General features: G+C 46.8%; 5 protein-coding genes across 5 annotated transcripts; 4 read left to right on the top strand and 1 right to left on the bottom strand.

Moving 5' to 3' along the window:
* Positions 1 to 12,483: 12,483 nt before the first annotated feature.
* LOC109761952 (probable WRKY transcription factor 31) lies at positions 12,484 to 15,664 on the top strand. The gene is made up of 4 exons (XM_020320761.4): positions 12,484 to 13,131; positions 13,268 to 13,375; positions 13,840 to 14,445; positions 14,540 to 15,664. The coding sequence occupies exons 1-4, from the start codon at positions 12,484 to 12,486 to the stop codon at positions 15,323 to 15,325; spliced, it is 2,148 nt and encodes a 715-aa protein (XP_020176350.2). The 3' UTR covers positions 15,326 to 15,664.
* Positions 15,665 to 15,909: 245 nt separating this feature from the next.
* Positions 15,910 to 19,478, bottom strand: LOC109761987 (GTPase ERA-like, chloroplastic). The gene is made up of 9 exons (XM_020320799.4): positions 19,120 to 19,478; positions 18,678 to 18,823; positions 18,410 to 18,550; positions 18,220 to 18,333; positions 18,007 to 18,132; positions 16,858 to 16,956; positions 16,667 to 16,768; positions 16,305 to 16,385; positions 15,910 to 16,204 (listed from the first exon to the last, which is right to left on the bottom strand). The coding sequence occupies exons 1-9, from the start codon at positions 19,433 to 19,435 to the stop codon at positions 16,118 to 16,120; spliced, it is 1,212 nt and encodes a 403-aa protein (XP_020176388.1). The 5' UTR covers positions 19,436 to 19,478; the 3' UTR covers positions 15,910 to 16,117.
* A 157-nt stretch (positions 19,479 to 19,635) lies between these two features.
* LOC109761986 (uncharacterized) lies at positions 19,636 to 24,657 on the top strand. Its single transcript, XM_020320797.4, has 11 exons — positions 19,636 to 20,226; positions 20,372 to 20,419; positions 20,524 to 20,679; positions 20,757 to 20,806; positions 21,513 to 21,675; positions 21,773 to 21,834; positions 21,971 to 22,157; positions 22,365 to 22,454; positions 22,718 to 22,851; positions 23,103 to 23,235; positions 23,355 to 24,657. Exons 1-11 carry the CDS (start codon positions 19,753 to 19,755, stop codon positions 24,414 to 24,416), a joined length of 2,559 nt encoding a protein of 852 aa, XP_020176386.1. The 5' UTR covers positions 19,636 to 19,752; the 3' UTR covers positions 24,417 to 24,657.
* Positions 24,658 to 29,277: 4,620 nt separating this feature from the next.
* Positions 29,278 to 30,426, top strand: LOC109761962 (protein RADIALIS-like 3). The gene is made up of 2 exons (XM_020320770.4): positions 29,278 to 29,650; positions 30,082 to 30,426. Exon 1 carries the CDS (start codon positions 29,381 to 29,383, stop codon positions 29,645 to 29,647), a length of 267 nt encoding a protein of 88 aa, XP_020176359.1. The 5' UTR covers positions 29,278 to 29,380; the 3' UTR covers positions 29,648 to 29,650; positions 30,082 to 30,426.
* A 6,262-nt stretch (positions 30,427 to 36,688) lies between these two features.
* On the top strand, positions 36,689 to 38,437 carry LOC141026150 (protein RADIALIS-like 3). Its single transcript, XM_073502128.1, has 2 exons — positions 36,689 to 37,241; positions 38,123 to 38,437. Exon 1 carries the CDS (start codon positions 36,972 to 36,974, stop codon positions 37,233 to 37,235), a length of 264 nt encoding a protein of 87 aa, XP_073358229.1. The 5' UTR covers positions 36,689 to 36,971; the 3' UTR covers positions 37,236 to 37,241; positions 38,123 to 38,437.
* Positions 38,438 to 70,918: the final 32,481 nt, after the last annotated feature.

Consider the following 70,918-nt stretch of genomic DNA (forward strand, 5'->3'; position numbering starts at 1 on the left):
CCAAGAACAAGAAAATCAGCAGGGTATTTAACTTTCCCACACAAGACTTCAACATCTCTAACAATCCCAACTGGTGAAATAGTGTCTCTATTGGCAAGCTTAATTGTAACATCAATTTCTTCTATCTCAGCAGGTGCAATATCATGGATAATTTCTTTGTATAAGGAATGAGGTATTGCAATTGCACTAGCACCCATATCACACAAGCCATGATAAGAATGATCTCCTATTTTAACAGAAATAACAGGCATGCCTACAACAGGTCTATGTTTATTTTTAGTATCGGGTCTAGCAATTCTAGCAGCTTCATCACAGAAGTAAATAACATGCCCATCAATATTATCGGCCAAGTGATCTTTAACCATAGCAATACTAGGTTCAACTTTAATTTGCTCAGGGGGTGTAGGTGTTCTAGTATTACTCTTACGAACCACAGTTGAAGCTTTAGCATGATCCTTTATTCTAACAGGGAAAGGTGGTTTCTCAATATAAGAAGTAGGGACAATAGGATCAACATTATAAGTGATAGTCTTTTCTTCAACTTTAATGGGTGCAACTACTTTTACTTCAATGGGAGGATTATATTTAAACCACTTCTCCTTAGGGAGATCAACATGAGTAGCAAAGGATTCACAGAAAGAAGCTACTATCTCAGAGTCAAGTCCATATTTAGTGCTAAATTCACGGAAAACATTGGTATCCATAAAAGATTTAACACAATCAAACTTAGGTGTTATACCTGACTCCTTACCTTCGTCGAGATCCCAATCTTCAGAGTTGCGTTTAATTCTTTCCAATAAATCTCATTTGAATTCAATAGTCTTCATCATAAAAGAACCAGTACAAGAAGTATCGAGCATGGAGCGATTATTGAGAGAAAGCCGAGCATAAAAATTTTGAATAATAATTTCTCTTGAGAGCTCATGATTGGGGCATGAATATAACATTGACTTAAGCCTCCCCCAAGCTTGAGCGATGCTTTCTCATTCGCGAGGCCAAACACTATATATATATATATATATATATATATATATATATATATATATATATATATATATATATATATATATATATATATATATATATAAAATTACGATCACGATGAACAAGATGCATAGGATAAAACTTTTGATTAAATTCCAATTTCAATCGGTTGTAGTTCCATGATCCCATATCATCACATAGCCTAAACCATGTCAATGCCTTTCCCTTCAAAGATAAAGGGAAGACCTTCTTGTTGACATAGATTAGGTGCAAATAATCCACATAGATTAGGTGCAAATCGGGATGCAATGTTCCATCTCCTGTAAAAGGATTAGCTAGCAATTTCTCTATCATACCCGAAGGAATTTCAAAGTAAACATTTTCAGTAGGTTGAGGAGCAACTCTTTGCTCTACTGGTCGGGGTGAAGATACCCCTAACAAGCCCCTCAAAGGATTACTTTCCATACTAACAAGTGATAGTGAATTTCAGCACACTATATAAATTTTTCCTTACCAGATTCCACTTACCAAAGGCGCTTCACTCCCCGGCAATGGCGCCAGAAAAGAGTCTTGATGACCCACAAATGTAGGGGATCTATCTTAGTCCTTTTGATAAGTAAGAGTGTCGAACCCAACGAGGAGCAGAAGGAAATGACAAGCGGTTTTCAGTAAGGTATTCTCTGCAAGCACTGAAATTATCGGTAACAGATAGTTTTGTGATAAAGGTAATTTGTAACGGGTAACAAGTAATGAATGTAAATAAGGTGCAGCAAGATGGACCAATCCTTTTTGTAGCAAAGGACAAGCCTGGACAAACTCTTATAAGAAGGAAAACGCTCCCGATGACACATGGGAATTATCGTCAAGCTAGTTTTCATCACGCTCATATGATTCGCGTTTGTTACTTTGATAATTTGATATGTGGGTGGACCGGTGCTTGGGTGCTGCCCTTCCTTGGACAAGCATCCCACTTATGATTAACCCCTATTGCAGGCATCCGCAACTACAAAAGAAGTATTAAGGTAAACCTAACCATAGCATGAAACATATGGATCCAAATCAGCCCCTTATGAAGCAACGCATAAACTAGGGTTTAAGCTTCTGTCACTTTAGCAACCCATCATCTACTTATTACTTCCCAATGCCTTCCCCTAGGCCCAAATAATGGTGAAGTGTCATGTAGTCGACGTTCAAATAACACCACTAGAGGAAAGACAACATACATCTCATCAAAATATCGAACGAATACCAAATTCACATGACTACTTATAGCAAGACTTCTCCCATGTCCTCAGGAACAAACGTAACTACTCACAAATCATATTCATGTTCATAATCAGAGGGTTATTAATATGCATAAAGGATCTGAACATATGATCTTCCACCAAATAAACCAACTAGCATCAACTATAAGGAGTAATCAACACTACTAGCAACCCACATGTACCAATCTAAGGTTTTGGGACAAAGATTGGATACAAGAGATGAACTAGGGTTTGGGAGGAGATGGTGCTGGTGAAGATGTTGATGGACATTGACCCCCTCCCGCTGAGAGGATCGATGGTGAGGACGATGGTGATGATTTCCCCCTCCTGGAGGGATGTTTCCCCGGCAGAACAGCTCCGCTGGAGCCCTAGATTGGTTCTACCAAGGTTCCACCTCGTGGCGGCGGTGTTTCGTCCTGAAAGCTTCCTTGTGAATTTTTCCAGGGTGAAAGACTTCATATAGCAGAAGATGGGCACCGGAGGCCTGCCAGGGGGCCCACGAGATAGGGGGCGCGCCCAGGGGGTAAGGTGCGCCCGCACCCTCGTGGCCAGGGTGTGGGCCCCCTCTGGTTGATTCTTTCGCTAGTATTTTTTATTAATTCCAAAAAGTGCTCCCGTGAAGTTTCAGGACTTTTGGAGTTGTGCAGAATAGGTCTCTAATTATTTTTCGGCGACGGCAGCCGGACCAGTAAACCCTCGTACTCCCCACCGCGTGGGCAACCATTGCCGAGTCTTTCCCGGCTCCCTGTCGTTCCCTTCCTAGGCCTCGCCGTCGTCCACCGCCATGGTGCTCTCGGCGCGGCCTGGTCAACATGGTCAACGAACGACATCCATCGGCCGTGGATTGTACGCGCAAAATAATGATTCCTCCACCTGACAGCTGGGACCCACCGGAAGGGCCTCTGTATTTCGCAAAAAAAACGTCCCCCCCGCTGACATGTCGGACCCACCAGCTATATCTTCGCATGCAAGGAAGTGCCTCCTTATTACACACAAAAAAATGAATACCCCCTGCTAGCTGGGACCCACCATAGTGGGAGGATGACTTGTGGGCCAACTAAGTTGACGGGGACGGAGGGCTTTGTCAACTTAGTCAATATGAACGATTCTAGCTCCGGTGACCGTACGATGTCTATCCAACGGCCGTAGTGCTTCTTCAACCTCTGGTCTTCTTGCTCCAGCCGCCCAAAGCAGCGCCGGTCGTGCCGCATGCTCCTGCCTCCCGTGGCCGGTTGTGCTGCCGCGGAGGCCTCATCCCCCCTACTATTCCCACCGCTGGCCAGGCCCTGCGGCGACGGCAGCCTCACACCGCAGCCGAACCAGTGAACCCTCGTACTCCTCTCCGCGCGGGCTTCCACTGCCGCGTCTTCCCCGGCTCCGCGTCGTCCCCTTCCTAGGCCTCGCCGTCGTCCACCGTCGTGGTGCTCTCGGCGCGGCTTGGTCAACGTGGTCAAGGAACGACTTCCATCGGACGTGGACTGTACATGGAGAGGCTGACAGCTGGGCCCATGGCCGCAGCTAGGAAGTGCCTCCTTATTACGCGGAAAATAATGATTCCTCCACCTGACAGCTGGGACCCACCGGACGGGCCACTGTATTTCACGGAAAAAACGTTTCCCCCTGACTGCTGGGACCCACCAGCTCCATCTTCGCACGCAAGGAAGTGCGTCCGGGCAAAAAAAAAGATTCGCCCCCTGACTGCTGGGACCCACAAGCTACACCTTCGCACGCAAGGAAGTGCATCCGGGCAAAAAAAACGATTCACCCCCCTGACTGCTGGGACCCACCGGCTACATCTTCGCACGCAAGGAAGTGCGTCCGGGCAAAAAAATGATTCGCCCCCCTGACTGCTGGGACCCACCAGCTACATCTTCACAGGCAAGGAAGTGCCTGACAGTCGGGACCCACCTGGTCGAAGCGTACGTAGCGTTGTCATTCTGGCCGCGAACGTGTACGTACATACTGGTCGATGTAGAGGCGCGCACGTGTCGTAGTAGAGGCGCGCATGTAGCATGTACACGTACGTACAGCGGCCAGGGTGCAAGAAAGAAAATATGGCCACGTATGTGTACATACGGGCGGGGTCTCGAACGCCTACTCGCGCATACGTACGGCCAGGGCTCGTGTACATGGCTGGGTCAGAACGGAGAAACAGCGTCGTCGTCGTGTTCATGGGGAGGCAACGGAATGCGTCGTGTTCATGGGGAGGCAACGGAATGCGTCGTGTTCATGGGGAGGCAACGGAATGCGTCGTGTTCATGGGGAGGCAACGAAATGTGTCGTGTTCATCGGGAGGCAACGGAACGCGTGGGAGCCAACCAGCTGGGTCGGAACGGAATGTGTGGTCGTGTTCATCGGGAGGGCTTGGACGGAACAGGCGATGGAAACGAGGCCTGGCGTACCGCAAAACGGAGGAACCGGACCTCCTACATTCGGAACGGAGTCCTATTGATCGGGAGGGGTGTGGCGTACCGCAAAATGGAGGAAACGGACCTCCTATGGTCGAAACGGGGGTCCTGTTGATCGGGAGGGGTGTGGCGTACCGCAAAACGGAGGAAACGGACCTCCTACGGTCGAAACGGGGGTCCTGTTGATCGGGAGGGGTGTGGCATACCGCAAAACGGACGAAACGGACCTCCTACGGTCGAAACGGGGGTCCTGTTGATCGGGAGGGGTGTGGCGTACCGCAAAACGGACCTCCTACGGTCGAAACGGGGGTCCTGTTCATCGGGAGGGGTGTGGCGTACCGCAAAACGGGACTCCACGGGATACTGTTCATCTCCACCGTCGACCACCTCCAGCGTCCACGGGCTACTGTTCATCTCCACCGTCGACCACCTCCAGCGTCCACGGGCTACCGTCGACCTCCTCCAGCCTCCACGGGCTCCTGTTCATCCAGCCTCCACCGCGCGCTACTCCACCGGCTACTGTTCAACCACCCCTCCACAGGCACCCCTCCACCGTCTACTGTTCATCCAACCCTCCACACCACGGGGTCCTGTTCAACCACCCCTCCACGGGCACCCCTCCACCGTCTACTGTTCATCCAGCCCTCCACAACACGGGGTCCTGTTCATCTAGAGGCAACGCCACCGCTCACTGCTCATCCAACCCCCCCTCCCCCGCAACGCTCACTGTTCATCCAATCGATCGGCTTCAGTTAGCAGCAGTAGCGAAGGAATCGCTCGATCGGGTTCAGTTAACAGCCATCGATCGACCGCTCGGGTTCAGTAACGCGTAGCCTGCAGTGCAATCGCTCGGGTTCAGTTAGAGCCCAACGCCTTGCTCGGGTTCAGTTAGAGCCAACGCCTCGCACACACGCGCGTACGTGTATGAGGGAAACGCGCATCGCTCGGCCCCCGACCTCCCACCGTAACCGGGAACTCCCCGAAATTTTCCTCCCCATCGCTTCTACCATGGTTTTTTTCCGTCATGGACGGCCCAAAGAATGTCATGCAGCTGCGTCTCCGGCCCGCCCAGGATGAAAAGCCCATTTTCTGTCATGATTTTTTGTCATAGAAGTAGGAGCCCACAACATCTATGATGATACCGGGTTTTGTCACAATTATCATCATAGAAGTGTCATATGTATGACATAATTTTTTTTCGTTCGGCCCAAAATGTCATGGATGTGTCTTTTTTTTGTAGTGTAGCATCAACTACAAGGAGTAATCAACACTACTAGCAACCCACATGTACCAATCTGAGGTTTTGGGACAAAGATTTGATACAAGAGATGAACTAGGGTTTGAGAGGAGAAGGTGCTGGTGAAGATGTTGATGGAGATTGACCCCCTCCCGCTGAGAGGATCGATGGTGATGACGATGGTGCTAATTTCCCCCTCCTGGAGGGATGTTTCCCCGGCAGAACAGCTCCGCTGGAGCCCTAGATTGGTTCCGCTAAGGTTCCACCTCGTGGCGGCGGTGTTTCGTCCCGAAAGCTTCCTTGTGATTTTTTCCAGGGTGAAAGACTTCATATAGCAGAAGATGGGCACCGGAGGCCTGCCAGGGGGCCCATGAGACAGGGGGTGCGCCCCCACCCTCGTGGCCAGGGTGTGGGCCCCCTCTGGTTGATTCTTTTGCCAATAGTTTTTATTAATTCCAAAAAGTGCTCTCGTGAAGTTTCAGGACTTTTGGAGTTGTGCAGAATAGGTCTCTAATATTTGCTCCTTTTCCAGCCCAGAATTCTAGCTGCCGGCATTCTCCCTCTTCGTGTAAACCTTGTAAAATAAGAGAGAATAGGCATAAGTATTGTGACATAGTGTGTAATAACAGCCCATAATGCAATAAATATCGATATAAAAGCATGATGCAAAATGGACGTATCAGGGTCCTAGTCGTGTCCCTTCCTTCTTTCGGAGGGGAAAAGGGGAAAGGAGAGGGAGAGGGAGAAGGAAAGGGGGGCCACGTCCCCTCCCCTTGTCCAATTCGGACTTCCCATGGGGGGCACCCCCTTGTGGGCTGCTCTCTCTCTCCCCTATGGCCCATGTGGCCCATTACTTTCCCTGGGGGGGTTCCGGTAACCTCTCGGTACTCTGATAAATATCTGAAACACTCTGAAACCATTTCGGTGTCCGAATACTATCGTCCAACATATCAATCTTTACCTCTCGACCATTTCAAGAATCCTCGTCATGTCCGTGATCTCATCCGGGACTCCGAACAATCTTCGGTCACCAAAACACAGAACTCATAATACAAATCGTCATCGAACGTTAAGCGTGCGGACCCTACGGGTTCGAGAACTATGTAGACATGACCGAGACTCCTCCCCGGTCAATAACCAATAGCGGAACCTGGATGCTCATATTGGCTCCCACATATTCTACGAAGATCTTTATCGGTCGAACCGTTATGACAACATACGTTATTCCCTTTGTCATCGGTATGTTACTTGCCCGAGATTCGATCGTCGGTATCTTCATACCTAGTTCAATCTCGTTAGACAAGTCTCTTTACTCGTTCTGTAATGCATCATCCCACAACTAACTCATTAGTCACATTGCTTGCAAGGCTTATTATGATGTGCATTACTGAGAGGGCCCAGAGATACCTCTTCGATACTCGTAGTGACAAATCGTAATCTCGATCTATGCCAACCCAACAAAACACCTTCGAAGACACCTGTAGAGCATCTTTATAATCACTCAGTTACGTTGTGACGTTTGATAGCACACAAGGTGTTCCTCCGGTATTCGGGAGTTGCATAATCTCATAGTCAAAGGAACATGTATAAGTCATGAAGAAAGCAATAGCAATAAAACTTAACAATCATTATGCTAAGCTAACGGATGGGTCTTGTCCATCACATCATTCTCCTAATGATGTGATCCCGTTCATCAAATGACAACTCATGTCTATGGTTAGGAAATTTAACCATCTTTGATAACGAGCTAGTCTAGTAGAGGCTTACTAGGGACACTGTTTTGTCTATGTATCCACACATGTATCAAGTTTCTGGTTAATACAATTCTAGCATGAATAATAGATATTTTATCATGATATAAGGAAATATAAATAACAACTTTATTATTGCCTCTAGGGCATATTTCCTTCATAACCCCCTTATACACAAGCAATTAATATAATCAAGCAGGACGTAGGGTTTTACCTCTTAGAGAGGGCCCGAACCTGGGTAAACATCGTGTCCCACGTCCACTGTTCCCCATCGATCCAAGGTCCACAGTTCGGGACCCCCTACCCGAGATCTGCCGATTTTGACACCGACAATATCCATCCTAGATGTACAAAGGTAAAGCAAGGAACCAATGAGAGACCACTATACCTTTTGATCTACCACTTTGCCTTCCACGTTGAGGTCAATTTGCCTAGTAGTTGGTGTAGGAGTCTTACATGGCTTGACATTAATCATTTAAAAATAATTGAGAATATTCTTTGTGTACTTGGTTTGAGAGATGAAACTTCCGCTCTCCATCATTGACATCTCAAACTTCCTAGTCATACTCTCAGAGATTTCTTTGCACAAAGTGTTGTTACGGGAACCGAAGATAATTTCATCCACATAGATTTGCATATAATCAAATCACTTGCGGTTCTCTTAGTACGAAGAGTGGTGTTGATTTACCGTATCTCCAATCCTTCCAGTACTAGAGACTCCCTAAGGTGATAATACCAAGCACGTGGGGCTTGCTTGAGCCCATATAATGCCTTATGAAGTTCATAGACATGGTCCTTGTGATGGGGACCAATGAAGCCCAATGGTTGTGCAATGTATACCAATTCATTAATGGAATCATTAAGAGATGCACACTTAACATGCATTGGATATAACTTTAAATTGTTGAAAGATGCCTAGGGACCCTCGAGACATATAAGGTTGACAAACAGGATAAGGCTAGATGCACCATTTCTAGGACCTTATCATTACTCGAGCGAAGAGGTATTTTCAGGGGTGAAAAAATGAACTGAATTCTTTTGTATTTCTTTTTTGGATTTGAAACTACTCGTGGAAGCCTCATAAAAGTTGACAAAATGTTTGAAACAAAATTTGAACCTCAAAACACTGAAACCATCTGTTTCTAGCCCTTTTCTAAGGGAAATCTGTTTCTAGTCAAGACAGGAAAATATAGAAAAACCGAACCATAATGGGCCAAAGCCCATCTATTCTCCTCCATTTCCTTATTTAGGTCACTCTCCACCTTTTCCCTTTTTTTGAGGCATCCATTTTCCTTTTCTTCATGTACTCTCCACCACCGAGTGGGACAAACCCCATCTTTCCTTTTCATCATTCTTTATTTCTTTTATTTTCACTGAATGTGACATAGCCTAACAAACTAAACAAGGCTAGTCTGAAACCTCCTCTTCTCTTTTTTTTAGCAAAACTCGCCTATTGCGAGACCTATCGCCGCCTCGCCACACGCGTTGGGGTGCCCTTGCCTTAGTGGGTCGGCCCATTAAAAGGTTTTGGAAGGTACTTTAAATCGATTTGGACCAGGTTTAGAACGTCGCATGCATATTTTGTAAACTTAGAAGAGGATAACAAATCACAGAAATGAAATTATTTGGGAATGTTAACTGCAATAAATCATTTTATCCACTAATAGTGGCCAAATTAGTTTTTTACGTGTTCCTCTTATCATTTTTTAAATACACACCAAAATTATCCAATACAGGTTATATGTTTTTCTTATATGAGTATAACATTTTTTATGCACGTTGAACATTTCTCAATATGACGAGCATTTTCTCAAAGCATATTTGAACATTTTTTCAAATAAATGTTACACATTTTCAAATACGCATTGAACATTTTTTTGATTGGTATGAAACAATTTTTAAAACTACATGGACGTTTTCAACATTGTACAAACAGTTTTATGAAATGTCATAGTCTTGAAACGTGTGAAGATTTTTTTTTAAATGTCACAATTTTTTTGAATGGTACAATTTTTTTAAAAAGTAATCTAGCATTATTATATGTTGTATAAACAGTTTCTAAAACGTCACAAACATTTCTTTAAATGTGTGAATTATTTTTCTGAATGGTACAATTTTTTTTCAAAATTACACAATCTTTTTTCTACATTGTGTAATATTTTGTTGAAAATGTCACGACATTTGTTTTGGAACACGTGAACATTTTGAATTGTCACAAACATTTTTTGAATGATATCTACATTTTTTAAAAATTGTGCACACATTATTTTTACACCAAATGAACTTTTTAAAATGTGCGACGAATACTTTTAAAAATGTAAGTAAAGTAATTTGAAATATGTATATTTTTTTCAAGAGTACAAACAAAATTATTATTTTTTGAAAAACTAGAAAGAACAAAATGAACGAATGAACTAACTAACTTTGGCAGTAACTAACAGGACGGGCCACTACAGCGTCGTGCATAGGCGAGATGGATGCTCCTCGTGCTGCGTGCGAGACATGCCCTCCCTTAAAAACATCCTAGTCTTACAAAATTACACGTAACTAGAGATGAAACCCACACATTGCTGCGGGGATCGCTTGCAATATATTTCAATGAGATTTGATTATGTGGAATATAAATATTTAGATTACTAACACACGAGCTAAAATTAAAAATACACACAGATTATTATATTTGATTATGTATAGTTGTAAATATTTATTGAATATAATAAGTAGAATAATATAATGATTTCCCCCCATGACTGGTTTCATGTTGAGGTGGGCCTTATCCTATCCATAATGTATGGTGATGTGGCATGCTTGCATGTTGAGAAAAATAAGTTAGTGGGATGACTCTCTTACGTATATAGGATTACTCTTACTATCTTTTTATTTCATGAAAATGCTTAGAATATTGCCATCTACCTCTTTATTTAATTTGGATGCATGTTGTTGGTAAGATTTAATCTATTTATTTAACAAACAAGTATAATTAATTATTAATCTCTCGTGGGAGTATATTTGATTTCCTATATCTTGAGCATTTTAACTCCAAGTAATCGATTCCACTTATATTAGTCTTAGTTTTAGTGTATGATATGAATTTCATATCATGATCATGTTGATACCTTGGTCATAGCTAGTTTTGAATGTCTTATTCGCTAAAAAAAATAGTTGTAAATGTCTTAGTGCAAACTGTGAGAACCCACACGAAGTTAGTGCTTTCGTTGTTTGAAGTAGGAAAATCAATAAATTGTTAAAATAGACATGATGCCATAAAACATAGGCTCACCCATAGGCTGTTAGGAATGCCTACACCATGCTGATATTTCAAAATAATTTTAGCGGAATTTGATCTAGACCAAATTTAGTCAATTATAAATAATTTGATATATTTCTATTTTATTAAATTCTATTTAGAATCTTGAATCTATACAAAAATATATTATGTGCTCATTAATAAGGCGATCATTCTTTTTTATGGTGGTCATTTCTTCATTTAAGATTGTTTATAGGGCGGTCCTTGAATACTATCATTCCCACCCTCGATTGTTAACTTGCAAGCTTATTGAGTAGTTTTAACTTCTAGAATTCAGATCATTTCCTCCATGGTAATATGAGCATCTTTCATGTTGGTGGTTTTCATGTTTTAAGATAATTATTCACCGAAGTAAGCAACGTTAGAAGTTCTTGCTTAACCTAATGATGAGATACAAGACCTACAACCATAGTGTCGCGAATGATGATACACAGTGTGAGATACCATACCCGAAAGGTGTGGACATACGAAGCCGACCAAAGAGATTGCCAATGGAACCCTTGGCCCACACTGACTGGTGCCAATGTAGTTACTTGGAGGCGTTAAGGAGCGATGTGTCGTTTTTGGGACCTTGCCATCATCAAATAGATATCCCTGATACAGGCAGGGTATCAGATCACATTGTATCGTACCGAAGGCTGGAAGAAGGACTTGACGAGGAGGAAGATAGAGCTCGCCAATAATGTTTGGTAGAGGGAAGTGGCCCGAGAGAGTAAAACCATGATTGTGACGGGGCTAGCATGATTTACGACGTCTTCGATTGTTATCGTCGCCTCTCAATCAAGCTGGCATGTCATTTTTGTCAGATTTACCCTTCGATAAATCGCACGCAAAACTCGCCAAGATTAGTATATAGCAGAGAGAGAGAGAGAACAAATCGAGATTTTTTTTTGCGGGAGAAGGAACTTTCATTAATCAAGAGAGATGCTTACATTCACACTTGACTATGCTAGCTATCTCATTAGGGAAGTTTCGAAGCCAACAAGCTGTTCGCTGTTGCACCCGTCCCATACAAGCAAGGGTGTGGCTAGCAGCATTAGCATGCCGACTAATTTTAGCTAGACTAATGTTCCTCTCATGAGTCAGAATCATTCTGTCTCACTAACTCGGTAAGCATACCGCGATCTATCAACATCCCTCGACTGAATCATATTAGCAGCAGTTCGACACAGCCAGTTTCCACCACCAGTGGCAAGTTCGATGAGTGAAGAGCCAGCCGGAGTCCTTCATCCATCGCAGCCATCTCAGCTTCCAAAGCATTAGCACAATTAACGAGCACACGTGTCGCAGTAGAAATAACCGCACCTTCGTGGTCGCGAAGAATCATCCCCGCACTAGTCTAGATAAATCCGTATCTAGGCAAACAGAGAAGATTATCTAGATAAATCGCGTCTAATCATCCCCGAATTGGTGGAAGAAGTTTCAACTGACGACCGGGGTCGCTGGTCCGCGAATAACAAACAATCTGAAACAGAAGAGAAGCGGTAGCCCCCGTTCCCCCGGATCAGCAGGGGCATCGGCGACCGATGCGATGCGAGTCGCGGCGCCGGTTGACCATTTCGCTCCCTCCCTCTCTCGGTCCCCGGCTGCATGGCATGCGACGCGACGCGATGCGAGGTCTCCTCCCCTCCCACCCCCGTTCTCTGCGCTGGAGCTGTGGACTTCCCCCGGCCCTCTCTCCAGAAAAGAAATCGTCGACGCTCCTCCCTCTGGGTCTGGCTCTGACTGCTCAGGTCAATGGTCGCCAACACTGCCTAGAATGATGGACTCAGATCGACCCGCCACGCGTCCCCCTCCGCCACCTTCTTATACCCGCGCCCCACCTCCATCCACCCATCCGCCCACGGTCTCCCCCTCCTCCTCCATCGATCGCCATCCGTTTCTTGATTCCTTGTTGCTGTCAATGGATCAGTCGTCCTCCTCGTCCTTCGTCGCCGCCGGCCTCAAGCGCAAGAACGCCGGCCTCGGCTGCGCCAGGGAGCTGCCCTCGGAGGCGGTGGGGCTGGGCTACGGGGCGAACGACGGCGGAGACGGGGAGCGCCGGGTCGTGGTCGGCGAGATGGACTTCTTCGAGACGGAGATGAGGAAAGAGAAGCGGGACAGGAAGGATGCCACGCACGCCGCCGCCGCCGGCGACGACCTCGGCATCGGCAACAAAGGGGCCGACCTCACCATCGACGTACGTGATCCGCCGGCCGATGCGGCGATTCATTAATCCTGTGAATCGAAATGTATTTTCTTAAATTTGGTTGACCTAACGTGTGTTCTTTTGGATCCATGTGCGATGGATCGCGTTCTTGTTGATGGATCTGCAGATGGGGCTGCACGTCGGGGGCCGGAGGAGGAACAGCGGCAGCGAGGAGTCCACCGTCGACGACGGCGTCTCCTCCAACGACGACGACCACAGGGAGGCCAAGGCCGAGGTAATTTTCCCGGTGCGCTTGCCGTATACCTAAGTTGCACATTTTTCAATTCAACTAAGATCCCTTTTTTCTTGAACAGGAAACCAACTAAGATCCTACAAACCATGAAATTCAAATTCTGAAGATCGTCTATAACAGATGAAAACGAGCCAAAAACCCTATATTTTTCTCGTAAAATATATGCGCTAGATCGCTAAGTTATTTTTAACAAGAAGAAAATGTGTTAGCCTAGCCACACAGAAAAATAGTCTGGTTGACTAAGCCTAAGCCGTTTGAGATCTTTTTTCAATGTCTAAATGGACTTGTTTCTTAAAAAAAATCAACTTATACACATAAAAAAAAAGGTCTAGAGCCCCTTTAAATATAGAGGAAGCAGAAAAGGAAAAGAAAAGGAACGTTGACTTATTTGACTTTTATTTTTAGACGACTTATTTGACTAGTCTTCTGTGGCAATGACTTACCAGCTAGCGGCCGCAAAATCGGAGCTGACGCGGGTGAACGAGGAGAACAAACGGCTCAAGACGATGCTCGCCAACGCCAACACCAAGTGCAGCTCCCTCCACATGCAGATCGCGCTCATGCAGCAGCAGCAGCAACAGCAGAGGAGCAGCCATGGCCACGCCCACGCCCACCAGTTCGAACCGGAGAAGAGGGAGCAGCAGCTCCTCCTCGACGCGGGGAGCCACAACCCCCTCGTGCCGAGGCAGTTCATGAGCCTCGGCTCCTCCTCGTCGCCCGACGAGCCCCGCCCCGCGCGCGGCACCGATGCGTCGCCGAGCACCAACCCCCTCCTCGCCGTCGGCCCCGACGGGGCCATGGACTGCGCCGGATGCCATGGCATCGTCGGCGCGGGCAAGGCGGAGCTCATGCCGCTGCCGTCGTTCGAGCACCACGGTCACCACGAGAGGGGCGGCAGCCCGGAGGCCATGCAGGGCTGGCTGCCTAGCAAGGTGCCCAAGTTCCTCCCCGCCGCCAAGGGCCCCGAGCCTCCCCCGCCTGAGGCCGCTGCCGCCGCCGCCACCATGCGCAAGGCCCGCGTCTCCGTGCGCGCCCGCTCCGAAGCCGCCATGGTACGTGCGCTCCTCGTCCTCGTCACCATCCAAAAAACATGGCATGGCATGGGTTAATGGGTTTAATTAACTGTTTCTGCCGACGGTGTTGCAGATCAGCGACGGGTGCCAGTGGCGCAAGTACGGGCAGAAGATGGCCAAGGGCAACCCGTGCCCGCGCGCCTACTACCGGTGCACCATGGCCGCCGGCTGCCCGGTGCGGAAGCAGGTGCAGCGCTGCGCCGAGGACCGGACCGTGCTCATCACCACGTACGAGGGCAACCACAACCACCCGCTGCCGCCGGCGGCCATGGCGATGGCGTCCACCACGGCGGCCGCGGCGTCCATGCTGCTGTCGGGCTCCATGCCCAGCGCCGACGGGCTCATGGCGGGCGGGTCCAACTTCCTGGCGCGCGCCGTACTGCCGTGCTCCTCCAGCGTGGCCACCATCTCGGCGTCGGCGCCGTTCCCGACCGTCACGCTCGACCTCACGCAGACGGCGCCGGGGCAGGGCGCGTCGCCGCCGCGCGCGCCGGAGCCCGCGCAGCTCCAGGCGGCGCTGGCCGAGGCGGCGCGGCCGGTCTCTCTGCCGCAGCTGTTCGGGCAGAAGCTGTACGACCAGTCCAAGCTCTCCGCCGTGCAGGCCGTGGCCGGCACCAACGGGGACGGCGGCGCGCAGCTGGCCGACACGGTGAACGCGGCCACGGCCGTGATCGCGTCCGACCCCAACTTCACCGCCGTGCTCGCGGCCGCGCTCACCTCCTACATCGGCAGCAGCAGCGGCAGCGGCAGCGGCAGTGCCGGAGGTGGAGCCACGGCCGCCGGCGGGAGCAGCGGCACGGTGCAGCCGCTGGTGAGCAGCGGCGGCGACAGCTGCAGTAGAGACGACACGACCGGCTAGCTTGATCAAGAAGATGTTGGTCGTTTGCTCGCTTCCAATTTAGCTTCTTTTTGCTTGCTTCAGTCAAATTTTGATCAGGGTTTAGTCTTGGCATTCTCTTTTGGTTAGTTTTGCACACAGCCGATCTCCCCTCCGGCCGCCGCCCCGCCGGAATTGGAGGAGATGAGAATTTTTTTGCTTGGGCATCTGCTCCTTTTATTAGTTCATTTGTGTAGGTGTAGCAGCAGCGGCAGCAGCAGCTTTGGAGTAACAAATTTTTGTGGTAGATTGATGAGAATACATGAGGTGGCTTTAGTTCAGACCTTCAAATCAAGATGCTATTCAATCAAGATAAACTGTTTTTACTGATGATTATCTCGAAGATGAAATTAACCTCAGCACTTTGCTCCTGTGATCCCAGACTTGGCCTGAATTTTGCAAAGCGTCTATTTTCATTTCGACGCAGCTTTCAGCGAACAGATGAACAATTCATGGAGCCAGACAACCCGATAAGGCGAAGTGTGAAGCAACTTCAGCAGACAAAAAGAGGATTGAATTTGCATTGCACCACTGCAGGCTATCTACAGGGACAGAGCTGAATACGATTTCGACGGAGAAGCAACGATTTCATGGTCCACCAGATGTTTACATCAAAATTTGGTAAGAGTTCCTGACTAATAACTGATCTAATTCAACCTGCATTCAACACCTAAATACCTCACTCAAACGAGGGTGAGAAGAAAAGAAAAGAAGAAGAAACACGACTATTTTCCTACTCTCATGACGTGACAAGCGACGATGTCATGCTTGTATTTATAGCGCTTGAATCTCCCCACCGTAGCCGTAACGTTTCAAAAGCCGTTCATCTTGCCGCCAGTTTTCCTTCACCTTCACATCTATCTGCTCGGGACATAGTATGCGGTCGTTAGAAACTGCTGTACAACGATTCATCATTCCATAGAGGGTGATCATGGCTACAGAGGAAGGAAGAAGTTATGACCTCAAGATAAACCTTCTTCTGAAGGAAATCTTCAATGTCAAGCCTTGATGCTGTTGCCAACGTCTTTATAGCTTTCCCATCCTGCGTTTGAGAAATATAGCGCATGATCGTTTTGCTCGTTAAATTTTTTAAGCTAGGAACTGTTTCATTCCCCAAATGTATCTTCTTATTTATAACCCAATTCCTTACTTCTGTTTCATCTATTCAAAAGTTTGTAGAACAACACATACATTTAGCAATTCACGAAATTCCCAAAAGGTAGTTTGTGCAAAATCTCAATTTCTTGTTATGCTTAACTCAACTGAATTTGCAATCCTGAAATATTCAAGCCCGCACACGAATGATTTTTTAAACTTCTTTACCTTCCCAAGTATAATGCTTCTTTGCGATTCCCTCTCAACAAGTATCTCAACTTGAATAAAATCCTTGGCACTAGGCCTGCTTTTGTAACTTGTAACATTAACCTGTTATAAACAGAAATTACATCACACAAACTGGCTAGCAAAACGGATAAGCTTATACACTAAACTGAGGAAATCACCAGAAGATATACCTGGCATGCGTATGGAATTTCCTGCCTATATTGAAGAAAAATCTTTTCCCTCACTATTTCCCCCACAAAAAATCTCTCGGGGTGTTCACTAGCTATGTCCTGGAACAAAGAACACACACAATATATTTAGTGTTTTATAATCTCAGGACTTGCTCCCTGTAGCTAAACATCGAAATGAACACCTGGAATGCAGTAATAGACCATCTAAACATGAGACTACCTTTAACAGATATGTGTCGAACTGAAACTACCTTTAACAGATATGCCAAAAAACTGTAAAAACAATATCTAGCCAACAAAGGCTCCAGACTATGATTTTAGCATCATAATGACTTCAAGTAGAGAAGTTGTGTGATGGAATAAAGTTTAAAGCTGTGGGATGATTACTCTACAGTAACAGGTCAAAAAAAAGTAGAGAAGTCATGAAAACCCATATCATCTATTTCGAAGAATATTTCTGATTTATAATACTCCCTCCATCCCAAAATAAGTGTCTCAACCTTAGTACAACTTTGCACTGGAGTTATTACAAAGTTGAGACACTTATTTTGGGACGGAGGGAGTAGTAGTTAGTCAAATGTGCTGATTAAAATTATCATGCCTCCGAGTTCACAGAGTCAGCTTATATAAAGCTGTCTCGGGAATCAGAACTGTGTTACAATGATGGTAAGATTCTCATACTAGGATCATCTTATAAGATAATGTGGTATTGGTTTGCAACTGATGGAAGCAATTGAACTCATAGAACAGTTAACCATAGCTTAACACATTATTCAGTGTGCAAAATAAAATATGAAGAAAAAATGTAAAACTACCACATCGCCTACACGATAGAGTGATTAGTACATCTCAGTAAAAGAAAGACTGATCAAAACAACAATTGCAGGATTCAAATTTGGCATGAGCACATCAGCAATCAGGCAGACATTCTTAACCAAAGTGGCAGAACCGCTGATTATTTCGTACTATCAAAAGGTGTTGATTCTTGCAGATTAAGGCCAAGGAAAATAAATAAATAACTCATGCATGTTACTAAGTTGCATTGCACATTTCTACTTGATTTGCTAGATCTACATGATAAAGAAAATGGCTGTCCATCCATAGTACTACTAACTGCTTCAGAAAATTTTGCATCTTCCATAATGATACCTTGGGGTAGTAGGCAGGACCCAGTGGAAGCTTTGACAATATCCACTCCTTGATATCAACCACTCCATGACCAAATTTAGCACTTATAGGTATAACATCGTCAACATCAGTGAATTTTTGGTACCACTGTGAAAAGAGTTGTCAAGAAATAAATACCGTCGTATACAGAGGAAATCACAAAAACCATCACTTCTATATTGTTCAGTTTCTTACCTCGAGTTTCTTTGCAATTTCTCCGGGTTTTATCATATCTTTCTTGTTGAGTACCAACACAACAGGGACCTTGGTATCTTTGTTTCCCACGCCGGCTTCCAGCATATCATCTATCTAAAACCAGAGAGCTAATGTCAAGCAAGGCAGACTCAAGACATTCACCTGGTTCTTTATTTTTGTCGACAGTTACCTTTTCGGGCAGTTTGGAAGCATCAGCGACGACAATCACACAGTCCGCGTTACCGATAGCACTCTGGACATTCTTCATCATCATCGAGTCTAGCTTGTGCATTTCCTTCTTAATGACGCCTGGCGTGTCATAAAGTATTATCTGCAAACTAGATGATAACTCGGATCAGCATTTAGAAAATCATCATGATATCCTCTGTGGACACACATTGGTTTATACCGCATTTGAACCGAACTCTACAGGTGCTTTGGAGACTAGAAGGTTGTACCTGGTATTCTGGTTCCGAACATATACCAAGAATGCGGTGACGCGTGGTCTGTGGCTTATCCGTTACAATCGAAAGCTTCTGACCGACGATTTGGTTTATGAGGGTGCTCTTGCCGACATTCGGTTTCCCCAACACAGCCACATAACCTGTGGAGACACACAGCACAGACCCACAGCATTACAACATGGCAATTGTTATTTAGAAATTAAGTGTCAGATAAGTTGTTTCCTCTGAATTCTCCCGGAATCTTGCAAAAAATGTTTGGCAGGAGGCACTTTTCCCCCTCTTAATTGTCATTTACTTATGCTGCACAATGACAAATTCCTGAATTCTACTGAACCAAAAATGCTACTGGTCGCATTTGATGCATCATGAACACTAAACACGGAAATAATCTTTTTGGCCAGTGAGTGCTAAGTACTGAGAGAAGAAGAAGGCTCACCGCTGCGGTGGTTGGCGCAGAGCGCCGCCCCCAGCTCCTCCGACTCGTACTCGTCCAGCAGCGCCAGGCTCCGGTCCGGCTTCTCGATGAGCTCCAGCCGCGGCCTCGTCATCTCCTCCCCCTCCCCCTCCTCCACCTCCTCATCTTCAACCACCGCATAGCTCGCACCCCCACTCGTCGACACAGCCCCAGCCCTCCTGCTCTCGCGCCTCCCAGCGCGGACGCCGCTCCTTCCTGGCGCGCACGGCGGCGCAATATACCGGCGGGGGAGGAGCGCCGGCGGCGCGGCTAGCCGGAGCGCGAGGCCTAGCTCCATTGCGCAGAGCAGAGGAAGCGAAGGGGGGAGAAGTGGCAAATGGGATAAGAGTGGAAGAGAAGACGACCCAAAACGATTTAATTTTCATTTAATTTCTCTCTACGGCCCAGGGCCCAATAATCGGCGGCCCATAACCACACCCAAACAGGCCCATTGGGCCGTCGCGGCTTAACCGTCTCGGTCCTCCCGACAAAACGGCCGAGGCGGCCGAGCAGAACCCAACCCACCCGGCATAAACCCTAGCTAGGCTCCATCCCCTCCCCCCTCCTCCTCCTCCTCCACAAGCTCGTCGGCGGCGGCGGCGGCGTGCGGCGGCGATGGGCAAGGCGAAGGGGAAGCAGAGGCAGGACAAGTACTACCACCTCGCCAAGGAGCAGGGGTACCGGAGCCGAGCGGCCTTCAAGCTATTACAGCTCGACGCGCGGTTCCGGTTCCTGCCGACGGCGCGGGCCGTGCTCGACCTCTGCGCGGCGCCCGGCGGGTGGGTGCAGGTGGCCGTCAACCACGCGCCCGTGGGCGCCTTCGTCGTCGGGGTCGACCTCGTGCCCATCCGCCCCATCCGCGGCGCCCACTCCCTCACCGAGGACATCACCACCTCCAAGTGCCGCTCCGCCGTGCGCAAGCTCATGGACTCCAAGGGCGTCGCCTCCTTCGACGTCGTCCTCCACGATGGCTCGCCCAACGTCGGCGGCGCCTGGGCGCAGGAGGCCACCACCCAGTCCGCCCTCGTCATCGACGCCGTCCGCCTCGCCACCATGTTCCTCGCCCCCAAGGGCGCCTTCATCACCAAGGTATCAACACAGTCTGCCACCGAATGCTGACCCGCTGAATCCGTTGTGAAAAAAATAGCCATCGACTGCAAATGATTCTTGATGCTGTTCCCCTGTGTCAAGTGCACATATCAAAATCAGCTGTATTTTTTCTTCTTGTCAACAGGTCTTCAGGTCCCAGGATTACAACGCTATCATGTTCTGTCTTAAACAGGTGTGTATTGGACGCAGGTTTTCTTCAAGTGCTTGTGTTGTTACTTATATGTATTTCGTAGCAGTAGTGTGTTGACGCATGAAACAAACCCATTTGCATTTCAGCTGTTTGAGAAGGTTGAGGTGACCAAACCTAATGCGAGTCGTGGCACATCCGCTGAAATTTACATTATCTGTCTGAAATATAAAGCACCAGCAAAGATTGCTCCAGAACTTCTTGATATAAAGCACCTGTTCAACGTCGAACCTGAGAAGAAGATGGTATGTCGAAACATTTGTCAGAGTTACCCTAAATGTGTTAGCATCCCTTTAATGTTACATTTTTGTGGTTTTTGCAGCCTAGGGATGTACTTGGCACTAATAAAAAGGACAAAAGACAGCGTGAAGGGTAAGTATGCCTTCTTATGTCGGCACACGAGTTAGCATGTTCATTTTTCTTGCAGTACTGCTTTTCTACCACTCAACGAATGCATCGGGAATGAGGGTCATGCTACAATAGTTTATTTGTATTTCAGTGCCTCATATACTATAAATAAGCATGGCTGGTGTAATGATATAAGATTTAGAGAACATCATCCTTTGCTAGCTCTGTAATTTTACCACATATATTGGTAAAAACCCATGAATTTATCACATCGTCTTCAATATGGAACTTTTCATACAGTGACTGGCTATATTGGTGCATTTGCTAGTGTAAACAAGACAACAGCACAGTGAACTTATGTTCAGATCTGGCATGTCTTCTCCCTTTTTCACACTAAGGGTAACAACACATTATGCAGTGGTGCACCACATGTGTGAAAACATTTCTCTGCATATCTTGGTAGCATTCAGCCGCAGTGTGATTTCTTTAAAATAATTGATGCTTGTTTTTTTGCCAGTTCTGTTTTTAGAGTCAAGTACGCAGCTAGCCATTTGAAATTTGACCCTGATAACTTTCCTCTTTTATGCTATTTTATCAAGTGGTTAATGGTAAAGAACTGAAATTATCTGAACATCTGGTCCTTTGTACTGTACTTTCAAACTTTTAATTATATAATCCACTCTGGTGGGAGATCCACATTTCTAATTTCTATTGTATGTGATTCATTCAGGTATGATGATGGAGTCACAGTATTGAGGAAAGTTGGTCAGGCATCAGATTTTATATGGTCTGATGCTCAGACACCACTGGAATTTCTTGGTTCTGTTACAGAAATTTCATTTGATGATGAAGCATCTGTGCCTATCAAGAATCATGAGTTTACTACAGATGAGGTAATGGAGTAATTCCTTTGCTCTGCATTCCTGCTGCCTAACTTGTATTCGATCTTAGTTATAATGCTGGCTGATTCTACGTTTTGTTGTGTGCCAGATAAAAAATCTTTGTGACGATTTACGCGTGCTGGATAAAAATAGCTTCAAGCATATCTTGAAGTAAGTATCTTTTCCTATTCTATTTTCTCATCAAGTTTATTTCTAGATTATGATTATCCAAGCATGTCTATTACTATCAGTTTGTCATGTGGAGAGGTGCCTTTCAATCTCATGAAACTGATATATATGATGTTAGGTGGCGCATACGCATAAGGAAAGCACTGTCGTCATCTTCCCAAGTGACATCTAAGGCTGATGGTACTGTGGTGGAGACCAAGGTCAACGATGATGACCAACTTCTACAGGAAATGGAAGACCTGACGAGTTTCATTGATAGGAAAAAAAGAAGAGATAAGAAGCGTCAATCAAGACGTCGTGCAAAGGTATTTACATTATGAAATACTCCCTCCGTCTGAAAATACTTGTCGGAGAAATGGATGTATCTAGATGTATTTTAGTTCTGGATACATCCATTTTTATGCATTTCTCCGACAAGTATTTTTGGACGGAGGGAGTATATGAAAAGCTTTGTTTGCTGCACGTGGCATTGATTTGAATTGTGTGCTGATATATCAGTCTCTTCATTCCAGGATAAAGCACGCAAGGCAACAGGAATGCAAATTGATGCTACAGAAGAGGGATATGGTGATCCTGACTTGTTCTCTATTAAGGCTATCAAGGTATCCTGCTGTTTTTGTATTCCTATCTGTCTTACTTTGCCTTGTACACCACAGAAAGTTCATCATCCTTTCTCTCAGAAGAGTTTTTCTTCTAAGTCATCTAGCCCTTATTATCATCTGGCAAGGCAAGCATATGTGGATAAGTGATTTTGGTTCTGTTGTAATTCCTTTCAAATTACTGTCCCAGCTTGATGTCTTATTTTAGCTTTTACGTGTTCAAGTTGTCCGTGCTTGCGAACTCAGTGATATATACTTGTCTATAGGGTGGAAAAGATCTTCAGGCTGTTGAGTCAGCAGAGTATAATGCGGAAGATGGCTCTGGAGACAGTGAGAATGAAGCGACTCAAACTCATGAAGACTCTGATGAGGAAATGGATTCTGATGAAGAACAGCAGAGGTAATTTTTCAGACACCCACACCAAAAATAATACTCCCTCCGATCCATATTACTTGTAGCTCAGTCGGATGATTTAGACGTATTCCACTGCTAGATACATCCGTTTGAGCGACAAGTAATATGAATCAGAGGGAGTAATATTATAGTTTGGTCATATAAATTCATCACTTGCAAAATTTACTATAAAAATAACACAACGTTGCTTGAGGAGATGCTTTTCCAGACACATAACACAATATCTTTTTAATCAGGTATGATGCTCAACTCGAGGAGATGCTTGATGAAGCTTACGAACGTTTTGTGACAAAGAAAGGTGGAGAAGTAAAACAAGAACGCAAACGTGCCAAGAGAATCAATACTGATGCTGATACAGATCTGTTAGAGGTAATAACTGTCATTAATCCACATGAATTCTGTCCTCACGTTTGAAACCCATTTTTTTATACAATGGCCAATGGACTCAACTTGATGATAATATATGCTATTATGTTACAACTTGATAGGGGGGTGAAGATGATGGTAGCGATGTTGACATGGACCAAGGTTCTGAGGAAGAGGAAGATCAAGAGGCCAACCCCCTTTTATTGTCTTTTGATTCAGCGAAGCCAACAAAAGAGCAGACTACAAAGCAGTGGTTCGGTCAGGATCTGTTTGCAGAATTAGGAGCTGACCTAGCTGAGAAGAGTGACAGTGAGGATGAAAAAGAGAAGCCGCGTAAGAATTTGAAAAAGAAGGTGGATTCAGGAAAGAAGGAAAACCCGGCTAAAGCACAGCTGGACTCAGGAAAGAAGGAGAAACCGACTAAAGCTCAGCGCCTGCAGCAAGATGATATTGAGATGGTGGCAGCAGAGCCAGTCCGAGCTGCAGATGACTCATCCTCATTCTCGGACGAGTCAGACGATCTAGACGAGGACATGGATGACGACACCAAGGCCGAAGTGCTGGCCTATGCGCACAAGATGCTGAGGAAGAAGCAGAGGGAGCAGATCCTGGATGACGCCTACAACAAGTACATGTTTGACGACGTGGGCCTGCCCAAGTGGTTTGCGGAGGACGAGAAGAGGCACACCGTGCCCATGAAGCCGATTACGAAGGAGGAGGTGGCAGCAATGAAGGCGCAGTTCAGGGAGATCGACGCACGTCCGTCGAAGAAGGTGGCGGAGGCCAAGGCGCGCAAGAAGCGCGTGGCAGCCAAGAAGCTGGAGAAGGCGCGGCAGAAGGCGGACATCGTGGCGGACCAGAGCGACATCAATGAGCAGTCCAAGGCCAAGATGATCGACAAGATCTACCGCAAGGCGGTGTCGACGCAGCGGCCCAAGAAGGAGTACGTGGTGGCCAAGAAGGGCGTGCAGGTCCGGACCGGCAAGGGCAAGGTGCTAGTGGACCCCCGGATGAAGAAGGACAAGCGGAGCGCCGGGTCGGGCAAGAAGGGCGGGAAGGGCAAAGGCGGCGGCGGCAAGGGGAAGAAGGGCGCCGGCGGCAAAGGCGGCGGGCAGAAGAAAGGCGGGAAGGCTGGCGGTGGTGGGAGGAAGGCCGGTGGCGGCGGTAAAGGGGGGGCACGTTGAGTAGTTTGGCGAGAGGCTTATGGATGAGCAGCTGCGTGTGTCGACTGCTGAAAGTTTTCGCCTGTTGGATGGCTCGCTCTCTGCTGCCGAATTTTTTGCCTGTCCGGGTAGCTAAGCTGTTTTTGTTACACTGTAATACGTTGATGCTATGAGAGCTGTTGTTTCAGTCTGTCAGGAAAGTTTTGTAGGTTACGCTTGTATTGGACGATATTGTGGACAATAATTTGTGATTGTGGTTAAAGCCTGACACTACCATAATCATGACGAACTTACCTTAAACTTGCTAGCTTTGTGGCCTACTAGAAAACAGAGACCAAAAATGAAGCTAGGACACATGGAGCTACTACATATTTGTAGCAGCAATATCATGAAGAAAACAGTAGCATGAATGCATTGGTCTCAGTTAACTCGGAATGAAAGAGGTGGTGGCGTGTGCCGTGCGCACGTACGTACCCTGTGAAGAGGAGAAAGCCTTTGGGGTTGGGGGTCGCCGTTTCCTTTTCGGGTGAAAAGAAACAAGAAAAAAGATGGAAGCTTTGAATCCACGGCATAGCGACCCTGCCTGGATTCCGATTCCCATCTCCCTCGCAACTTGTTTTGCGAAGCGAATCCGGATCCCACAGCTTGGAATCCAGCAATCCGATGATGATGCAGTGACGGCCACAGGGCAGAATCCAGTCCGATGCAAGCATTTTGGCAACGATGCCGACTAATGATGGCTCACGCACAGCCTAAAAGCACTCCCACTTTGCTCTGCTTAGCCTGGCTTATATACTCCTTTTCTTTCGTGAAGATGTTTGGAGTACTAGCCAATGGTCTACTGTAGTTATCAAGCCTCAACATCAGATGAAGGGATTGATTTTTTCGCCAAAGAATCAGAAGCATACGTGCAGATAGAAAGCAAAGCTTTTCCTGTGCAAGATAACTTATTCTGCACAACATGAGATGCCCCCTCTCTTATCTATCTCCCTTTTCACTTGAAGGAGACACCACTCTGTGGTCAAACTAAGAGCATCTCGAGCCGTTCGGCCTCCCAGGGCGTCGAAAAAGAGCCGCCTGGGGGCAAGCCGTCGCTAGATTGGCCCCTAAGGGCGACCTAGCTCCCAGTCGTCGGCCCACAGGTCGCCCCGGGTTCGGCGACGTCCGTACAAAATATATGAAAACTCGACGATTTTTGCACAAACTCGGCGAAACTTCATTGAAATTTGTAAAAAAAAACACAGAACGCATGCAAACTACGCCTTAACAACGCCTAAACTACGCCTAGCCGCCACCGCCGCCGCCGTCGCCGTCGTCTAAATGCCGAGGAGCCTATAGAAGCGGGTGTAGTCACCGCCGCCGCCGCCGCCGCCGTCGTCGTCGCGCGGCTGGCTTGGGCCGACGCCGTCCCTGCTGCAGCCCTGGCCCGGGTCGCCGAGGCGCGGTGGTGCGCTGGACGGCCAGGCCTCGCCCTCCTCGTCGCTGTCCAGGACGATGACGTCGCCTTCCTCGCGACGCGGCGACGGGCCTGGAGATCCGCGTACGCCCGGCGCTGGCGGCGTACCTACTCCCGGACGTAGTCCTCCTTCGCCCACTTGAGGGCGGACCCGTCGTCGGGGGCCGCCATCTCAACGTGCTCCGGCTTCACCCCAACGACGAGGACGACCCCGGCTCCATCCGCCGCGGCGTCCACAAGCTACCACGGCGGTGAGAGAAGGACGACCGTTGCGGGTACTTGAGGCGCGGCACGTTGCCGTTCTCGATGTGGTCGAGGACGGCCTCGAGGGTGCGGCCGAAAACGCACCACCACTCGCGCCGCCCGTCGGCGTTGTGGCTGCCCCGCAGGATGACGCCGTTGGTGGAGGCGATACGCTCCTCGCGGCGGCGCTCGAAGTTTATCGTCCAGAGGGCGTGGCTGTCGGCGGCGTAGCGCGGCTCGTTCCGCTTTTCCTCCGCCAGGGAGGAGCGAATGCGAGCGATCTCGGCCCGCCGCGCCGCCCCTTCGGGCACCGGTGGCACCGGGACGCCGCCGGCGCTCAGCCTCCACGTCCTCGGCACCCGCATGTCCGGGGGCGCCAGGTACTCCGCCTCGTACAGTAGCCGCGCCTCCGCCTCTTGGAGGTGGCGGCGGCCGAAGCCGTTCACCGTCGCGCCGTTGCTTGGGTACCTCTCGGCCATCTTTCTTGTCAGCAGGAAGAGGGGAGAGTGCTGCTTTCTGCGCCGGAGAGGGGGAGAAATGAGAGCTGTGGCGTCCACCGGCGGGCGGGGAGGTCGCCTTTTATAGCCGTAGTTGGGCGGCGTCGGGCTGCATGCCGGGCGACGCGTTCACTGCGCCATCCGTGAGGCATCAATGGAGGCTAACCAGCGCGGCAGCCTTCGCATTGATTCCCGCGGGAACCGAGGCGATGAGGGCGACGAAGCGGCGTGTCGCTGACTCGGCGGGCCCATCCGCTTTCGCGCCAAAACGTCTCGCCCCGGCGCCCCCGAGCGCCCCCAGCGCGCGGGGTTTGGCCTGGGTCCGCCGGCGCCAATTTCGGCCCAAGCCGACGAAAAAGGGCTCCTGGGGGCGCGACTGGACCAATTTTTGGGCGCCGGCGCGGGAAAAACACCTGGGGAGGGCCTGTTGGGGGCGCGGCTGGAGATGCTCTAAGGATCTGGCAGTATGATTTTGGGAAGCCCGGTACTAACTTATGATATGTCAACAAGTTTATGACAATCTTAGCGATCTGTGTAACTAGAGGAGTCCAAGATCAAACTGCAGGCAAAGGGGGGAAAGATCCATGCCGCCTATTTCTCCTAAAATGCATCATTTCCGTATAGAAGAAAGCGGTAAGATAGCACGAGCGACCATTTCAAGATTGCAACGATTATATGTCGGGTAAAGTTATGTTTTAGTAACTGTATTGCGATGACCCCTCTTAGAGAATACCTAAGTTAACTCATTACTGAACCCATTCCTGCAGGAGGCAGAACAAACCTACAGAAAAATGGCTGCGAAATACATGAAACAAGTATGCACTTAGCTAGCATCTTCCTGAACGGCTTTTTTCTCCGATTGTTCGAAATATGACGGGGAATCCTGCATCTTTCTAATGGCTTTTACGCAGATATGATTCCGAGCAAGAGATCTCCGGTGGACGATGGTGGACTAGTCCACACACCAGAAAGAATCAAACTCGACGCAAGTTGCTCCCGCCGCCCCCTCGCAAGCAAGGAGCCAGGAGCAGGACGGCATTCTGTCAATTCCTTTTCCAAAACCATTGGAGATGGAAAGATAGATACATTCCTTCGGTCCCCGGCCACGTTCGGAGGGTGTTCCTCTCCCTCTTTGGAATCTGTTTGTGGACCGGGTGGTGGTGATCATTCACATGACATGTAAAGAATGGAGGCTTTTTTTTTTTCGATAAAGGGTGCTTTATTACTTAAAAGGTTTAAGCATTACACCCGGCCTCTGCATACCAAGATGCACACAGCCAAAGAATGGAGGCTCTTAGCCCACATCCCTGCCGTCTTTTATCTCTCACTCAAATGGATGAATCAATCATGGTGCTACCTAAACCAATGCATGGCCAAGCAAAACACTATCTCGGGATTCCAAGACGCCTTTCTGAACAATGCAAAATATGCTTTTGCAGTACAAGATTTTCTGATGACATGCTTGGCAGCATCGGATCAGATGGGGTTCAGAAAACTTATGGAGATGACCATCGAGACCAGAGATTTTGGGTGTATATGCGCACCTGTGTGCAGCTCCGTTCTCCTGTGGGCGGCTTGCAGCCCATTGCCCGACGCGCACGCCTTACGAGGAGCTCTCTGCCGATCCAGCCATGTCATGCACGGCTGACACATCGCCATGCATCCAGAGATGGGGTCTTCCGTTGATGATGTGAGCAGAGCAGAGCAGAGCACGCACCATCGATTCATCGATCCATATTACTCTTGGTACCGTAGCTAATTAAAGTTGCTATCATTAATTCCCCATGTCATGGTGCACTTCCAAGTTGAACGTTTAGCACTGCAACCTTGGTGAGAGCTAGGCATGTGATCAATGTGACCTGCCGCTCATATTTGAGCTGTGAGGAGAGGCAGGCAGGATGTGTAAAGCTCTAAATGCTTCACAGGTTTCGTACTTGGAGCAAGGCCAGCTACAGCTAGCTAGCTGGTGTAGTAACTGAGCTAAGTAGTGATGAACAGTTGTCAAATGCATGCAAGCTACTCCCTCCGTGCTTCAAAGTCAAACTTTTTTATGTTTGACTGTATTTATACAATAGTACACCAACATTTATGCCACCAAATTAGTAGCATTAGATTCACGATAAAATATATTTTTATCATACTCCTATTTGGTTTCACAAACATCAATATACTTTTGCACAAACTCGGTCAAACTTTGGGATAATTTGACCCTCCAACAAAGTTGGAAGTACACTCTTTGAAAAGCGGATGGAGTAGCTACAGTAGTATAATATGCACCTACACACACACACAAAAAGTTTGTTTCACATCCGAGCAACGAACTACATAGCAAAAAATATAGTAATCAATGTGTTTTTCATGAACACTTTGCATCATCAGGTTGCATCAGACCGAACAACATACATATTCGGATTCAGACACGACGAATGCGAGAGTTGATTTCTACGTACATATATAAAATATCTAGGCTAGATGATGTGTATAATAATGTTGGATATATACAAGTACAACTCCAGACGTTGTTTTCTACAGCAGCTATAATATCTAGACTAGATGATGTGTATAATGCTGGATACAACTCCAGACAACGTTGGGAATGCCTGCCCTCATCCCACAATATATATGCTGTCCTCTCCTCAGCCACCTTTTAAACCAAAGGGCCTATAAATAGCAGCCCCGCAGCAAGAGACACCAAACAAAACCACCAGAGCTCTCTCAAGGCATCAGATACAAGAAGCTAGCACTAGCTCAGTAGAATCTCACCAGGGAAGCTTCACCTCCTCCAAAGGATGTCTTCCGGGTCGTCGTCTCGGAGCACCTCGCCGAGCTCCGGCTCGGAGTGGAGCAAGAAGGAGAACAAGATGTTCGAGGAGGCGCTGGCCTACTACGGTGAGGGCGCCCCCAACCTCTGGGAGAAGGTGGCCAGCGCCATGGGGGGCACCAAGTCCGCCGAGGAGGTGCGCCGCCACTTCCAGATCCTCATCGACGACGTCAACAACATCGAGTATGGCCGCATCCCCTTCCCCAAGTACAAGACCCAGGGCTTCTGGACCTGAAAGGTATAATCCTCAACCAAATTGCCACACACATGGGATGCTCTGCTAGTCTGCTTCTAACATGTTTTCAGTCAGTTAGAGGCCACGCATGACGACTGGCACCAATAACTATGATTCAAACTGCTTAATTGTAGACACCCTGGCCCAATTTATCGGTGTTCAATTAATCTTAGCACAATCAGACAATTTCCCTACTTCCAAAACAAAAGCTTGGATGGATCTTGCAGTCTTTCTCCAGCTTACAAGGCTTTTTCATAGACTTTGTGCAGCTCCACACTATTAATTTGCACAAACATTCACCCAACTTCATGCCTACATAGAACAAAGCAAAAGAAAGAAAGAACTATCATCCACACTATTTGAGTACATGTATTTCTGTACAAACTTCAGAGTTCAGATAATCTTACAGTGCAAGTGCTTTCTCATGTTTTCAGGATAAAGCAGTGTAAACTGCAGTGGACAGTGGACAAAGTTGTACAAACTAGATCTCTTAGGAAGCAAGCAATCCAGCATTGGTTAGAATAACGAGAGGAAAAGGAGTATTGTCTATTGTGTGTACAAAGTATTGTTAGGTTATGTACAAGGTTAAGTTTGTCTCTATGTTGTTGTAGATTCTCGTCTACATTCATGAACTGCGAGTTGTCTGTTAGAGTATATTGACATATCTCTATATTTGCTAGAATAGGATTTGCAATCCATCTCCTAACTTACCACTGGGAGGCTTCTTGCCCTCAAAGTCTTGTACATGTATATATACTGATCCAGGAGAGGCTCAATACTGTTGGGGATGAACAACAAAGATGTGGTGCACAAATTCACCGACACGGCAAATATGCACACTACACAACCCCCTTCTCTTGTAGTGAACTTTGAGGACAGTTTCAATCAACAAGTACGCGCGCAGTGGAATAACACAAGCAACATACACATGTGAAAAGGATTTAATGTGGAAAAACCTCTTCAACTAAGGGAGTAAAAAACCACGGCCGACCAGTCCACACAACTTCACTATGAGAATAATGAGTACAAGTATTCTCTAGAACCTTTAGAGAGATTTACGACACATTCTCCATGTTGCCAACCGGCAACAACAACAACAACCACAAGACTTGAGATTTTAGCAAAACAGAGTTTACACAACTTCTGCTCCCTTCAGTATTTTGCAAACTACTCTCAAATTGCTGAACCAAATACTACCAAATTTGGAATACAAGAAGACACATGATTTACTGATATCCCCTCAAAATTTCAGCTCAATCAGACACCGTTTGCCTACCCAATCTGTTCATCTCCCAAAACTACTCTGTTCCGAAACTGCAGCGGTCTGAACTAACAAAACCACTCTCAAATCTGATGCTCCACTGACCCAGTCCTCAAACCAGCTAACCATATAGAAGTACTCAAAATAAGGAACAAACTCACTAAGTTTGGTGCCAATCCAATCACATTTGAGCCTCCAATCACCAGCTTGAACACTGTCCAGTCAGGTGCAAACGATCTAGAAAAAATCTCCGCTTGTTTTTCTTCTTCACTTCTCACAGGTTAAGTTTCTCTTGTTGTGTGTTCTCTCACTCTCACAATGACAGCCACCACCAGCAAGGGTGCTCACTTCACTAGGAAGCACTCACAGCCGTTGGATGAAAATCAGATCAATGGTTCACATGTGTTGGACTTATGTGGGTTGATGTTTGGCTGCCAAGACACCTCTTAGCCCAACAAATACTATACTCACCCAGGAGACTCAGTACAACACCTCGTCGAGTAGTTTAATGAGTGGAGCAGCTGGGCATGTCGCCTGCTAAATTTTTTTGCTCGTTGGATGTCTTTGCTGCTGAAATTTTTGGCTGTCCACCTTAGCCGACAAGTCAGATAGCTAGTTGTTGCAATGTGAGGGACCTCAGCATGCAAAATGACTGCCTCCTACTCAAGATGCCCCACCGACTGCATTCTGCTGTGCCATCGCGTTGGGCAGCTTGGCTGTGGGTTGAGCTCAACGACCACTCCCCTCTTACCGCCGGCATCTCTGCTCTTGACGGCGGGAACTGGCACGCTCTGCAAATACTCCTGCCATCCTACCGCTCTCTCTCAAAATTCACTGTGGGGGGTGGAAAAAGACGTCGTTCTAGCATGATTGGTGGCTCCCCTGTGGGCCACTAGGGGCTGTCTTCCTTGCGTTATTGTCTCACTCCACCTGTCCCGAGGCGACGGTTTGGCAGGTTCGGCATCGTGGCATGGGGGAGGTCCTCGTCCCGCGCCTCTCTCGGGTCGCTCTCTCCAAGAGAAGGAGGTGCTCATCGGCCTTATGCATGGCTGTCCGGCTACTTCGCATGAGGATCAGCGATGTGTCACCCTCTGCTCCACTCCCATTGCACGTTCTCCTCTCTCTCGGCGTACGCCCCCTATCGCCTGGGTGGGGAGACAACGGCCAACGCCAGGTTTCTCTAGAGTTCCACGGCTCCCTCTCACGTGAAGTTCTTTGTCTATGGCTAGGACCCACACTCGCGACATGCTCCTAAAGAAGACAATCATCACTGCTCTGGAAGCTGGTTGTCCATGCTGCTCGGCGACGCTTGAGACGGCCGACCACCTCATCTTCGGGTGTGAGTTTGCTGTTAGGTTTTGGCGGTGCCTTGGGCTTGCTACGAGCGGCGTCGCAGTCACCACTCTCCACCTCTTCGACTTGTCGTCGGCGGTCGGCAGCACCTTGCCCGGCGCCTTCCTTCTTCTTTGTTGTTGGCACCTCTGGAAACGACGAAATGCCATCATTTTCCGAAATGCTACAATCTCCCTCGCCTCTACCATGAAGTGTTGCTGCGACCATGCGGTGCTCTAAGATGTCTAGGTTCAAGGACGGCTGCCAAAGTCATGTTAACTTGTGGCTTCGTATTCGCAAAAAAAAAAAAAAAAAAAAAAACCTTGTGGCTTCGTGCTTTGGTGGTGTCGTTGTAGTTTCTGCAAGTTTGGTGAGGCGCCCCCGCGTCCTCTTTCTCTCTGTAACAAGCGACACTTGGGCGTTTTGGCCCCTTTAAATGAAAGATTCAGGCCCCCCTTGAAAATTCAAAAAAAAAAGATGGCTAGTTGTTTTCGTGATACTACGTGTACATTGTTACTATGTGAGAGCTGTTTCACTCTGTCAGAAAAGTTTTGCAAGTTATCTTGTATAGGACGATCTGCGGACAATAACTTATGATTGTGGTGAAGGCCTGACAATATCATAATCATGGTAAACATAACTTTTGACTTGCTGCCTCAAAAACACAGACCCAAAAGCGAGGTCACATACATAGAGCTATGGCCATATTTGTAGTAGCAATATGTATGCAGCAAATAGTATCATTTTAGAATGAACCAAGCGGGGTGTGGAATTCAGGGGTGGTGTGTGCCGTGCACGTACCCTGTGAAGAGGAGGAAGCCTTTGGGGGTCGACGTTTCCTTTTCAGGTGAAAAGAAAGAAAGGAGGGAAGCTTTGAATCCCCGGCATAGCGACCCTGGCCTGGATTCCGATTCCCGTCGCCTACCACTTGACCGGGGTAGCGAATCCGGATCCCAGAGCTTTTGGGCTCCAAGATTTTAGAATCTAGCCAGCCAGCCGATGATGATGCAGTGACGGAATCCAGTCCGATCCAAGGCTACTTGTAAGGCATCCATAGACAGGGATCAGTCATTCAAGCAGCTGGCAGACAAGATACCATGTACCGACTAATGATGGCCCCAAAAGCGTTCCTACTTTGCTTAATATATACTTTGCGATAGATAGATGATGTTTGTACTGGCCTCAACATCAGATGCATGGGTGAATTTCTTCCAAGAATCAAAAACCATACGTGCAGATAGAAAGCTAATCCTATACAAGATAGTGTGGTTCTGCACAATATGAGATGCCTCCCTCGTTTTATCTTCCTTTTCACAACAAGGAGACAACACACTGTGGTGAAACCAAGGATCTCCGAATTCACGGACCCCGACCCTAAACTATATACTAATAACGAAATATCAAACTGCTGACAGAAGGAGAAAGATCTGTGCCACGTGGGCACGTGTCTGTCTGATTTTGTTTTCCTCAAACACGCCCTGTGGCTCGTCGTCATTTTCATTCAAAAGAACGGGCTAAGATAGTGCAGATTGTAACGACTGTATATAGGCTAAAATTATGTTTTTACTAATGTAGACGAACTGTATTGCGACGGCCTGCCTTAGAGCATACTCGCAAAATCTGCAAGAGAAAATGCCTCCTGTAGGAAGCAGAAAAAACCTACAGAAAGTTTTTTATTTTTCGGATGATTGTTTTTGACAAAAATAAATAAATAAACATGTAGGAAGCAGAAAAAACCTACAGAAAGTTAGTTCTTGTGTACAAGATAAGATCAAGGAAAAAAATAGCGCACTATACAAAGTAGCGCCGCCCCTTAAATTACGCTGTTAGTGTGCCATATAGCGCTATAGCATTGCTATTAGCGAAATATTGTACACTGATTTATTTAGCGAAACAATTCTTACACGCTATAGCGTGCTATTAGGGGCGCTATAGTCCGCTATTCTTTTAGTGGATAAGATACAAATTCTGCGCAATATGTGACGCCCCTCTCCTTTTATGTGCATGAGACATCACTGTGGTCAGTCAAACTTTCCCGGAAGAAGCAACACGTTCGAAACAAACTAATCTTCGATTTTCGATCTGCATGATTAATTATAAATCCAAATTAAATAGGTAGTATTACTATAGCATATCCAATTTGTAACAATCGTATATCAGATATGCTTGTGATAGCATGCTTTTTGGAAGTTAACCCATGGATGACCGTGGAACAGTAAAAACTGATTGCAGAAATATATGAAATAAGTATGCAGCTTATAGGTAGCATCTTCCCGAAAAGCTTGTTGCTCCGATTGTCTGAAATATGACGGGGAATCCTGCATTTTTCCCATTGCTTTTATGCATATATGATTCTGATGAAGAGATGTCCGGTGTGAACAGATGGTGAATCAGTCCACACGCTGCAAGAATTAAACGCAAGTTGCGCCCGCCGCCCCGGTACAGTCCAGTGCATTAACCAAGGAGCCAGGAGCAAGATTGCATTCTGTCAATTACCTTTCCAAGACTATTGTAGATGGAAAGATAACACACATAGAGATAGATATATTCCTTTGGCCCACGGAGCTACGAGGGTGTTCATCGCCTCTTTGGAATCTGTTGGTCGACCGGGTGGCGGAGAACGCGTGACATGTAGAAATAGAGGCTCTTAGCCCACATCGCTGCCACCTTTTCCAAATGGATGAATGATGCTCCCTAAATTGCATGGTCAAGCAAAACACTCGGTGTGACTTCCGAGACCACTTCTCAAACAACGGCGCAAATTAACCCTTCATTTTAAGAGATTTAATTATCCGTCACTCGTAATATGGAATAAAAGATTCAGAGGCATTTACACTATAAGCTTTGTGCTTTCACAATCTTCTGTTACGTAGTACTCCCTTTGAACTTATACCACAACACTTATTTTAGATCGAAGGGAGTAGTAGGCTGGTTGTAATGGGAGTATCATAATTAGTATCATGCATGTCAACTAGGCAATTTTGATAAGGCGTCATAGAATAAAATGAAGAAATAGAGGGTTAAGTAGTAGCATATCATGATACAGTATCATAATAAATGCTATGCTACTACTCCCTCTTTTCTGGTTTATAAGGCTCAAATCTGAAATCTCATCAATCAAGGCATTTTATGAGTGGAGGAATGTATCTCGTACTTTACAAAACTACCCCAATTAAACTCATGCATTAAATTGGATTAATTGCAGTGCATGCATGCTTGGCCACTAGATAAGTAGAAACATTACATGCATTGGTGTGTTCCTTTTTAATTCTTACAAGCAAAGATTTAATGCGTCTCGAAAACTAAAAATGAGATGGAGATGAGACCTATAAATTGGAAAAACAAAAAAGTTGAGATAAGCCCTATAAACAGGAAAGGAGGGAGTATGTGTTATGCATGGCAATAAATAAAGTACTACATGGTACTAATATATGATACTATGCATTAGGCAGGTAGTATCACACACTACTATCATATGCATGATACTAGTATATGATACTACCCATTACAACCAGCCGTATATTTATTAATTTATTATATGAATTGGTGATCAGCTTAGATAGGCTATGAGGGTGCATCAGTGCATGCATGCATGACAAGCTTGGCAGCATTTGACCAGAGGGGTTTCAGAAAACTAATGGAAATGAGCATCGAGATCCGAGGTTTTTGGGTATGCGCACCTGCGCAGCTCTGTTGATCAAGCACCCAGGTACGTCCTCCTCCTGTGGGCATCTTGCAGCAGGCTGATGCGCACGCCATACGATGAGCTCTCTGCCAATCCATGTCAGGATCACACGGGCCTCAGACATCACCATGCATGCAGAGATGGATGCTTCCGTTGGTGATGTGATCAACAGAGCACCCAGCATCGGTCCATACCTGCTGCGTAATTGCTATGATGACAGATAGCACTGTGTGTCAAAATGTGTTTGGAACCACTGAGCAAGTGAGCATACGTGTGGTTAATTAGGTATTACAAAACTGAATATCGAAAAGGAAATATAGCGATCGACTCGAGGGATTTAGTTACGTGGAAGAAAATCCGACGCGGAAAATTGTTCACAACAAAGCTGCCAGCATGGTGCACAAGTGAAAAGCTGAACACCTGAAATATCCTGGTGAGAGCTAGGCATGTGATCAGTGTGAACTAGATTATTGACTAGAATGTTGATGAGACGGTGGTTTTCTATAGGCATGGAGACTTTCAAGTTCAAACACAGTGCAGATTCATTTGCAAGGTGGCCAGAATATGCATACAGAAAAAAAGATTTCATTTCCCTTTGAGATGCAGCTTAGTCAGGAAACATATCAAACCGAACCACTAATTCAGATTCAGATACGACCAATTCAAGAGTTAATTCAGATTCAGGTACAACTCCAGACGACTGTTGTCATGCGTCGGGATGCGCGCGCATATGGACGGACCCAAAAGCCTTAATTACTCAAACAGGCTGTCATTTGAACGTTTCGTCACACACACCACACGCTTCCCATGTGCAAACCCTAGCTAGCTCAAAAAACCTGCGAGAACATTGTTGCCCTGTCCTCAGCCACCTTTGAGGTTTTAACCCAGAGAGAGAGACAGGACACGGCCCCAGGGCCTATAAATAGCCGCTCTCGCAGCAAGAGAGACACCAAACCAAACACAAAGGACTTCCAGGAGCCCCCAGCACCCCAGGCACAAGAAAGTAGTGTTATTAGTTCGAGTAGAACATCACATCTCACCTGAAGATGTCTTCTGGGTCGTCGTCTCGGAGCAACTCCCCGAGCTCGGACTCGGAGTGGAGCAAGGAGAACAAGATGTTCGAGGAGGCGCTCGCCTACTACGGCGTGAGCTCCCCCAACCTCTGGGAGAAGGTGGCCAGCGCCATGGGGGGTACCAAGTCTGCTGAGGAGGTGCGCCGCCACTTCCAGATCCTTGTCGACGACATCAACAACATCGAGCACGGCCGCATCCCCTTCCCCAAGTACAAGACCCAAGGATTCTGGACCTAGTAAAAGGTATAATTCTCAACGGGCATAGGATACTCTGATGTTAACAAAGTTTTCAGTTGAGCATAACCGTACCAGTTACTGCTGTATTTGTCTGCTTCCTGGGAAAAGTATGCTACGCATGACTGTGTCGTTTGCATAAAGATGTTTTTTTAACTCTAAAGGCATAGCATGCAGGGGTATTTATGTATTTTTCTTTTTATTTAGGCGTTACTTACCACCATGCATACATGATGACTGGCACCATCAACTCTATGAGCCAAACTGCTTAATTGCAGCCACCCTGGCCCAATTTATCGGTGGTTAATCTTAGCACTATCAGACAATTTCCCTACTTTCAGAACAAAAACTTGGATGGGTCTCGAAGTCTTTCTCTAAATAGGCTTTCACGACACTTTATAAATAAAGCAACTAACCAATCCTAGCAAGGTGGCGAAAAATAAAAGTTTGTTGGGGCAACAACACAAGCATGCCCAAAGAAAACACAAAAGAAAAGCGAAAAAAGGTCACCAAGTGGCCACAACATCGTTGGGTCACCGGTGGAGCGATGCGCCAAGCCGTGTCATGTAGTGCGTCCAACATCTGCCCCAGCCAGTCCCAGTCCTGCTGCCTAGCCAACAGGTGCCGGTGCTGCAAGAACACAAGAAATTTGAAGAAGGCATCAGAGGCCTGTCGAATGAGTCTTTCTCCCTCGTGCTTTCAACTCGCAAGACTATTTCTTTTAATAAATTTTCTCTAGATCTTATGCTATCTAGATACACATTTGCCTAACCTCATGCCTACACAGAACAAAACAAAAGAAAGAAAGAACAAGCCCCTTTCATTTGAGTATCTGTATTTTTGTTCAGAGTTTAGATAAGCTTACAGTGCAAGTGTTTTCATGTTTTCAGGATGAAGCTGTATAAACTCCAGTGGTGGACATTGAACAAAGTTGTACAAACTTCATCTCTTAGGAAGCAATCAACCCAACATTGGTTAGAATAACATGAGGAAAAGGAGTATTGTCTATTGTGTGTACAAAGTATTATTAGTTTAAGGTGAAGTCTGTCCCTATGTTGTTGTAGGTTCTCGTTTACATTCATGTACTGTGTGTTGTCTATTAGAGTATATTGGTATATCTCTCTATCTCCTAACTTATCTCTAGGATTTGTAATACATCTCTCTTATGTTAAACAGTGTTCCTAGGAAGTTGTTTAAAGGCAGAAGGGGAGTAAGGCAGGGTGATCCGTTCTCAATTACTATTTGTTTTCGCGGCTGCTTTTTTACAGGCCATATTGAATAATGCCATGGACATGAGCATTTTGCAGCCCCCTATCAGATTCTTTTCATGCACAAAGCTTACTATTCTCCAATATGCAGATGATACATTAATAGTCTTACAAGCTAGTCCAACACAACTCACTAAGTTGAAAGGTCCAATTGATCTTTTTTCTAGAGCATCTGGATTGAAGGTGAACTATCACAAGTCTAATTGATACCCATTAATGTGTCTGAATCTAAAGCCCGTGGTCCCTCGTGAATTTTGAACTGCCATACTGCAACTTTTCCATTAACATATTGAGCACTCCTCTTGGTTTTTGCAAACCAAGAATGGAGCATTTCACGTATATTATTGATATCCAAAAAGGTTGAGTGTTTGTTCTCAACACTTGAGTTATGATGGTAGGCTCTTAATGGTGAATGTTTTCTTGGCAACATAAACCCTCAAAGAGGGTTTTAGTTTTTATTTATATGCAACCCCAATGGTGTACAACAATCAACTTTCCAAACAGAAAGGAGATTGATTCCAGAGCCTCCTTAGACTTAAAATTAGAAGATTTTTTGCATAAGACAGAAAGACTAGAGGAAGATATCTCAATAAAAGCTTTTTTAGCTAGATAGTGAGTAATTGATAGGTGCAAACCCGTTGAACGAGTTCACGCCCGAGGGTGGCCCGATCTTCACATTGTAGGATCGAATCGGGAGGGATAAGTAGCTGCAAGCAATCGGGATAACTAGCTTTATACCTGCCAAGGTTGGATGCAACCCGTACGTGGGATGGCTAGCCGGAGCTACAAAAACTCCAACTCGCTGCCCGAACAATTGCACAACCATAAACCTGGACTAACCCACACAAAATGGCCGGAACCGTAGAGCATGAATTAGGGGAATCCAGAGGCTCCTTCTTGCAAATCCACAAGAGCAATAGTAGCAAGATCTCTCGGATCTTAAAAGTCTACAAGCTTGTAGCTAAGGTGGTATTTTTGGCTAAAAAGTCCCTAGAGGATGGGGAAGATGGAGTTATATAACCAGGGACAACCCCCATGGATATGTGTGATGGAAGCTAGTTTTGGGAACCGGCATAGGTGTGAAAACAAACCAACTTCAAGACTTAATGGGGTAGCTTCTGAAAATCTCCTGTGAAGATGCGAACAGTTGACCCTGACCGAACACTGTTTTTTCAATGTCTGAACATTGTTTCTTCAGCAGCGAGCTTGGGCTTCAGGAAGTCTTTCGCAAAATGCGGTTGGCTAAACTCGAGTAGAACAATGTTTTGCTAGAGTTGGAAAATTGTTTTCTCCAACGACAACCTTGTTTCTTCATGAGCTTCTAACTTTGTTTCTTCGTCATTAAAACATTGTTTCTACATGGACTAGATGTCATTGGCCTTCTTCCATGTTGCATCTGGGTTCAATCAATAGCAAGAAAGGTGAAGGCACAACCATGTGTTCAAGATTATAGTAAGAACTTAATTTAGCGTTCACCCGGGCATGTGTTTGCTTGATCCAGCTTAGTACTTCTTTCCAACTAAATTGTGCACTTTTCTAAAATGTCGTGTATGATGTGCCCATGTACTCATCAATAATGACATTCCCAGACCTGGGAATGGACTTGATCTTGCATGATCTTAGATGAGAAGAGTAATTCAGAAATTCAACAAGCACATGTCTGATCTTCCAGTGTCCTAGATTCTTCAATAAATTCTTTGCTCTTGCAGCTTTGATAACCCACAAGTGTAGGGGATCAGTTGTAGCCTTCCCAATAAGTAAGAGTGTCGAACCCAACGAGGAGCTAAAGGTAGAATTAATATTCTCTCAAGTTCTATCAACCACCGATACAACTCTACACACACTTAACATTTGCTTTACCTAGAACAAGAAATAAAACTACTTTACGAGAATAAAAAGATAGCTTTGCAAGAATATAAAAGATTTAGGTGTTGTTTTAATAAGAGAATAATAAAGAAAAGGGTTTTGGAAAAATAATAAGTGAAAGGATTGTCCCTTGGCAATTGGATATGAAATGATAGTGATAATCCTCTATTGCAGTTTTTTTATGTGGGACAGGCCTAAGCTAACATACTATCCGTACTTGGATCATACGTTCTTATGAATGGAACTCTAGAAAGCATCCGCAAATACCAAAGATTCATTAAGGTAAAACCCAACCGTAGCATTAAGTTCTAATGTCCCCTTTAATCCCACATGCAACAACTAACAAGTGGAGTTTAGCTTTCTGTCATTCCCACAACACACTATAAGCAAATCAATCACATATTGCAACACTCTACAACGTGAATCCCACTCATGTGCGTGAAACGACGGGCACCATAGGACAACACCATAATAGCATACAACTCATATCAACCATAGCATATCACAATTAACCCATAGGATAAAAAGAAACTACTCAGACACAATAGAGATGCAACACATCATTGGATAATAATATATAGCATTAAACACCATGTTCAGGTATAGACTATAGCGGGGTGAGAGAGGGTACATCATTGCAGGGAGAGGGTGAAAGATGTTGGTAACGGCGGTGAGTTGATGGAGATGATCGTCCTCGAGATGATTCCCCTTGCAGTGCTCCGACACCACCAGGAGACAGGGGGAGAGTGTCCCCCTCCTTATTCTTACTAGGCCTTACCCCTAGATGAGAGAAGTTTCCCCCTCTGGTCCTTGGCCTCCATGGCTCCCGGAGGGAGGGAGCCCCTCCGAGATTGGATCTCTCCTCCTCTGTTTCTCTCTGTTTTCGGTACTGTTTTCTGGCCGAACAGCATTTCTTTTATAGCCAGAGATCCGTAAATCTAATCGGGCTGAAATTTTGAGAGGATTTTTCTCCGGAAATTAGCTTTCTTGCGGTGAAAGAAGATCTCCAACCAACTTAAGGGCTGCCTAGACATGCCCATGGCGCTGCAAGGGGGTGGTCGTGCCCCCTGCCTGTGTGGGGTCCTCGGGCATCGTTTTGTGTTGATTCCTTCACCTAAAAATCACATATATTCCTGAAAAATCATATTAAATCGCCAGAATATTTTGACCTTCCTAGATATTGATTTTTTGTTAAACCAAAACCAAGCAAAAAATATGAATTGGCACTGCCAGTAGATTAATAAGTTCATCTAGAAAAATTATCTAAAAGTGCACGAAAACCATATATATTTGATGTTAACATACCATGAATACTTCATAAATTATAGATACATTGGAGACATATCAAGCTTCGACTAGATTCCTGCAACCAAAGAAGAAAGCAACAAAATTCCATCCAAGAGCTTTAACCGTCGCTGCTGCTAGTGTTAATCCTAGTGCTTCAGCCTACAAGATAGAAGGCATTTTTTTGCAGAAGCTTGAACAAATATAGTATGATTGTTAGAATCATTTTTGAGAAAAATTCCAAGTCCAGCTTCATCTTTCGTTGTCTCCAGATTGTAAGTTGCATCACTTAAGCCGAGAGAACTACATATTGAGACTGTGTGTTTGGATCTTGGTAAGGTGGATCATTGTTGATGATGCAGCCTATTTTGATCTCCTATTCTCCTCTATTAACCCTGCATTAAGCATTGCATTTTGTAGCATAGATGACATGCATATGACTCCAGTTTTTCTTATTAAAAAGAAGATCATTCCTAGCTTTCCAAATATCCCATAGAAGTGTAAAAGTAGTATCGAGATTTAATTCAACATGATGAGAACACTTAGCCATTTGAATCGCATGAGTGCATATAAATTAGGACTAAATTCATGAGACTTGAGACCTAATATGAACCATATGAGATATTACATTTAAAGAAGAGATGAAGATCTGTTTCAGTATCACCACATCCGTAACATTCTTTTTTAATATGAGTAGAATATTTGGATCCTCTTACTCCTGTAGCTAGTACCCATCTTAAAATTCTTCAAGCAAAATTTTTGACCCTAGGAGCCAATTTTTTTTCTTTTGCAAACCTAATTAAACGAAGAAATCTTAGTCGCTGAACTAGCATTGTCTTGGGCTTGGGACCAGAATTGGGTTTCCTGCCTCAAAGCTTTGTAAGCACTTTCTGTGGTGCATTCTGCATTAGAAGTGTGAGTCCAACATAAAGTATCATCCATGTTAACATTAATGATAGGAGTATCTAAAATTTTGTTTTTAAATACTCATCAAAGAATATGCTAATTTTATCATCATCTCAACTTTTACAATTGGGTTTTCAAAGATCACCCACAACTTTGGGACCAGGCCTATCTAAACTTGGGTAAAGATGATCATAAAATTTATCCCAATGTTTGCACCAAAGACCATTCCAAATGAAAGTAGTTACATTAGCAATTTGAGTTTGAATAGCCCTGCAAATGAAAGGAAGAATTTTGAGGATAGATAACCAGAAAGCAGATTTAGGAACATGAACATTGGCTTTCCAAATAGAAGAGTCATGAAAATATTTGGCTTTGAGAATTTTAGTAAAAAGGGAAGTGGGATTCTTAATAATTCTCCAAGCCGTTGCAGCAACAATGGACTTGTTCATCGTATATAAATATCTTATGCCTAGGCCACCCTTATGCATAGGTTTTCAATTATCATCCCAAGCTCTAAAGCAAATAGGTTTAGAATCATTGTCCTTGTCGATATGATTCCACCAGAATTTTCTAATAATGGAAGTGAGTTTATTGATTGTGGATTTATTTAATGATATTAGACATGGAATAGATAGGGAGAGGAGCAAAAGCCGATTTAATAAGAGTGAGCCTCCCTGCCTGAGACAACTTGTTTGCCTTGTAACAATTAAGTTCGTACCTAAATTTATCAACAAATGAAATTATAAGCCGCATGCCTATTTTTACCATGAAGAATAAGAGGATGTCCAAGATGAGTAGTATTACAATCCATATTAGGAAAATGGAATAACGTTTTAATTGGGTTCCTCATATTATCACCAGTATACTTACTATGGCAGATTTATTCTAGTTAGGGGTTTGCCCAGAAACAACACTAAACTGATTGATGATAGAAGCAATAGTTTTTTCATCAGTATTATCTGCCATGCCACACACAATGAGATCATCACCAAACATCAGAGAGTGAATAGGGGGACAACCTAGCCCTAGATGGATACTGCTCAAATGATTGTCATTTAAAACCTTCTGCATGGAAACCGAAAACTCGTTAACTACAAAGATAAAGAGATACGGCGACAAAGGGCAGGCTTGTTGGATGCCTCGGGAACCCCTAAAGCTGCCAAACGGCTGCCCATTAATGTTAACAGTAAAGGTGGCAGAAGAAATGTATTCCATGATTAAATCTATGAAATGACCATGCAATCCTTTACATAGCAAAGCCCTCTGCTACTTCTTTGAGCTTGCGTTGATTTTTTCCTTGAAGAGGAAAGGGTGATGCAGCAAAGTAGAGATAAGTATTTACCTCAGTTAAGAACCAAGATATCAAGCCAGTAGGAGGCACAAGCAAGTCTCCAATCTATGCATCTGCACAAACTAACAAACACTTGCACTCAATGCGAAAAATGTTGTCAATCCCTTCACGGTCTCGAACAAGAGTGAGATCTAATAGAGATATGTATAAAAGATAAACAAAAAAGGCAAACTAAAGTAAATATAAATAAATTGCAGAAATGTATTTTTGGGTTTTTTGGTTTATAGATCTACAAATATATGATGGAAAATAGACCCGGGGGCCATAGGTTTCCTAGAGGCTCCTCTCTTGAAAGAAAACATACGGTGGGTAAACAAATTACCGTCGAGCAATTGATAGAAAAGCACAAATTTATGACGATATCATAGGCAATGATTATGAATATAGGCATCACGTCCGTGTCAAGTAGAACGACTCCTACCTGTATCTACTACTATTACTCCACACATCTAGAGTATTAAGTTCATAAGAACAGAGTAACGCCTTAAGTATGATGACATGACGTAGAGGGATAGACTCAAGCAATATGATGAAAACCCTATATTTTTACCCTTGATGGCAACAATACAATATGTCCTCGCTACCCCTACTTTGTCACTGGGTGAGGACACCACAAGATTGAACCCAAAACTAAGCACCTCTCCCATTGCAAGAAATACCAATTTAGTTGGACAAACCAAACCGATAATTCGAAGAGAAATACAAAGATATTTAATCATGCATAAAAGAGTTCAGAAAAGACTCATATAATATTCATAGATAATGTGATCATAAATCCACAATTCATAGGATCTCGACAAACACACCGCAAAAGAATATTACATCAGATAGAACTCCAAGAACATCGAGGAGAACATTGCATTGAAGATCAAAGAGAGAGAAAAAGCCATCTAGATACTACCTATCACTACTGGAATCAGGACCTTTGCCGTCAGCCAGCTCTTTGCTGTCAGCTGGCTGACGGTAAAGAATGTCTTTGCCATCAGTTTGAAGAAAGCTGACGACAAAGAGAGAGCTGACGGCAAAGGTCATGTTTGCCGTCGGCCAACTCTTTGCCGTCCGCTAGCAGACGACAAAGAGTGTGGGTGGCCCACTAGCGAAGACCACCTAATGGCCACTTTCGTTGCTGTCCGGGAGCGGACGGCAAAGTTTCTTTGCCGTCCGCTAGCAGACGGCAAAGAAAGTAGCCAAACTAACGTCCGTTAGCTAGGCTCTTTGCCGTCTGCTGGCAGACGGCAAAGAACCGTGCCCTAACAAAATGCAAACGACGTCCGACCAATCTCTCTGTCCCTCTCTCTCTCTCTCTCTCTCTCTCTCTCTCTCTCTCTCTCTCTCTCCGTCCCGCCCCCGTGCCGCGCCGCCCCGCGTCATCCCGCCCCCATGCCGCCGCCGCCCCGCGTCACCCCGCCCCCGTGCCGCCGCCGCCCCGCGCCACCCCCGTCGCAGCGTCGCCCCGGCGAGCCCCTCCTCCGCCCCGCGCCACCCCCCTCGCCGCGTCGCCCCACCCCGCCCCCATGCCTGAGCCGCGGCGCCCCCCTCTTCCACCCCGGCACCATCCTTCCCCCTCCGCTGCCGCCGCCGGGTACCGCCCCCTCTTCCAAGATGTCGAAGCGAGGTACGGCGAAAAATTCCCCCTTCCTCCATTTCTTTCCAGCATGATTTGTTCCTGTTCTTGGTGCGAATTTGGTGGTGGTTTAGGTTTGTCGGTGGTTCATATGTGGTGTATAAGATGCTTAGGAATGGAGTTGTACTAGTGTTTTTAGTATCAGTTTGGCAGAAACAACAAAGTTTGAATTCAGATTCTATTAAGTGAATAAGGACAAAGTGACTAGCTGTTAAATTCAGGTTGTATATTGTGTGATCTGGGATTGTTACAGAATATTGAGTGTGAATCACTTGTGTTTTGCGTACTGTGATCATTGTAGCATGGTAATCTTGCTCATATAGTTAGTTTACAACTATGATGATAATTTGAAAGAAAGATCTTGCTTCCTTGTTTAAACTACAGAGACCAGTCCCAGATGATAATTTTACTGGGTTATGGTGATACACTTTTTGTTTTGAAATCCCATGCCTAATGTTAGTGAGAGTCTGAAGAAGCAAGCAACCAGAATAATTTGCCACTTTGTATTGTTGATTTCTGCTCAAGTGTTCAGTTCTGGGCCGTAGTTCAGTTTAGTTTAGTTGATCTGCTTCGCCACCAGCACCTTCTTGCAATGACATGCTCACAAATTGATCTATTTTGCCATCTTCTCTCAAGGCCAGTTCAGTTGTAGGCAACAGTTTCCATTTAGTTGTCTTCATGTTCAGTTCTGGGCAAGATTTTGCAATTCGGTTTAGTTCAGTTAGGGGCAATAGCTGCCATTCAGTACAATTTAGAATTATGCACATGCAAAGGTTGCCATTTTGTGGAACATTCAAGTAAATATGCACAATTTGGAACTTAATAATTCTTGGTTAATATTACTGCATTTATCCTCTAATGATTTATTGGTGATGACCACAATATTGCTGCTAATGTACCTATGATCAATTTGTCTATGATCAATTTGAAACATGAGCATTACTAATTGGTCTGTTCCGCTGCTTATCAGATATGGGGGGAGGCCGCCACCGCAGGCTGCGCTCTGCCGCACTGGAGTACGAGTTGGATGCTTTCGAGTTCTTCACTGTCATACTTGAGAATTCCTCCAGGAGGCAGGTATATAAAAGGAGAGATCTCCCCTTCACCCATCTCTTTATGATAACTCTGTTGTTTGCTACATCACTCCTTGACCCACGCTGCAGAGGCTGCCTGACACTTTTATGAAGATGCTGGACGGCCATCGACCAAAGAATGTGAAGCTACGACAGGCCGGCAGCGGGCTTCGCAGGCATTGGGACGTGGAGTTGGTGATCAGGTACGACCACATGTACCTGTGTCGTGGCTGGGAGTAGTTCTACCGTGCCTACAACCTGCGGCACGGGTACTTCCTTCTCTTCAGGTACGACGGCGACGCCATGCTCACCATGAAGGTGTTCAACACGACTATGTGGATGGGCAAGAGATGGTGGTAGGTGAGGATGACCTAGCGATTGTGCTGCCTGAAGATGGCCTCGCGATGGTGGTGGTGCCTGACAATGACCTCGCGATGGTGGTGGCACCGGCGATCCCACAGCCGGGTGACATGACCATGCCAATTGTGGTAGAAGACTACCACTAGTAGAAAAAGGGGCTTTCGTTTGGGCCTGGCCAGCCCATTAATCCCGGTTCTGCCACGAACCGGGACCAATGGAGGCATTTGTCCCGGTTCGTGAGCCCAGGGGGCCGGCCGGGGCCTCATGGGCATTGGTCCCGGTTCGTCTGGGCCCATTTGTCCCGGCTCTTGGCACGAACCGGGACCAATGAGCCTTGCTCCTGGCCCACAACCATTGGTCCCGGTTCGTGGCAGGAAGCAGAACAGAAGGATGGCCTTTAGTCCTGGTTCCAGCCACGAACCGGGACAAATGAGTTGCCTATATATACCCCATCGCCGGCGAGTAGAGCACTCCACAGTGCTCTGTTTTTTGCTAGCCGGCGAGGAAGGGCATTTGGGTGCTCTAGCTCACCTCTTATGCATGTGAGGTGTTCGATGAATTGCCCGAGCCACACTACTTAAGCTTTCTCCTCTCGAAGCTCGACCTCCAAGCTCCATTTTTTTCCGAGATTTGTCTAGGTTTAGCGGTCCGTCACGCCCCATCCTCGTCTTCACCACCGTCGATGGCCCGCGCCGATCTCGTCGCCGACACCACCGTGGTGAGCCTCTTGTTCTTATCTTCTTTCTGAAAGAAAAAAATCTTACTTTAGATAGATACTTGTCTAATTTTCTTACTTTTGACACACATAATTATATATAATGCACGCAGATGAACCGACAATGGATGTACGGTGACAGACACACCTCTGAGTACATTAAGGGCGTGCATAATTTTCTCAAAGTGGCTAAGGCAAACAAGCAGAATGGTTTTATGTGTTGTCCATGCCCTAATTGTGGGAATACGAGGTCTTACTCTGACAAGAAAATCCTTCACACCCACCTGCTTTATAAGGGTTTCATGCCACACTATAATGTTTGGACGAAGCACGGAGAAATAGGGGTTATGATGGATGACAACGAAGAAGAAGAGGACGATGACAACTATGTGCCCCCTGAATACGGTGATGCTGCAACGGGGGAAGCTAAAGATCAAGAGGAAGCTGAAGATCCAGAGGAACCAGACGATGTGCCCGATGATGATCTCCGCCGGGTCATTGTTGATGCAAGGGAAAAGTGCGAAAGTGAAAAGGAGAAGCTGAAGTTCGATCGCATGTTAGAGGATCACAAAAAAGGGTTGTACCCCAATTGCGAAGATGGCAACACAAAGCTCGGTACCGTACTGGAATTGCTGCAGTGGAAGGCAGAGAATGCTGTGCCTGACAAAGGATTTGAGAAGCTACTGAAAATATTGAAGAAGAAGCTTCCAAAGGATAACGAATTGCCCGACAGTACGTACGCAGCAAAGAAGGTCATATGCCCTCTAGGATTGGAGGTGGAGAAGATACATGCATGCCCTAATGACTGCATCCTCTACCGCGGTGCGTACAAGGATTTGAACGCATGCCCGGTATGCGGTGCATTGCAGTATAAGATCAGACGAGATGACCCTGGTGATGTTGAGGGCGAGCCCCGCAGGAAGAGGGTTCCTGCGAAGGTGATGTGGTATGCTCCTATAATACCACGGTTGAAACGACTGTTCAGAAACAAAGAGCATGCCAAGTTGATGCGATGGCACAGTGAGGACCGTAAGAAAGACGGGAAGTTGAGAGCACCCGCTGACGGGTCGCAGTGGAGAAAAATCGAGAGAAAGTTCTGGGCTGAGTTTGCAAGTGACCCAAGGAACGTATGGTTTGCTTTAAGCGCGGATGGCATTAATCCTTTCGGGGAGCAGAGCAGCAATCACAGCACCTGGCCCGTGACTCTATGTATGTATAACCTTCCTCCTTGGATGTGCATGAAGCGGAAGTTCATTATGATGCCAATGCTCATCCAAGGCCCTAAGCCACCGGGCAACGACATTGATGTGTACCTAAGGCCATTACTTGAAGAACTCTTACAGCTGTGGAATGGAACAGGTGTACGTGCGTGTGATGAGCACATGGGGGAAGAATTTGACCTAAAGGCGTTGCTGTTCGTGACCATCAATGATTGGCCCGCTCTCAGTAACCTTTCAGGACAGACAAACAAGGGATACCACGCATGCACGCACTGTTTAGCTGACATCGAAAGTATATACCTGGACAGATGCAGGAAGAATGTGTACCTGGGCCATCGTCGATTTCTCCCGACCAACCATCAATGTCGAAAGAAAGGCAAGCATTTCAAAGGCGAGGCAGATCACCGGAAGAAGCCCGCCATGCATACCGGTGATCACGTACTTGCTATGGTCTCTAATTTACACGTAATATTTGGAAAGGGTCCCGGCGGACTAGCTGTTCCAAATGACGCTGAGGGACACGCACCCATGTGGATGGGACGTACCCTACTGGAAAGAGCTAGAGGTACGCTCTTCAATCGACGTGATGCACATGACGAAGAACCTTTGCGTGAACCTGTTAGGCTTCTTGGGCGTGTATGGGAAGACAAAAGATACACCTGAGGCAAGGGAGGACCTGCAACGTTTGCACGAAAAAGACGGCATGCCTCCAAAGCAGTACGAAGGTCCTGCCAGCTACGCTCTTACCAAAGAAGAGAAGGAAATCTTTTTTGAATGCCTGCTCAGTATGAAGGTCCCGGCTGGCTTCTCGTCGAATATAAAGGGAATAATAAATATTCCAGAACCTAAAGTCTCATGAGTGCCATGTGATTATGACGCAACTCCTTCCGGTTGCATTGAGGGGGCTTCTACCGGAAAACGTCCGATTAGCCATTGTGAAGCTATGTGCATTCCTCAATGCAATCTCTCAGAAGGTGATCGATCCAGAAATCATACCAAGGCTAAGGAGTGATGTGGCGCAATGTCTTGTCAGTTTCGAGCTGGTGTTCCCACCATCCTTCTTCAATATCATGACGCACGCCCTAGTTCATCTAGTCGACGAGATTGTCATTCTGGGCCCCGTATTTCTACACAATATGTTCCCCTTTGAGAGGTTCATGCGAGTCCTAAAGAAATACGTCCGTAACCGTGCTAGGCCAGAAGGAAGCATCTCCATGGGCCATCAAACAGAGGATGTCATTGGGTTTTGTGTTGACTTCATTCCTGGCCTTAAGAAGATAGGTCTCCCAAAATCGCGGTATGATGGGAGACTGACTGGAAAAGGCACGCTAGGAGTGGACTCAATAATATGCAGGGACGGGCATTCTTGGTCTCAAGCACACTACACAGTTCTACAGAACTCTACCTTGGTGACCCCGTATGTCGATGAACACAAGAACAGTCTGCGCTCCAAACACCCAGAGCAGTGTGACGACTGGATTACATGTGAACACATCAGGACTCTCAGCAGTTGGTTGGAAACACGTCTCAGAGGTGACACCACTATTTGTGATGAGCTGTACTCGTTGTCCAGGGGACCATCTTCGACTGTATTGACTTACAAAGGATATGAGATAAATGGGAATACATTTTACATGATCGCCCAAGATCAAAAGAGCACCAACCAAAACAGCGGTGTCCGCTTTGATGCAGCAACCGAGAGGGGAAAGGACACATATTATGGTTACATAATGGACATATGGGAACTTGACTACGGACATGATTTTGAGGTCCCTTTGTTTAAGTGCAAATGGGTCAATCTGTCAGGAGGCGGGGTACAGGTAGACCCACAGTACGGAATGACAACAGTGGATCTAAACAATCTTGGGTACACTGACGAACCGTTCGTCCTAGCCAATGATGTGGCACAGGTTATCTATGTGAAGGACATGTCTACCAAACCGAGAAAAAGAAAAGATAAGGAAGCAAATACATCATATGATGAGCCAAAGCGCCACATAGTTCTTTCAGGAAAAAGGGACATAGTGGGAGTGGAGGGCAAGACAGACATGTCTGAAGATTATGAAAAGTTTCATGAAATTCCTCCCTTCAAAGTCAAGGCTGACCCAAGCATCCTGATAAACGATGAAGATTATCCATGGTTACGGCGCAATAAGCAAAGCACACAAGCGAAAAAAAGTGAAGACTTTCTCTCCACAACTATTATGATGATACCATGCCAACTTTCAACCTTTTCGTAGTTCATTTGAAATGCCTGTTGTAACAGACGAGTTTCCGTATGAAATCCTGATACTTCGAAACAGATTGTCCGTTTTGTACACGAAGTGCATCTAGTTTTTGCCGTAACCCTCTCAACTTTCTTGCACATGCTATGTGGGTGAAATGATGATACCATGCCAATTTTCAACCTTTTCGGAGTTCATTTGAAATGCTTTTCAATTTCCGGGTCTTATAGCTCAAAAAAGCAGTAAATGCATGAAAAATAATAAAATGCATAAAACTATAATATTTGTTCTGATCAACGAAAAAACTTATATAAACCTCTAGTATTTTTGAAACTAAAATTGAATAAAATTTATGCAACTTATATTAACAAAGTATTTTTTGTTCAAAACATTAATAGCAAAAAAAATTAACAAAATTTGGTTTTGATTAAAATAGATATTTAAAACAGATAAACTTTAATAAAATATATAAGTACAAACCAAATAAAAAAGTAAAATAAACTTGAATAACATAAAGCAAAAAGAATTATCATAAAGTGAAATAAATAAGTAATTACAAACAAAATAAAATAAAATAAATAAGTTCTTTGTTGTAAGTAGAAACAAAACAAAATAAATAAAGCAAAAAAGAAAACAAAAAAGGGAAAAAATAAAAAATATGCCACCTACTCGGCCACCACTGCCCGAATACGACTAGAAACCAACCAATGGGCCAGGATTCAGGCCAGCAGAAGGCCCAGTAGGCCCATCAGGCATAGCAGTTTCAATTAGGCCCGTAAGCCTGCAATGGAGAGGAGCTCGAGAGGGGTGCGACAGTGGGGCTTATAAACCACTGCGCGTCCCTCTCAACTAGCGAGGTGGGACTAAACTTTCGACACGGGCGCAGCAGCACAAGGCCTTTGGTCCCGGTTGGTGGCACTAACCGGAACTAAAGGGGTGCATTGGTACCAGTTCGTGGCGCCAACCGGTAACAATGCCACCCCTTTAGTCCCGGTTGGTGCCACCAGGACCAAAGGCCGCCGCTTCCCGCCCTTTGGGCTGCTGAAAAGAGGCCTTTGGTCCCGGTTGGTGGCACCAACCGGGACTAAAGGGGGTCTTTGGTCCCGGTTGCTGCTATGAACCGGTACCAATGCTCCGTCTATATATACAACACTTGTGAAAATTTTCGTTCAGTTCTTCGATCCCGCCTCGACGACGCCGCCAGGCTGCCCCTCCGCGCCTCGCCGTCGCCGTCATCGCCCTGCCTCCGACGCCGTCCCGCGCCGCCGCGCCCCTCACCGTCGCTGTCGCCCCCCTGCCTCCTCGCCGCCCGTCGCCGCACCCCTCACCGTCACTGTCGCCGCCTCCTGCCTCCTCATCGCCCGTCGCCGCGCCCCTCACCGTCACTGTCGCCGCGCCCCTCACCATCGCCCCCGTGCCCTGCCTCCTCGTCGATCGCCGCCCCGTTGCGCAGTGAGAGCTCCATATATGAATTTCCTAATTTTAGATGTGTAGTTAATTTAGATGCATAGTTTAGATGTGTAGTTAATTGAGTTGTTGTAATTTGTTCATAAATGAATAATATGCAAAATTTAGAATTTTTTTCTGTTCATAGATTTTTTTCGTGATATTATTGTTGAATATGCAAATGTTTGTGTGTTCATATATATGCAAAGAATATGTCAATTTTTTCATAGAATTTTTATGATTTTTTTCTGTTGTAATTTTGTTCATAGAATAAGAAGAGAAAGTGTTTAATATAATTAGTTAGAAAAGTAATAGAACTAGTTAAACTAGTTTATTTTTAATTAGTAAGTACTACTTTATTATATTTATAGTAGGTGCTTAGTAGTTGAACTAGTTGATTTAACAAAACTAGTTTATTTTATTTTTAGCAAGGAAATTAATAGAACTAGTTTATTTTTTTTAGTTAAAGCAATTATTCCCACATCGACGTCGACGATGCCTATCCCGCATCCTCGTCGTCGACTCAGCGGAGGAGGCCGGCTTGATCAGAGGGGCCATGTCCAGGACTGGGCTCCGCCGGGCTGGTTTTGGGAGGTGCTACCTTCCTAGGGGCGTAGGTTGGTGAGGAGCCAGCCCGTCGTTGACCCAATCCTTGTTTGGTGGCGGTCGCGTGGGCCAGTGACGGTGCCGAGGCTTCCGGACACCGCGGAGGTGGTACGTCACCGTGTCAGCGAGGAGGACGAGCACGTACGTCGCTACATGGTTGCGTTGGAGGGCATGTTCGACAATACCTGGCAGGTTCTTCAGGGATCTCACTGGAGCGATCCTGTGATGGTTCCTTCTCTTTGGGTGTCCACCGCCTGCGCCGATACCCGTCAGGCGCTACGGTTCTAGCTGTACTGGCGATGCTATATGTATGATAGTATTCGAGGTGTATGAGTGATAATATTCGACGATGTACGGACGCATGGGGATGATGTAGTTTTGCTTATAATTGAATGCATCCTAATTTGAATACTACTTTATTTTGCGATTTGATTTTGCTTATTGAATGCTCAAATTGGAAAACTACTCCTACTTTGAATACTAAAATTGGAGAGCACTATGCAAGGCGTATGCATATGATTAGTTGATATCTTATAGGGTTTTTGTTTTCGCAGAAATCTAGGAGCCCCCGGCCCCTCCATCATCCCCGCCGTTCGTCCCCGTCACCGACCCCCTCCGACCTCGAGGTGAGACCAGCCAAATCCTCTTTTAGAAATATAATTAAACGATATTTCGGGTTGACTTTAAGTCTGTCGAGTCTCCACCATATATGAGAGGACGAAGAATCCCGACTGTTGTCGTGGGGGTAGCTTCTCCTTCGTTCCTGTGTGCTAGACAATTTGGTGTAATGCACTCGGGAACGAAAGGAGGAGCTACCATCACCGACGGTCGCAAATGTCAGAGAGGAATCAGTGAGGGAGAGTTCCATCATATATATATGAGAGGACGAAGAATCCCGACTGTTGTCGTGGAGGTCGCTTCTCCTTCGTTCCCGTGTGCTAGACATTTTGGTGTAATGAACTCGGGGACAAATGGAGGAGCGACCATCATCAACGGTCGAATGTATACACCACGTGAGCTGAGAGTTTTCAAGAAAAGACTCGATAAACCGATAGTCAACCCGTGATGAATAATAATGATCTAATTTAGTTTTTGTAGTACATATATTTAATTGTACAAGTTTAATCTTTGAATTGTGAACGTAGGAAATGTCGTCATCGGACGACGAAAGTCTCCCGGGGGAGTGTGGCTGGTGCCATGACGATCGAGGTTTGTGCGACAGGCCTCACCTGGACGATGATCGGCGCTTCAGCATTAAGCTCGAGGAGACCTTCGATGTTGAAACGATACGCAATGGCGACAAGTGTTTTTTCGTAATTAAGCATGACTTCAACTATTTCAACGTGTAATTTTCATCTTTTACAATTCGAGTATAGCTTATCCCATGCCATGTAAGACGCTATGTCTTGGAGAGGATGGATTTTGAAGACCATGAAAATTTTGAAACGAAGAAATTCACCTAAGGACCCATCATGATGTGGATTTTGAAGTAAATCTGTATAATGCTGAGAGCGTAACCCATTTTGGTTGCAAAAATTGGGAAGCATTTTGCAAGATGTATGGTTTTGATGAGGGTATGCTTGTCACCATGGATCTTGGTGATCCTGACATCGACCAAGACAATATGGACATTTGGGTCCTTGTTGATACGCCTCCAGTTCTACCGCTATGTGAGTTTCTCAAACATAGTTAATTATTAACTAATTTATATTGTTTATTTCAAAATAGTTGACAGCTTATTTCCATTGACAGCTTATTTTGATTGTTCAAACAATGTGCGGAACATGGTAGACAACACCCACTACACCGATGGCTCCGAGTTAACTTATCAGGAGAAAAATCATCTGGTCGGATTTTGTACTGATCTTGAGAATTACAATATCTACAATCAAACTCCTCAACATTATGGTCAATACGTGCCACTAGTGCACGTGTTGAACTACGGTAACTACCATGGAGATACCCTGGTAAGATTTTTTACTATTACGACATCCGTGCATCTTTTGCATACTTCTAAAACTAGTACATCATTGCTAACTATGAAGTTATTACTATGTTTTTCAACAGAGAATCGCAGAGGATTGTGTGCCTCATTTGATGTATCAGAATGGCAGCCTTCGTGTTTTGAACATATATCCAGGTCATCCTACGAATCTCAACTGTCCATACCGGATTTCTAAAAGAAGTGGAGACATGCTAATCAGAGAATGGAAAAAATGTATGGACAGTCGTAAGGAGGTTCTTGGAAGCAAAAGGAAGCGCCACGCAAGAATTGGAGACAGGATGATGTCCATTCTTCATAATGGAGAGTCAGGGTCTATATTGTTTTATGCTATTTTACCTTAAATAGGGTATTTAGGTCCTGTATAATATTGATGATCATGTGCTAAGAACAATTAAGTAGGGTTGGTTCGATGACTATCAGGATGATGATCGTATGACTTGTTATTAATAACGGTCGAGTAGAAGTTGTATGATGATGATTAGTAGGACTTGTTATTATGATGATGCATGATGCGAGCATGAAGAATTATTATATATCTGTGGGTGAAATGAACATGGATTGGATTGAAGTGAAGCCAACATGCATGCGGTGCATGTCGAAAGTAGTACAATCCAAACTTGATCAAGTTAGGATTAGTATTACTTTCGACATGCACCACATGTTGCCTCACTTCAATCTAAGTCATGTTTAGAAATAGCAGTATAGCAGTAGCACGGAGATAAGAGAGGACATATCTCTCTATTAGCTACCTATAACAACCTAAATTAACCCCCAAAACCCCTAAACCACCTCCTTTAAAAAAAAACCAGCCCCTGAAATGCTGACGCGTGGAAGCTTATTGGTCCCGGTTGGTGCTACCAACCGGGACCAAAGGCCCTCCTGCCTGGGCTCGCCGGAGCGGCCACGTGGAGGCCCATATGTCCCGGTTGGTATAAGAACCGGGACTAAAGGCCTAGGGCATTAGTAACGACCCTTTAGTCCCGGTTCCACAACCGGGACAGATGGGCCTTATGAACCGGGACAAATGGCCCTTTTTCTACTAGTGTACATCCTACTGCCTCCACCGCCTCGCCGCTCTTGGCGCATCAGGATGAGGAAGGAGAAGGAGAAGCGGAAGGAGGAGTGAACTATGTTAGGTATGTGAGATCTCCAAAATGATCCATATATACTTAGTTTTGTTTCCTCCGAAATGACATAAGTTAGCTCTAATATGCTAAGTTATCTCTAATATGCTTAGTTTCCTAGGTTTGCTCAATAATGACATACACTTGGCTTACTTGTGTAAAAAATGGCATAATTATGCTTAGTTAACTAAAAATGGCATAATTAGTTAAGTTAGCTCCAAAATGACCAATTTAACCTAGGTTAGCTCCAATATGATCCATTTTACCTAGGTTAGCTCCAAAATGACCAAGTTTACCTAGGTTAGCTCCAATATAATCCATTTTAGCTAGGTTAGTTCCAAAATGACCAAGTTTACCTAGGTTAGCTCCAAAATGACCAAGTTAACCGACGTTAGCTCCAATATTTAGCCTATTTAGTCCACAAATGACATAATAAGATGAAGAAAATCAAGGAAGAGGAAGAAAAGAAGGAATAGGAAGAAAAGAAGAAGAAGTTCTTCTTATTCTTCTTCTTCTTCTTATTTTCCTCCTCTTACTTGTTTTTATTCGTAAATGGCATAATAACCTTGCTAACCTCATAAATGTCATATACTTAGCTTCACTACAAAAAAAGACACATCCGTGACATTTTGGGCCGAACGAATTTTTTTTCTGTCATACATATGACACTTCTATGACGATAATTGTGACAAAACCCAGTATCATCATAGATGTGGTGGGCTCCTACTTCTATGACAAAAAATCATGACAGAAAATGGGCTTTTCGTCCTGGGCGGGCCGGAGACGCAGCTGCATGACATTCTTTGGGCCGTCCATGACGGAAAAAACTGTGGTAGAAGCGAGGGCGAGGAAAATTTTGAGGAGTTCCTGGTTATGGTGGGAGGTCGGGGGCCGAGCGATGCGCGTTTCTCTCGTACACGTACGCGCGTGTGTGCGAGGCGTTGGCTCTAACTGAACCCGAGCGAGGAGTTGGGCTCTAACTGAACCCGAGCGATTGCACTGCAGGCTACGCGTTACTGAACCCGAGCGATCGATCGATGGCTGTTAGCTGAACCCGATCGAGCGATTCCTTCGCTACTGCTGCTAACTGAAGCCGATCGATGATGCCTCTGGATGAACAGTGAGCGTTGCTGGGGAGGTTTGGATGAACAGTTCCCGGTGGGGGTGGATGGACAGGATCCCGTGGTCTGGATGAATAGGACCCCGATCGATCGAGCCGGTTGGGGCTGGATGAACAGGACCCCATGGAGGGCAGGATGAACAGGACCACCCCGTGGAGGGCAGGATGAACAGTAGACGGTGGAGGTCTGGATGAACAGTAGCCCGTGGAGGGGTGGTTGAACAGGAGCCCGTGGAGAGGGCTGGTTGAACAGTAGCCGGTGGAGTAGCGCGTGGTGGAGGCTGGATGAACAGGAGCCCGTGGATAAACAGTCGCAGGTGGAGGCTGGAGGAGGTCGACGGTGGATGAACAGTAGCCCGTGGAGGCTGGAGGGGGTCGATGGTGGAGATGAAAAGTGTCCCGTGGAGTCCCGTTTTGCGGTACGCCACACCCCTCCCGATGAACAGGACCCCCGTTTCGACCGTAGGAGGTCCGTTTCGTCCGTTTTGCGGTACGCCACACCCCTCCCAATCAACAGGACCCCCGTTTCGACCGTAGGAGGTCCGTTTCCTCCGTTTTGCGGTACGCCAGACCCCTCCCGATGAACAGGATCCCGTTTCAAACGTGGCCGGTCGAACACAAGGCCGTTTCCTCCGTTCTGTGGTACACCAGGCCTCGTTTCCATCGGCTGTTCCGTCCAAGCCCTCCCGATGAACACGATGACGCATTCCGTTCCGACCCAGCCGGTTGGCTCCCCATGAACACGACGACGACACTGTTTCTCCGTTCTGACCCAGCCATGTACACGAGCCCTGGCCGTACGTATGCGCGAGTAGGCGTTCGAGACCCTGCCCGTATGTACGTACGTGGCCGTATTTTCTTTCTTGCACACTGGCCGCTGTACGTACGTGTACATGCTACGTGCGCGCCTCTACTACGACACATGCGCGCCTCTACATCGACCAGTATGTACGTACATGTTCGCGACCAGAATGACAATGCTACACACGCTTCGACCAGGTGGGTCCCGACTGTTAGGCACTTCCTTGCCTGCGAAGATGTACCTGGTGGGTCCCAGCAGTCAGGGGGCAAATCGTTTTTTTTGCCCGGAAGCACTTCCTTGCGTGCGAAGATGTAGCTGGTGGGTCCCAGCAGTCAGGGGGAAACATTTTTTTCACGAAATACAGTGGCCCGTCTGGTGGGTCTCAGCTGTCAGGTGGAGGAATCATTATTTTCCGCGTAATAAGGAGGCACTTCCTTGCTGCGGCCGTGGACCCAGCTGTCAGCCTCACCACGTACAGTCCACGTCCGATGGAAGTCGTTCCTTGACCACGTTGACCACGCCGCGCCGAGAGCACCAGGGCGGTGGACGACGGCGAGGCCTAGGAAGGGGACGACGGGGAGCCGGGGAAGACGCAGCAGTGGAAGCCCGCGCAGAGAGGAGTACGAGGGTTCACTGGTTCGACTGCGGTGTGAGGCTGCCGTTGCCACAGGGCCTGGCCACCGGTGGGAATAGTAGGGGCGGTGAGGCCTCCGTGGCAGCACAGCCGGCCACGGGAGGCAGGAGCATGCAGCACGACCGACGCTGCTTTGGGCGGCTGGAGCAAGAAGACCAGAGGTTGAAGAAGCACTACGGCCGTTGGATGGACATCGTACGGTCATTGGAGCTAGAATCGTTCATATTGACTAAAGTTAACAAAGGCCCCCGTCCCAGTCAACTTAGTAGGCCCACAAGTCAGCCTCCCACCATGGTGGGTCCCAGCTAGCAGGGGGAGTATTCATTTTTTTTGTGCGTAATAAGGAGGTACTTCCTTGCGTGCGAAGATATAGCTGGTGGGTCCGAGCTGTCAGCGGCGGTAACATTTTTTTCGCGAAATACAGAGGCCCTTTCGGTGGGTCCCTGATGTCAGGTGGAGGAATCATTATTTTGCACGTAATAAGGAGGCATTTCCTTGCGTGCGGCCGTGGACCCAGCTATCGGCCTCTCCACGTACAGTCCACTTCAGATGCATGTCGGTCGTTGACCACGTTGACCAGGCCGCGCCGAGAGCACCAGGGCGGTGGACGACGGAGAGGCCTAGGAAGGGAACGACACGGAGGCAGGGAAGACTCGGCAGTTGTTTCCCACGCGGAGGGGAGTACGACTGTACGAGGGTTTACTCGTTCGTCCGCCGTCGCCGGAGAATAACAGCAGGTGTGGGTGAGTAGAGGGATGGCTAGGCCAGCGATGGGAGTACGGTGGGCCGTGAGGCCTGCGAGGTAGCACAGCCGGCCGCGGGGAGGAGGGAGCAGGCAGTCCCGCCGGCGCTTGTTTGAGCGGTTGGAGCAGGAAGAGCAGAGATTGAAGAAGCACGACGGCCGTTGGATGGACATCCAACAGTCAGTGCTTGTGCGTCAACCTGTTTTTTTAGGAAAGCCTCAAATCTGTGGAAAACAGCATACAACCCATCTGCCATTGTTTCTAATAATTTACAGCCCATTTGCTAATTCTTAACGGTTTTTTTGGAGCCCATATTGTTTTTGTTAGCATTACAGCCCATATTGTGGCCACGGTTAAAAAATTATACGAAATTTTGCATATTTCGGTCCTGTCCGAACTGTTTTTAATCCCAAATTTTCGACTCACATTCAAACTGATTTTAAAAATAAATGTATATCAATATAAAATCCAACAAATTCTCCACGCATAAAAATTAATGTAATTTAAAATCTTGAAATGAAAAAAAGATATTTGAAACTAATTGCCGGTTTGATGTGTTTTAAAAATGTACAACCCATTTCTCATTACTGATGGGCCATTTTCTCGCCAGCCGAATGAAAGCTCTCCTCGTCTTGAAAGATTTGCAGCCCAACAGGCCTGACAAAGCGACTTACTTGGCAAATCACAAAAAAACTGGGCTGTGGCCATGGACCCAGCTGTCAGCCTCTCCCCGTACAGTACTCTTCCGATGGAAGTCGTTCCTTGACCACGTTGACCACGCCGCGCGGAGAGCACCACGGCGGTGGACGACGGCGAGGCCTAGGAAGGGGACTACGCGGAGCCGGGGAAGACGCGGCAGTGGAAGCCCGCACGGAGAGGAGTACGAGGGTTCACTGGTTCGGCTGTGGTGTGAGGCTGCCGTCGTCGTAGGGCCTGGCCAGCGGTGGGAATAGTAGGGGGCGGTTAGGCCTCTGCGGCAGCATAGCCGGCCACGGGAGGCAGGATCATGCGGCACGACCAGCGCTGCTTTGGGCGGCTGGAGCAAGAATACCAGAGGTTGAAGAAGCACTACGGCCTTTGGATGGACATCGTACGGTCACTGGAGGTAGAATCGTTCATATTGACTAAGTTGACAAAGCCCTTCGTCCCCGTCAACTTAGTAGGCCCACAAGTCAGCCTCCCACCAAGGTGGGTCCCAGCTAGCCGGGGGAGTATTCATTTTTTTGTGCGTAATAAGGAGGCACTTCCGGTGGGTCCGAGCTGACAGCGGGGGAACGTTTTTTTCGTGAAATACGGTGGCCCGCCCGGTGGGTCCCAGCAGTCAGGGGAAATGATTTTTTTCGCAAAATACTGGTGGCCCGTCCGGTGGGTCCCCGCTGTCAGGTGGAGGAATAATTATTTTCGGCGTAATAAGGAGGCACTTCCTTGCGGCTGCCGTGGACCCAGCTGTCAGCCTCTCCACGTACAGTACTCTTCCGATGGAAGTCGGTCGTTGACCACATTGACCACGCCGCGCCGAGAGCACCACGGCGGTGGACGACGGCGAGTCCTAGGAAGGGGACGACGCGGAGCCGGGCAAGACGCGACAGTGGATGCCCAAGCGGAGAGGAGTACGAGCGTTCACTGGTTCGGCTGCGGTATGAGGCTGCCGTTGCCGCAGAATAACAGGGGGTGTGGGTGAGTGGAGGGATGGCCTGGCCAGTGGTGGGAGTAGTATGGGGGCGGTGAGGCCTCCGCGGTAGCACAGCCGGCCACGGGAGGCAGGAGCAGGCGGCACGACCGACGCTGCTTTGGGCGGCTGGAGCAAGAAGACTAGAGGTTGAAGAAGCACTATGGCCGTTGGATGGACATCATACGGTCACTGGAGTATTGACTAAGTTGACAAAGCCCTCCGTCCCCATCAACTTAGTAGGCCCACAAGTCAGCCCAACAATATGGTGGGTCCCAGCTAGCAGGGGGTATTCATTTTTTGGGCGTAATAAGGAGGCACTTCCTTCCGTGCGAAGATATAGCTGGTGGGTCCGACCTGTCAGCGGGGGGAACATTTTTTTCGCGAAATACAGAGGCCCTTCCTGTGGGTCCTAGCTGTTAGGTGGAGGAATCATTATTTTGCGTGTAATAAGGAGGCATTTCCTTGCGTGCGGCCGTGGACCCAGCTGGCAGCCTCTCCACGTACAGTCCACTTCCGATGGATGTCGTTAATTGACCACGTTGACCAGGCCGCGCCGAGAGCACCAGGGCGGTGGACGATGGCGAGGCCTAGGAAGGGAACGACACGGAGCCAGGGAATACTCGACAGTTGTTTCCCACGCGGAGGAGTACGAGGGTTTACTGGTTCGTCTGCCGTCGCCGGAGAATAACAGCATGTGTGGGTGAGTAGAGGGATGGCTAGGCTAGCGATGCGACTACGGTGGGGCCGTGAGGCCTGCGCGGCAGCATAGCCGGCCGCGGGAGGAGAGAGCAGGCAGTCCCGCCGGCGCTTGTTTGAGCGGCTGGAGCAGGAGGAGCAGAGATTGAAGAAGCACGACGGCGTTGGATGGACATCCAACAGTCAGTGCTTGTGCGTCAACCTTTTTTTAGGAAAGCCTCAAATCTGTGGAAAACATCATACAACCCATCTGCCATTATTTCTAATAATTTACAGCCCATTTGCTAATTCTTAATGGGTTTTTTGGAGCCCATATTCTTTTTGTTAGCATTACAGCCCATATTGTGGCCACGGTTAAAAAATTATACGAAATTTTGCATATTTCGGTGCGGTCCGAACTGTTTTTAATCCCAAAATTTCGACTCACATTCAAACTGATTTTAAAAATAAATGTATATCAATATAAAATCCAACAAATTCTCCACGCATAAAAATTAATGTAATTTAAAATCTTGAAATGAAAAAAAGATATTTAAAACTAATTGCCGTTTGATGTGTCTTAAAAATGTACAGCCCATTTCTCATTACTGATGGGCCATTTTCTCGGCCAGCCGAATGAAAGCTCTTCTCGTCTTGAAAGATTTGCAGCCCAACAGGCCTGACAAAGCGACTTACTTGGCAAATCACAAAAAATTGGGCTGTGGCCGTGGACCCAGCTGTCAGCCTCTCCCCGTATAGTACTCTTCCGATGGAAGTCGTTCCTTGACCACGTTGACCACGCCACGCGGAGAGCACCACGGCGGTGGACGTGGCGAGGCCTAGGAAGGGGACTACGCGGAGCCGGGGAAGACGCGGCAGTGGAAGCCCGCCAGGAGAGGAGTACGAGGGTTCACTGGTTCGGCTGCGGTGTGAGGCTGCCGTCGCCGTAGGGCCTGGCCAGCGGTGGGAATAGTAAGGGCGGCTAGGCCTCTGCGGCAGCACAGCCGGCCACGGGAGGCAGGAGCATGCGATACGACCGGCGCTGATTTGGGCGGCTGGAGCAAGAAGACCAGAGGTTGAAGAAGCACTACGGCCTTTGGATGGACATCGTATTGTCACTGGAGCTAGAATCGTTCATATTGACTAAGTTGACAAAGCCCTTCGTCCCCCTCAACTTAGTAGGCCCACAAGTCAGCCTCCCACCAAGGTGGGTCCTAGCTAGCCGGGGGAGTATTCATTTTTTTTTGTGCGTAATAAGGAGGCACTTCCGGTGGGTCCCGGCTGACAGCGGGGGGAACATTTTTTTCGTGAAATACGGTGGCCCGTCCGGTGGGTCCCAGCAGTCAGGGGGAAATGATTTTTTTTTGCAAAATACTGGTGGCCCGTCCGGTGGGTCCCCGCTGTCAGGTGGAGGAATAATTATTTTTCGCGTAATAAGGAGGCACTTCCTTGCGGCTTCCGTGGACCCAGCTGTCAGCCTCTCCACGTACAGTACTCTTTCGATGGAAGTCGGTCGTTGACCACATTGACCACGCCGCGCCGAGAGCACCACGACGGTGGACGACGGCGAGTCCTAGGAAGGGAACGACGCGGAGCCGGGCAAGACGCGGCAGTGGATGCCCATGCGGAGAGGAGTACGAGCGTTCACTGGTTCGGCTGCGGTGTGAGGCTGCCGTTGCCGCAGAATAACAGGGGGTGTGGGTGAGTGGAGGGATGGCCTGGCCAGTGGTGGGAGTAGTATGGGGGCGGTGAGGCCTCCGCAGTAGCACAGCCGGCCACGGGAGGCAGGAGCAGGCGGCACGACCGGCGCTGCTTTGGGCGGCTAGAGCAAGAAGACCAGAGGTTGAAGAAGCACTATGGCCGTTGGATGGACATCATACGGTCACTGGAGTATTGACTAAGTTGACAAAGCCCTCCGTCCCCGTCAACTTAGTAGGCACACAAGTCAGCCCAACAATATGGTGGGTCCCAGCTAGCAGGGGGTATTCATTTTTTTGGGCGTAATAAGGAGGCACTTCCTTGCGTGCGAAGATATAGCTGGTGGGTCCGACCTTTCAGCGGGGGGAACGTTTTTTCATGAAATACAGAGGCCCTTCCTGTGGGTCCTAGCTGTCAGGTGGAGGAATCATTATTTTGCGCGTAATAAGGAGGCATTTCCTTGCGTGCGGCCATGGACCCAGCTGTCAGCCTCTCCACGTACAGTCTACTTCTGATGGATGTCTTTAATTGACCACGTTGACCAGGCCGCGCCGAGAGCACCAGGGCGGTGGACGACGGCGAGGCCTAGGAAGGGAACGACACGGAGCCAGGGAATACTCGGCAGTTGTTTCCCACGCGGAGGAGTACGAGGGTTTACTGGTTCGTCTGCCGTCGCCGGAGAATAACAGCATGTGTGGGTGAGTAGAGGGATGGCTAGGCTAGCGATGCGACTACGGTGGGGCCGTGAGGCCTGCGCGGCAGCATAGCCGGCCGCGGGAGGAGGGAGCAGGCAGTCCCGCCGGCGCTTGTTTGAGCGGCTGGAGCATGAAGAGCATAGATTGAAGAAGCACGACAGCCGTTGGATGGACATCCAACAGTCACTGCTCTCGTGTGTTGACTAAGTTGACAGGGCGTTGCGTGTGCGTCAACCTTTTTTTTATGAAAGCATACGTGTCAACCTGTAGTAGGCGCACAAGTCAGCCTCAAATCTGTGGAAAACAGCATACAACCCATCTGCCATTATTTCTAATAATGTACAGCCCATTTGCTAATTCTTAAGATTTTTTTTGGAGCCCATCTTCTTTTTGTTAGCATTACACCCCATATTGTGGCCACGGTTAAAAAGTATACGAAATTTTGCATATTTCGGTGCGGTCAACTGTTTTTAATCCAGAAATATCGATTCACATTCAAACTATTTTGAAAAATAATTTATATAAATATAAAATCCAAATAATTGTCCACGCATAAAAATCAATGGAATTTAAGATCTTGTAATGAAAAAAATTTGAAACTAATTCCCGGTTTGATGTGTTTTAATAATGTACAGCCCATTTGTGGGCAAACCGAATGAAGCTCTCCTCGTCTTGAAAGATTTGCAGCCCAGCAGGGCCGGTAAAGCAAGTAGGCCTTGTTTTGGTATTTCTTTTAAAAAATAGAACTGGGCTAGCCATTTTCAGCAAGAAAAAAACACAACTGGGCTCATGATGTGGTAAACATAAATAAAACCCTGGCTAGACGGGCCACAGCCCCCGCACAGCCCCGTTGTTACCCTGACCCGTCGCTAAAACTAGTATAAGTAACAACTGCTTGTTCCTCAAAAAAAACTGCGCGACTTGCTGGGTCCCTGGTGTCAGCCGCTCGTAGTGTAATTCTCTCGTTTATTGACTACGTTGACAATGGCGTGAGCCCCAGATGTCCAACCATTAGGAGGAACCATATTTTTGGGCTTGTACTATAGAGGCACTTGCTTGCGTACTGCCATGATGCTGGTGGGTCCCTACTGTCATCCTCTCCACGTACAGTCATCTCCTTGTTCCTCTCGGTTCTTGACGACGTTGACAACGCAAGAGGGCGGCGCACCGCGCACGGCGAGCGAACCAAGGCCGCAAGGCGGAGGACGATGGCGAGGCCTCGGACGGAACGAACAGGAGCCGTTGAAGATGCGCCGGTCCAGTCGCAGGCGGAGGGGAGTACGAGGGTTGACTGGTTCGGGCGCGGGTGCGTGTTGGGGCTGACGTCGCCGAAGAATAACAGGACATGTGGGGGAATAGAGGGAGGGACTGGACAACGTTGGAGGGTACATACGGTAGGGCGGCGGCGGCGCAGCCAGCCATGGGAGGCGGGAGCAGGCGGAGCTGACGGGGTGGTTCGGTTTGGGCGGCTGGAGGAAGAAGAAGACAAGAGATAGAAGATACACGACAGATGTTGGATGTCAATCCAACGGCTGGTAGGCAGAATCGTTTGTTGACTGGCTAGTAAGTCGACACCACCTTGGATAGGCTATTTCCTCGCGGGTCCCAAATGTCAGAATCCAAATCTGTCATGGTCATGCAGCCTTTCCTATGAAAATTTACAGCCCATTTGATGTGCTAGTTCGAAATAAGTTTGTGGGTGCTGGTGGGGGCTAATCACTTGGCTTCTGCAGTGCAAAGTGAGCTCAAGCAGCCGGCGAGAGTGATGTTATTTCCCTTGGTTGGGATTTGTTACAATATTTCACTCTAAATTAAACGAATGGCAAGCCATTTGCCTTGTTTCAAAGAAAATATGACAGTCACAGCCGAGTTGAAAAGGGCAGGAACATCTAACTCCAGCTTACAAACTGTACAAAAGCACGAGGGTTAATTGTTCATCAGGTTTACAAAAAAAACCAGATTGAAAAGGGCAACAACATCTAACTCCAGCACTGTTTTCGGCAGTTACAGTCAAATGGATCGGTCAGGTCCATAGAATGAACATCCTGGGTCATAAAATTTACTGTATTATGACCACAATATGTTGTAAATAGAAGCCCGGCACGTTCAGAAGCTCTTTTGCCCACCTGAAACTCCTTTTTTTGCTCTTCGACATACCCATCCATCAAAACCATGCTGCTAATAAACTTAAGCCTGATGGACAATAGTAACCTCGCATTCAGCAGGAAGAATGTGACAAATCTTGTGTTTGCACGGTTGGCTACATATCGTTCTAGCGTTATTGTCTTCAATCGAATCTCATGATAAGTGAGAAAATCCTGATGCTTACGAATCCACCGATTGGTTATAACTTTCTTAGCCCGTCTTGTTGCCTAAATAGACATGAAGATTGAAAACAGTTAAGGTCTAAAAGAAGAGTGTCGAAAGAGCAACAGCTGAACGGTTAATTCTAGTACACTATATGCGGGCTTCCAATGTGCGTGAAATTATCACCTTTATATACAACTTCTCCAGACATGGAAAGCATTGCAGCAAGCCAATAATCTTGTTTAGATCAAAACTATTCATTTGGATATATAAGATCTTGAAAGAATCCAGCACCATTGATAGGCCATCCATGGAGAAACTCTTCATTGAGCATAGAACATAATATTAGTACAAAATGTGTACTCCAAGATGATATATAAATTATGCGCAGAAATTTAAAATGCAGCTTATGGTTACAAGTGTAGATGATAATATAAAGTACCTGAAGAACTGTGGAGCCAAACACCATATTGAAATGAGCACAAAGATCATGTATTACACCCAAGGTCTCCAGTTTAGGCGCAGAGAGGACGGTTATTTGCAACGGTGAATAACTAGAATCAAGGATCAACCTTTGAAGTGAAGGGGCATCTTGGATGATGAGCTGCCTTCCGTCAAAAGAAATTCCAATTCTTACAAGGTTAGGCGACTTTATTTGGAGACAACCGATTCTAACTGTGAAAACAAGCACCAAGCACTCCAGCGCAGGGCAACTGGAGTGGATGATGCAGTGCAATCAGGCCTCTGATATACGAACCCACACAAGTGAAAGTTTCTTGAGAAATGGGAGTCGAAGGTTTAGTACCAGATTGTCTGGTAGGTAGCACAGCGCAAAGGTGGCCGTGTGGAGAGAGGACGAAAACCGCGAGATGGACATCGGTGCTGAGGGCACAAGTTCATGGTGTTCGGTATGTGGTATGTGATTTCCAGGGGAATAGTAGAACTCAAGCAGCTGTATTTCTGTGAATTCAGGGGATTTCAGCCAGGCGTCCACCATGCAGGGCATGGTATGCTTGCTCAGGTAGCATGACGGGATGCAGAGGCTTTGAACGGAGCCCTGGTGGGAGGAGATGATGGCTCTGGGGATTTCAAAATCATTGAAGAGAGATAGCTGACGACCGTCGAGATTAAGGGGCACGGCGCGCCATAGAGGGCGCCACCGAATTGAGAGGACTTGGGTGCGGCAGCAATCCTTGGTGGGGAGAAGGGAGATGATCTCCCCAAGGACGGCGTCCGAGAGATCGCTGATGCGGTCCACCCGAGATTCTACGGGTTCCTGGGATCCGGTGGGGGCGGGGTCGCCACTTCTCCCCGCGATGCCGGGTGCGGGATCTACAACAGGCGTCGCCGCTGGTGGGAGCCTCATCTTCTTGGCGCTGGGGTCAGCCGACTCCATTTTCCTCGAGGGCGTCGCGTCGCGCTCACGGATTTGAGCAGAATAACGAATGACGAGCCTAGTTGTAGTGCGAGCGAAGAAGAAGGGGAGCTGGGGGTTTTCTGTAGGAGTGAGGAAGAAGGGGAGCTAGGGTTTTCTGTAGGAGTGAGGTGAGGAATTTGGGGGTATGAGTGGAGCGAGCTGACGTGAGGTGGGTGGGAGCGAGGAGGAAGAAGAGCACCCAGTGTGGATGGGCTTTTGAATTGATTTTACTATTTACTAGTGTGATTGGGCTGTTTTGTCTTGGGCCCAGAGAAACAATTACTACTAGTACAGTGGAGACACTCTACAGCTACCCAGAAAAACAATTACTACTAGTATAGTGGAGACACTCTACCGCTTCTGGCTCCTCCTAGGTCATTGAAACGTCTCCCTCTACTGAATGCCGTTATACTTTTGTTCACCGACATGCGGGCCATGCAATGCGCGGGCCCAAATGCCATCCACCAAATTAGAAGGCAGTATGCAGGCGGAGAGTCACCCCGGTCGTAGCGCAGCAGTAACGAGCCGTCGTATCACAAAACCCCACCTCCCCGCAGTCTAAGTTTGACGGACGAAGCAACCATCATTTCACTCTTCGCTGAATCCCCTTCTACCTCACCGTCTTCAAGAAAGGCAACACTCGCATCTGCCACTGTTCTTCTCTCCGAATGAAGGGAAGGTAAGCGGATCCGTGATGTTAGTATATTTTCGTTCAGAGAAAAAAAAGAACTTTTGCAAAGCAGTAACCGATCCTCACTCTCTTTTTTGTTTCATTGTCATTGCGATTGTGTTTTCCTTTCAGTGGTCTCCTAGTATTCGTCAGTTTCATGATGGACCAAGGAGAACCAGGCAAAGATCTGCCGATATTGGAGCAGACGCGGGAGGCTGATCCCCATGAGACAGAGAGCTCCAAGAAGATGGAGGCAACCACCGAGCTGACCCCAGATACGCTCACGGCCACTACTGAGATGGTCAACGCCCCGTTTGAGGTTACAGCCCCCGTGGCACTGCAGGAGCAGTTTTCCCCCTTCGAGGATGTGTCCCCCCCCCCCCCCGCTGAGCTGCCCAAGGTGATTTCCTTCTTTGCCGATCTCGATTGTGGTTTTTCATCTAAGTATGTGGTGATTTTTTTAGAAAAGGAAGTATGTGGTGATTAATAATGCAAAATTTTATTAGCTTCGATGCCATGCTATACATAGTGGTTTAAATAACTTGTGTTTCTTATACTGAAAAGTAATTCAAAATTTGTTTCTGTTTCAATTAGAGCCCTGATGCAGACAAGGATTGTGTGGTTATACATGTCACTTGCTATGAGGCGGACGACCTGAATATACGCACTGGGAAACCAGAGTTCTTAGGCTGTTGGATCCTGGAAGCCATTTGCGGTTATACCAATGAAGAGTTGTATTCCAGCCTCACTGTTGTCAGGCGTGTTGTCCAGGGTGTACTGAAGCACAAGAAGTTCAAAGCTACTCCTTCGTTTGTGAGGCATACTGTTCTTGTCAAGCTTACGCAGGAAGATGACGTGGCATGCCTCCACAAACAAGTTTATCAGTGGCAAGGCCACAAGGTTGTCTTCATGAAGGTTCACAGGATTGAGCTGCTGCGGGACGTCCTCGATGATGTTCATGGCAAGGTCCGTCTTGTGTCCAGCCCAAATTAGATGGAGGCATGAAATAGTTGCCCCAGCTAGTGTTTAATAGTAGTTTGGATTGTGTCTAATTATCCGAACCTTGCCTGTTATCGACCCCTCTGGGGCTAGTACTCTGTTTGAATCCGTCTATGGGAACTGCTGCTACTTTTGTGTGCCCGTGAATCATGTGAGAACCATCATAATTGTTGTCGAAACAGATGCGTCCTCACTAGTTTTTTCATGAATATGGCATGGTAAGACATAAGTTGTCACGGTTTATCATACGAGTAGTGTGTGTTTTGATGAAACAGAGCACTCGTTCGAGAACCGTGCGCCGACGTATACATAAGTACTTGTAAACACTGTTGGTGCCACCCCACTTGTAAGCAGTTGTGCAAAACACGACACATTGGCTCAGCTTGCTTCAACACTAGGCTATCGACCAGCTAACAATCAACAATCTGCTGTCTGACATATAATCAACTATGTATCTTGTTACAGTGGTTCATGCAGTTAATTGAGGCCACAATGTAATAAATTCCAAACGTTCACACGCTAGTCCAGCGCTCATGTGGAACACTCACATTAAACTCGTCTTCATAAAAAACTTGAAAAGCATAAGTTAATCAATTTTATACATCTCAATGATTCATAGAACATAACAAACATATACTAGTTCACAGCAAAAGACAAAGTTGTGAGAAGGTTTACAAATCAGGAAAAAATAAGCAAGGCTTCTCTGAGCAAAGGGCCTCCCGGCAGGCTTAAATTTCCTGGAGTTCACTCTGGTTTTTTCTTGTTGCCACCATTCAGGGTTAGGTTCTCTCATTCCAGAATAACCAATTATAATTGTGGTCTCAGCTGGAATGCTGAACTGAACCATGCAGTGTACTGACCAGCTGAAATGCTTGTGCATTCCACTAAATTTAAGCACCGCTATTTGCAGAAATAAGCAGACCACAATGCCTCTTGTCCGCGCACCTGTCCAAAAAACCACCGTGCAGCCATGCCAACTAGTCCTCGGTCCATGGATGAACTGGTAGAAAGTGCATTCCGGACTAGGATGCAGTTGTTTTCGCTCATCCCTGCACTGCAATCAGGAAGTAAAACGTACGAATCAGCTTCTTTTAGATTGCATTGGTCATTCTACCTTAGTTACTAGTACCAATGTAGGGATACCATGAAGACGGGAGGTTAAACGACGGCAACGAGGGATA

Source organism: Aegilops tauschii, chromosome 1 (assembly GCF_002575655.3).
Source record: "Aegilops tauschii subsp. strangulata cultivar AL8/78 chromosome 1, Aet v6.0, whole genome shotgun sequence".
NCBI classification, from domain to species: Eukaryota; Viridiplantae; Streptophyta; class Magnoliopsida; order Poales; family Poaceae; genus Aegilops; species Aegilops tauschii.

Bases quoted from the DNA above. Each gene is read 5' to 3' on its own strand.
- LOC109761952 (XM_020320761.4), top strand. From the start codon at position 12,484: ATGCGAGTCGCGGCGCCGGTTGACCATTTCGCTCCCTCCCTCTCTCGG. The intron at 13,376-13,839 runs GTAATTTTCCCG...ATGACTTACCAG, and splicing joins ACAGGGAGGCCAAGGCCGAG to CTAGCGGCCGCAAAATCGGA. The intron at 14,446-14,539 runs GTACGTGCGCTC...ACGGTGTTGCAG, and splicing joins CCCGCTCCGAAGCCGCCATG to ATCAGCGACGGGTGCCAGTG.
- LOC109761987 (XM_020320799.4), bottom strand. From the start codon at position 19,435: ATGGAGCTAGGCCTCGCGCTCCGGCTAGCCGCGCCGCCGGCGCTCCTC. The intron at 16,957-18,006 runs GTATCATTATGG...TCTTTGTTCCAG, and splicing joins GTCCTGCCTACTACCCCAAG to GACATAGCTAGTGAACACCC. The intron at 16,769-16,857 runs GTATATCTTCTG...TGTTTATAACAG, and splicing joins AAATTCCATACGCATGCCAG to GTTAATGTTACAAGTTACAA.
- LOC109761986 (XM_020320797.4), top strand. From the start codon at position 19,753: ATGGGCAAGGCGAAGGGGAAGCAGAGGCAGGACAAGTACTACCACCTC. The intron at 20,680-20,756 runs GTATGTCGAAAC...TGGTTTTTGCAG, and splicing joins TCGAACCTGAGAAGAAGATG to CCTAGGGATGTACTTGGCAC. The intron at 23,236-23,354 runs GTAATAACTGTC...ACAACTTGATAG, and splicing joins CTGATACAGATCTGTTAGAG to GGGGGTGAAGATGATGGTAG.
- LOC109761962 (XM_020320770.4), top strand. From the start codon at position 29,381: ATGTCTTCCGGGTCGTCGTCTCGGAGCACCTCGCCGAGCTCCGGCTCG.
- LOC141026150 (XM_073502128.1), top strand. From the start codon at position 36,972: ATGTCTTCTGGGTCGTCGTCTCGGAGCAACTCCCCGAGCTCGGACTCG.